The 71,784-nt window shown below is 35.1% G+C and overlaps 6 protein-coding genes across 7 annotated transcripts in view; 3 read left to right on the forward strand and 3 right to left on the reverse strand.

The window, feature by feature from the left end:
* Positions 1-195, forward strand: part of LOC123656531 — an 8,801-nt gene extending 8,606 nt beyond the window's left edge. For both annotated transcript variants that reach the window (XM_045592202.1, XM_045592209.1), the window contains one exon: positions 1-195. This exon is cut by the window's left edge and continues 373 nt beyond it. The gene's annotated coding sequence lies outside the window, so the exon portion shown is untranslated.
* Positions 196-12,845: 12,650 nt separating this feature from the next.
* On the forward strand, positions 12,846-30,452 carry LOC123656546 (zinc finger protein on ecdysone puffs). Its single transcript, XM_045592219.1, has 13 exons — positions 12,846-12,958; positions 15,016-15,249; positions 16,406-16,483; positions 17,286-17,626; positions 18,141-18,252; positions 20,119-20,265; positions 22,148-22,477; positions 22,766-22,883; positions 22,979-23,082; positions 25,221-25,407; positions 26,226-26,345; positions 29,667-29,775; positions 30,239-30,452. The coding sequence occupies exons 2-13, from the start codon at positions 15,016-15,018 to the stop codon at positions 30,354-30,356; spliced, it is 1,998 nt and encodes a 665-aa protein (XP_045448175.1). The 5' UTR covers positions 12,846-12,958; the 3' UTR covers positions 30,357-30,452.
* Positions 30,453-39,259: 8,807 nt separating this feature from the next.
* On the reverse strand, positions 39,260-42,715 carry LOC123656556 (60S ribosomal protein L13). The gene is made up of 5 exons (XM_045592229.1): positions 42,605-42,715; positions 42,197-42,461; positions 41,657-41,806; positions 40,682-40,834; positions 39,260-39,403 (listed from the first exon to the last, which is right to left on the reverse strand). Exons 2-5 carry the CDS (start codon positions 42,437-42,439, stop codon positions 39,287-39,289), a joined length of 663 nt encoding a protein of 220 aa, XP_045448185.1. The 5' UTR covers positions 42,440-42,461; positions 42,605-42,715; the 3' UTR covers positions 39,260-39,286.
* Positions 42,716-58,963: 16,248 nt separating this feature from the next.
* LOC123669434 (glycylpeptide N-tetradecanoyltransferase 2) lies at positions 58,964-60,653 on the reverse strand. Its single transcript, XM_045603042.1, has one exon. The coding sequence runs from the start codon at positions 60,507-60,509 to the stop codon at positions 59,097-59,099; it is 1,413 nt and encodes a 470-aa protein (XP_045458998.1). The 5' UTR covers positions 60,510-60,653; the 3' UTR covers positions 58,964-59,096.
* A 3,539-nt stretch (positions 60,654-64,192) lies between these two features.
* LOC123656563 (polyadenylate-binding protein 1-A) lies at positions 64,193-67,479 on the reverse strand. Its single transcript, XM_045592236.1, has 3 exons — positions 66,917-67,479; positions 65,701-66,485; positions 64,193-65,523 (listed from the first exon to the last, which is right to left on the reverse strand). Exons 1-3 carry the CDS (start codon positions 67,107-67,109, stop codon positions 64,669-64,671), a joined length of 1,833 nt encoding a protein of 610 aa, XP_045448192.1. The 5' UTR covers positions 67,110-67,479; the 3' UTR covers positions 64,193-64,668.
* A 2,969-nt stretch (positions 67,480-70,448) lies between these two features.
* Positions 70,449-71,784, forward strand: part of LOC123656572 (tudor domain-containing protein 7) — a 21,801-nt gene continuing 20,465 nt past the window's right edge. Inside the window, exons 1-3 of the mRNA XM_045592246.1 lie at positions 70,449-70,613; positions 70,720-70,839; positions 71,035-71,132. Of these exons, the coding sequence (XP_045448202.1) occupies positions 71,048-71,132 (85 nt within the window). The 5' untranslated portion in view covers positions 70,449-70,613; positions 70,720-70,839; positions 71,035-71,047. The remainder of the gene's footprint in view (positions 70,614-70,719; positions 70,840-71,034; positions 71,133-71,784) is intronic.

Below are 71,784 nucleotides of genomic sequence, written 5' to 3' on the forward strand. Positions count from 1 at the left end.
GCGAAATTGAAACAGAATACTGACAAATATCATTCTGAAAAATACTTTTAACTATATATTAACTTGTTAACTATATAAATCTCGCTGGTGCTAGTTAGTTTTATATATGGGTTACCAATTTAGAAGTTAGTGAAATATAGTAGAAGAAGCAAAACATTATTATACAATTGTAATAAAATATTCTGATGTACTCGAGCCATAATGATTTTAGAAGAACATATTAGTCCTTTGTCCTAAGTAAAGTGCTGCCGGAAAATATGTGATTCACACGTACCACCTACTTGTATTTCATCGATTTACCTACATAAATCGGTTCTACATAGTCTTGCTCTAAGTATTGCTACAAAGAAAAGAACATTTTTAATATTGCATGTAACATTTATTACTATTAAAATGTGTTAGTTTAGGAAATTAATATAAAAGTATTAAAAATATATAAAGCTTATTCGAAGTAGTCTCCATTGGCTGCAATACAGTCTAAACCTTGAAGCCAGTTATCAATAGAAGCACGCACTCTTTCCATGGGAAAATTCTTCATTGCCAATCGTATGGATTGTTTTAAGGACGGTTGAAGTTTAGAATCGTCTGGCTCGAATTTAATGGCGAAAAGGGGTGAGGGGGCAAGGGACCAGCCTTAGCCACTCCGGCTCGCCCGGGTGTCTGCGTTTTGTTACAGCGGGCGGGGGCTGCCCCTCCTCGGTGCCTCCGGCTTCTAAAGAACACTCTAAGGGTAGGGCAAAGAAGACTACGATGAGTCGGGGTAAACTGATTCCGTTCCGTGACCATTTGGAGGCATAAGTCAATGTTCATTACATTCCTCCCAAAAATAAATAAATAATAATAACCATTGTATTAATTGCAAGCACGGTTCGAAGCGCCGAAGATGTCACGGAACGAAATTATACCGATAAACGGCCTTATTTTGAGGTTAGGTCTATGGAATTTCTTTTTTTTTTCAAGAATGGTGCATTAACTTTTATTGCGAGTAGTATTGGGGAGTTGAAGGGGACTCCCCTATCCTCACCGCTTTCCACCCGTAAATTCGTGCCAAAAGCTTCTAAATCCAACCCTTAGGGACTCCACATTATCATGCATGCAAGCTTCCTTAAGGCTTTGAACATAAATACGGTCATTTTTTTTTTAAATATTGCTCATTGTAAAAAAAATTTTCTGCGACCTCCCTTTGAGTACCGTTTAAGTAGTTGTTTTGATTTCACCATCATATTCTTGTAGGAACACACACGTGGACGGCCAGATCTTTTTCTGTCACAAACAGATGAGGTTTCATTGTACCTATCAATAGCCAAACATTTGACTAATACCAAGCGTATGGAGAGTTTTAAAAATTGTATTTGGTTCCATACCTACTTTGTGTAATGCAATCACAGCGATTCGAATCTCTTTATCACCCTACTCAATTTTAATATTACAAAATATTTTACATGGTATTGGTGCGAAAATAAGAAAACACAATGAACAATAATATAAAAATAACATAATATTCCAAATTCAAATGTAACTTTTGTTTATTTTTAAATGTAACAGTATTTATGGCCAGACTATGTATTAAGTACATATCGTCGCTAAATAGGCAAAACTGCTAACGTGCACAAGGGCTGTTTTGAGAAAAAACAATTTTAAGTTTTTTTTTTGCTTTAACCTGTCACAACTTTTTTTCTTTTGGGTGAAAGTAAGAACTGTTAAGGAAACATAATCATGATTTAATTTTATCTACGCAATTAATCTATTACACTGTTCGTATTTTAACTATTTACGGAGTTAGCTGTCACTTTAGAATAAATCCTCTGAGTGCTGAAAAAAAACCAGCAAGGGAAATTTACTAACCTCCACGTTAAGTTCACGGTTAGGGAGTCGCCAACTACTAAAGACTCGAGTGTGTTAACATTCTCTTTGGAAAAAAATACTAACATTATTTAAAAAATATAATAGTCGTAAACGAAAATTACTAAGAGATAAATCTACTACAGAAAGACATATAGCAAAAAGACATTCAGCATCGGATACTAGAGAAATCTCAAAAGCTTTTTACTTTCAAGACATAGTTGCCAATAAAATAATGGGATGATTATACTTTCATCACTTTTTATCTTGTTCCAGCCTAAATATTATTACTAATGTGAGCAACAAAAATGTTTATTATGACATATTAACCCGTATAATAATAATACACCTTATTGTACACCAAAAACAGAAATAATACATATCAAAGAAAGAAAGAAAATATTGACAATATATTCATTAGGTACAAAGGGCGGCCTTATCGCTAAAAAGCGATCTCTTCCAGGCAACCTTAGGGCAAAGGAAATGGTCTAGCGTCAGCATAGGTGTACAAGTTACAACAAATTTATTATAAATATTCAAATAATTAAACATATACATACATACATACATACATAAATAGATACATAAATACATACATACATAAATAGATACATAAATACATACATACATACATACATACATACATACATACATACATACATATATACATATATACCCACATACATGCATACATACATATAAATACATATATGTATACATTATAATTATGAATTACTTGTTTATTGTTGAGTTTGAAGAAAATGCTTCCAAACAGTATTTTTAAAAAGTGCAGGTGTTTGTACACGTCTGATATTCAAGGGCAAGGTATTCCATAAGCGAGAGGCTTGAACTGTAAAAGATTTGTCATAAAAGGAAGAGGAGTGAGAAGGAATTTCAAGAAGAAAATTACTGTCAGAACGAAGACAGAGTTTGTGAGAATCACCAAGGAATTTGAAACGTTCTTTCAGATAGGAAGGGGTAAAGGGATTAAATAAAATGGAGTAAAGTAGGGTAAGGATATGAGTATTCCTGCGAAGGCGAATTGGGAGCCACTTGAGTTTTTTGCGAAATTCTGAAATATGGTCATATTTGCGTAGTCCAAAGATAAATCTTATACATACATTCTGAATGCGCTCAAGCTTATTAAGCTGCTCCTCTGTAATGTCAAGATAGCAAGTATCAGCATAATCAAGAATTGGTAATAGGAGACTATGTGCAAGAGCAATTTTAGTAGGAATGGGCAGTAGATTACGCAATCTACGGAGAGACCCAACCGAAGCGAACAGTCTGCGACTAATTTCACATATTTGAGGACCCCAAGAGACATGTTGGTCAAAGATAACACCTAAATTTCTCACGCTTTCGCTGTATGGAATGGTGAATCCATTAAATGTAACAAGAGATACCTCAGATTTATCAATGCGGCTGAGCAGTCTGGAGCTTCCTATAATAATAGCTTTCGTTTTATTTGGATTTATATTTAGGCCATAGGCTTTACTCCATTTACCAATGGCTAAAACGTCATTGTTTATACGCGATACACACTGAGATAAGTTATGAACAGTGGAGTGAGAGTATATCTGGAGATCATCTGCATAGAGGTGGTAGAAAGAAGATATTACATTACAGATAGAGTTTATAAATATTGAAAACAAAAGAGGGGAGAGCACGCCACCTTGCGGGACACCGGTATTGACCATTGACTAATTGGAGTATGAGTCATTCAATTTAACTCGCTGCCGGCGACCCTGTAAGTAACTAAGAAACCAATCAGCAACCTCAGGAGATATGTTAAGAGAACGTAAAATATCACATAGTATATCAAAGTCCACAGTATTAAAGGCGTTACTAAAATCGAGTAACGTTAATACCGTGACCTGTTGGTTTTCCATATTTGATCGTATATCATCAGTTATTTTTACAAGCGCAGTAGTCGTACTGTGACCTGGACGAAAACCGGATTGCATGGGATTCAACAGACGGTGTTTCAAAAGGAAACTGCTGAGCTGTTGATGCACAAGCCGTATAATAAATAAATAACACCAATTTAACATAAATCTTTATTCAATTAAAAAATTTGTTCAAACAAAATTGACATTTTCTCAGATTATAAATAAAACAAAAATCACCTTCCTCCGTAATTTTCCACATTTGTTTATAAAAACGTACTAAATAAAAACATAATGTGGAGTTTCGCTATTGCAACTAACACAAATAACTCCCTCTGGAATCACTGTTCAGTTCAGGCGCTATATTGTTCTTTTATACTAAGCTTAGTTTAAAATAACAATATCACGCCTGTCGTTCAAAACAGTCATCCTAGACGGAGTTACTTAAGTTAGTTACAATTACAAGACTCCATTTTAACAATAATCAGTATACTTATTGTAATTTAAATAAGAGATCAAAACTGAACATTATTAACTTCTAATTCTAATAAATACTAAAGCGCCATGGTTGATGATTCTTGCTGAAAGATTATTTACTTATAAGCTTGAGTATACGTGATTTCAATCAGCAGAAACTACTAAATCACCATATCTTGTGGTTTTTTCTTAAGCTCATTTGACTTAAAGGACCCGTGGTAAAAAAATAGATTCAAGCGAAAGTTATATAAATACCATCGGTTATCAAAAGTATACTTTCGAAAATTACTAACAAACCTGAATAGGGCTTGTTGCAGCGAGCATAATACTAAACCGACAATTATACGAAAATGTGTCGAAGTAAGCCACACATTAGTAAAAAGTCGCAACACATCTTGTGAGATTTTAACCCCATTTTGAGTGCTAAAGCGCCAAAAAAATGCTCTGATCGCCACGAGACCCGGACTAATAGGCAGAGAAAAAAAAATGCAGTCGAACCATATATATAACTCATTTTGACCAAAATGGCGCTTTAGTAGTTTTGCCTATTCAGCGACGATATATTCTATTTTTTTGGAACAGTCTTATTTAAAATATGGCGTACTTCCGACCACAGACAATAGAATAATATTGTAAGTTTAGTAAAGTACACAAAGAGCAAATGAATGAACAATATTAATAAGCCATAGACGAAAGTAAAATTCATTTATGTTCAAATGTTTAACGATACTGTATTGCTAAAATTATTGAAACCTGATAATATATTGAATATTTTTGTTAAGAATTAGTAGAGGTACAGAATTACGAAAAAAAAATGTATGATAAGGACAACAAATTTATATTTCGTTTATGTCAAATGATCGGTAAAAAAGACGTCACAAATAAAATTTATAAGATGATAGACTTTAAGGCTTGTGACCAAAAAAAGTCGACCCTATGAGTATTATTGTCACATTATTTGTATTTACTATGAATAAGAAACCCTGCGTCGGTGACACAATCTCCCTAACATCTAAACAAAAGGACTAATAACATTGTTTTTACCACGAAGCTCTCATTGGGTAATTCTAAGTTTCATCCCAAAGTCCCACAAAATTTTCCTGTGAACTACAGTAAACTTTTATGCTAGTGCTATGTGCTACACTTATATATTATATGGGATAGCGTTAAAAATGTTTAGGGTGAAATTGATATTCAGAAATATTCATAATATAAAATAAAACCTTGACATTTAATACTTTACTATAAAACATAATAATAATATATTCTTTACTGTACACCTAAATATGAACAAACAGTAGTAACTAAAAAAAAGATGTACAAAGGCGATCTTTTCGCTGAATAGCGATTTCTTCCAAATAACCTTTGGGCACAGGACACGATATAGTAGTGACAGATAGAAAGTGTACAATATTCTTAATGATGAATAAAAATAGTGTATGATAGATTCAATAATACATACGCATACACATATACAATTATCCATACATAAATAATCATAAATACATAGAAATATCCATACATATTATAAATAATCAAGATAGTATAATATACGTACGTAAAGACGGCTTTACGATAACATTGTTTATTAATATATTATCAAATTATAATTCGTGAAAATTTAAAATATAGGTAAAGAGCACGGCCTATTTTATGGCTCATGCTGTTCATGCACTTATACTCACTCACCTCTAAAAATATTTTAATCACATCCCTATATGCCTTTTAAAAAAAGATATTGAAATGTCATATTCAAAAATATTAGTTATCTGTACTCTCGGAATTCGTATTTTGCCTATTACATTACTGTACATTACAGGTTTTTTTTTTTTTTTTTGGGAGGTTAAATTTTTGTTATTTCTGACTCTACTTTGATTCCGGTGCTGCGGTAACTGTACTCATGCTCCGTACTGCGACTATCACGCGTTATTTTCGAACAAATTTACGTAAAAACGATCTTTACTGCAAGATCAAAATACGATACGAACTGACCTTTAACGACTGACAAATAGACACTTAAACAAAATAACGCGTCAGATATAATATTCTAATAAAATTAGTAACATTGCGTGCTAGAATATAGGTATATAAATTCGAAAAATACCCAAAACCGAATCGGAGCACCCTACTTTCCACGTGGTCTTGGTCTGCCCTAGTAGAGTGTTTTTTTAAGCCGGAGGCGCGGAGGGAGGGCAGCCCTCGCCCGCCGTGCGAAAGCGCGCGAACGAATGCGTAGAGGAGCTGAGGCTGGTCGCCGACCAGCCTCCGCTGCTGAATGGAGCATGAGTGAGCGTGCTTTCGCACGCAAAAGCGGAGGGGCTGCACTTCCCGCAGCGCCGGAGCCAAGCGTTACTCTAACCTTAAAGGTGGTAGGTTAATTTTTTCCGATTTAAAAATTGAACAGCAAAACTTCAACCACGATATCTCTGTAACAACGGAGTTTACACGAAAAGACTTGTCCGGGGGAGTGAAAAACCCACACTCCCTCCCACCCCCATCCCCCCTTTTCCCCCCAACCCCATAAATTTGTCGCCGGGATTGTACAAATTTACCCGTATTTTAATAGTGTTTATGTGTTTGAAACTGTTAAATATAAGCTTCTTGGTTTAAAATGATAAATTGATATTTGTTTTTAGTTAAATAAATAGTAAATGCCTAAATGGAGTTATACCAATGTCTGTAAGCTAATGTGTTGTGAAAGTGAGTGATAAATGCGGAAAGAAGTGAATTACATATTGACAAGGTTTTGTTTACTAAATAAAACTGTTCCAAAAAAATATAATATACAAATACCAAACGGTATCTTAAGTGCCATATATGAATTAATAATTGTGTAGAAATAAAGACATCATAATAGATATTTAAAAGAAGTTTTACTGACACGTGGTTATATTTCTTTAGTTTAATAAATACAAAAACTATACTTATGAAATAGAAATAAAATTGGCAAACATATAGGTATATACAGTAGGCGCGCGAGTTCATGTCCACTGTGAGGAATGCGGTAGTTCTGTGACCTATGGTAATGTCGATATCGATAATCTCGTTTGGTCAACCATAATATCTATCCCATATTAATGACAACTTTAAGTAAGTAAATAATTATAATTTAAATAGACTAGCCCGTTAGCGCAGTTTGTAATTGCCCTGCTTTCTGCTCCGCGGACTGGGTTCGATTCCCGCCTGAGTCTGGGGGTAATATTTGTATTCAGATATTCATATATTTATTATTTCTATGTATATGTATAAAAAATATTTAGCTATATCAGCCGGCTGTTACCTATGACACAAGCATTAAGTTTCTTAACTTAGGAACATACGACTGTGCGTAAATTTTATAAGATATTTCTTAGGAAAAAAAATGCAACATGAAATAAATAGGAGAACAATTTATAAAATGCAAATACCTAAACACGAATTTGTCGATCGCATTTTCAATTAATCCATCTTTTTGCCAGTAGTGCTCTTCCAAAATTATGACGTGATCATCGTATCCGGGCCAATCTTCCTCTGTCACATGGTTTATAGCCATCTCCGTTACTTCTTTCAATAGTTTCATTTTAGTAAGCCCAGTATAACGGGCCGCTCGATCTAAAGCATTTTTAATGGGATACGCCAATTTGCAATCTTTTTTTCTTCAAATCCGTAGGACTTTTCTCGCCATTTCTCGTGCTTGTTTATGTATTATAAAAAGTTTTTTTCTACCTGAACTTGTTGAAGGCGAAGTACTCATGGTTTAGTACACAAAATAATTGTGTTTGCTCGCAAACGAAAAAAAAACCGACTTCAATTACATCGACAAGTGATACAACGTAGATCGACGAAAAAATAGTCAAGCAGCTACGCGTTATCAAAGATTACTCAAAAAGTAGTTATCAGATCTCGATTATTTATATGTGACCACATGATAAACATCAGCTTTCGATTAAATTAAAAATTATCAAAATCGGTACACCCAGTAAAAAGTGATTGCGGATTTTCGAGAGTTTCCCTCGATTTCTCTGGGATCCTATCATCAGATCCTAGTTTCCTTATCATGGTACCAAACTAGGGATATCCCCTTTCCAACAAAAAAAGAATTATTAAAATCGGTACATCCAGTAGAAAGTTATGTGGTATAATAATACAACGTAGGTCGACTAAAAAAGCGTCAAGTAAAAACGCTTTATTAGATATAACTCTAAAAGTAGTTGTTAGATCTCAAATAAATTTAAATGGGACCAATTGGCACACACCACCTGTCGATTAAAACAAAATTTGTCGAAATCGGTCCACCCGGTCAAAAGTTGTGATGTAACATACATTAAAAAAAATACAGTCGAATTGAGAACCTCCTCCTTTTTTGGAAGTCGGTTAAAAAACAATACAATAGTTTTTAGTATCGACAATATCGACAAGCGTGCGTCACCGTCAAGGACAACATTCGACTGCGGACGAATGCGGCGAGGTGGGTGAAGGCGGGGCGCGCTGCCCCCGCGCGTTTCCTCAGGTCCCGATGGACACTCGCGCGCCTACTATAGGTAGGTATTGCGGGGGGAAATCACACAGATGCACACTTTATCTAATCCGCACACAAAAATAATCGTCTGTCAAAATAAAGTTTTTCACACACACATAGACACATTCTGGGTCATTACAGTATCATGACATGCCGCAACTACACTGACAACTTGCTTACAGCCGTGGTTGTAACCACTGTCGATACCATAGAGCGACACGGAGGGGAATAGTCATACACAGGCGTTTCCCTCTGTTAGTGTATAAGTTCAAATGGTCCTGCGCGTACAATAAAACTAGTTGCAGCCGCACTGATCACTCACAGAGACGTCTTTTAAATCTTTTTTAAACTTAAAAATTACAAATTTTATCGGTCGTGTTGTTTCGGATTTGTTTACCAACACAGGCTGCTCGCCCTCATACAATATGTGGATTGGTTGAGCGTTAAGCGAATGATCCGAGTCTATTTCCGAGAAGTTGCTATCGCCGAGCGATAGTGTGGTTACTGGTTTGTTTGTAGATACTTATCGATAAAAATGCCAAAGGCAAAGGAGGAGACGGAATATTTTTGAGATTTTGATTTATTTATAATTAATATTGCGAGTTTCACTTTAATATACATAGTTTTATATAAAATTGCATTAAATTAAATATAATAAAATACTTACGAGTATTAACACATTTTACTTGAATTACTTAGTGTGAACTTCGACCATAATGTTTTATATTAATTTTGTCAGGTTTCCTAAAGATCCAAATTTAAGGACACATGGAACATAACATGGATTTTTTTTTTTTTTAATAACAGAGTAACCTTGACGCCCATCAGATATAGTGTAATTTGCTCCAATCATTTAAATGCCTCTGACTTTCAAGTGTGGAACTGGCAAGATTAATAATGAAAAATATACCGGTACAAGCATTTCTTTCTTAATGAAAATAGAAACCCACAAAAATGTATTCGTCATATTTATAGAAAACTAATCCATTTTAAAAACCAGTAATAGATAGAACTGTCACTGGTTTTTAAAGTGATATAAACATTTAGTTTATTTTTGACATGATAATTATTGCAGTATAGCCATAGCGGTCTCGCTCGACATCTCGAAGGCATTTGACAGGGTCTGGCACGATGGCCTTATTAGCAAACTTCCCTCATACGGCCTACCCGCTTCTCTCTGCGTTTGGATATCTGACTTCCTGAGGGATCGATCAATTCACGTGGTTATAGACGGTTGCGAGTCCGATCGTTTGGTCATCAATGCCGGGGTCCCTCAGGGGTCTGTACTCTCGGCAACGCTATTCTTGCTGCACATCAACGACCTGCTCAAACCCGGGACCTTTGGGTATGCAGATGACAGCACCGTTGTCGAGCGTTACATGTCCGACGCACGAGCGAGTGGGTCTGAGATCCAGTCGCTGAGGGAAGCCATGATTCAGCGTCTGAACTTGTCCCTTAAAGCCGTCTCTGATTGGCGTGACGCAAATCTGGTCAAGTTCACCGCCTCTAAGACCCAGGCGTGTCTCTTCTCGGCAAAACGGAGTCCTTTCCAACTGACTCCCTCTTTCCGAGGTGTGCCCGTGCCCATATCCGGCCACCTGGAGCTTCTTGGCGTTACTCTAACATCCATCCTCAATTTTGGCTCGTACATAGAGGCAAAAGCTCAAACAGCTGCCAAAAAACTGAGCGCCTCTCGAAGGTGAGACAGTACTTCACTCCGGAACAGCTTCTGAATTTATATCAAGCACAAGTTCGATCATACATGGAGTACTGCTCTCATCTTTGGGATGGCTAAGCCAAGTACCAGCTGGAGCTTCTTGAATCAATTGAGAGACGAGCCAGGAGGCTCATCGGTGACGATGCACTGGTCGCCACAAAGCTGCAAAGCTTACATCATCGGCATAGGGTGGCCGGCCTGTCGGTTTTTTATCGGATACACTTCGGAGAGTGTGCGCAGGAACTCCATGACCTGATTCCCCCCTCCCCCTTCCATCATCGTACAACCAGACGCTCTGCGTTACGTCACCCTTATATGGTTGACATTCCCCCTATACGCACTAAGCGATTCGCTAGTACATTCTTGATCCGTACGGCCAAAGAGTGGAACACTCTACCAGCGTCTGTGTTTCCTGAAAGCTATCACCTGGGGATCTTTAAGTCGCGAGTGAATAGGTTACTTTTAGGTAAGTGTGCTTCATCTTAGACCGCATTTTCACTTATCATCAGGTGAAATAACGGTCAAACGCCAGCCTATCTATGTATAATATATATATATATATATATATATATATAATTTATATATATATATATATATATATTTAATTAATAAATTCCATTTTTATAATAACATCTTACCTTTGTATCACTTTAAAAACCTAATTTTCCTAACCGTATACTTGAATTTATCGATAATCCGTATCAACAGTTGTTAGAACCACGGCTGTAAGCAACTTGTCAGTGTAGTTGCGGCATCTCATTAAACTATAATGACACGAAATGTATCTATGTGTGTGTGTGTGTGTGTGTGTGTGTGAAAATGTAAGTATATTTTTAATTTATTATGTGTGAGTTTCGTAGTGACAGATGATTATTTTTGTGTGGGAATTAGATAAAGTTTGCGTATGCGTGATTTCCCCCCTCAAAAAATGACAGACAGTTTTGTATCGGTAAAAAACGCTATGGCTACTGTCCTCCGTTTTGCTCTTTGGTTGATACGCAGTCGACAGAGGGCAACGCCTGTGCATGGCTACTGACCTCCGTGTTGCTCTATGATATGTTTAACGTTTTTTTATTAGTCCAACGTTATTTTCGTGTAAGCTTGAATTTTACTACTTCTGAGTGCATCTCATCATAAAAGTTTGCAGTTTTTTTATATTTATATGAGGTAGGGCACGGTAAAAAATATTCTGCTCAAAATCTATAGCAGCCCGACTGGGGAAGTACATCGACCTTGCAGAAGATCTAAGCTTAACAATACCATTTTCAAGCAGTGTTGTATTCCTGTGGTGAGTAAGGTGCCTAGAGCTCCTGGAGAGGATTGGTGGTAGGGTGGGATACACGTTTTCAATGCTCCCGGTGTTTTTTTTCTTACTTTATTTGGGACAAAAAACACTTATATTATATTTTTATTACCCGACTGCCAAGGAAGGGTTATGTTTTTCGCACGTATCTTGTATGTGTTCCTTCGAAACTTTATGCAACGTCGTAGATAATATGCAGTCGGAGGCATGAAATTGAAGGATAAGTCAAATCATTCTCTCTTTGTGCATGTCATGGACTACCGCATTAATATATTTTAAATGTACAGCACAAAATGTTTGATATTGTTTCTATTTATTTCGCTGAATTTGTGTGCATATTGAATTTTTATCTTGTTCCAGCTTTTCAGTTGATTTTCTATTAGTTGTTCTTCACGCAGGCGGGTTTTTTGTTTTTTTAAATTATTATTTTATTTACAAATTACTTTTTATACTATATACGTACGTTGGCTTAATGGTTAAAAGTCTAACTAATATTAACTAATTAGTCAACTTGATAAATTTTCTGTAACAACATTACCGGTTTTAAAATTTTTAATAACCGTCATCACTTATAAAATATCTCTTGGCAACAATAGCTGCCTAAATGTCAAATTAATGCACCCTACGGCATCATAGATTATACACTTATATACTGGTACTACGGCATGCCTACGGCTAAACGCGTCGCGTACTGTACCGCATCTACAGTGCTGCCAACTTGGGGGATTCTCCCCTAATTTAGGGATATTTTGCAAATGATATTTTGGAAAGTTTTAGGGGATAATTATTTTTTAGGGAATTTTTAATTCGTCAGAACGTAATATCACAGTGTAAAATATATTAATGTAAAAAACTAATAAAAAATAACTATTCCTCAATTACCAATTTAAAAAAAAGCATGTTCAATGAATATAGCAAAGCATAATTTATATATAGCAAAGAATGCGAAATAATTTATTTTCTATTTTAAAACCTTTGAAAAATAAAAATCAATAGAAAATAATGTGACTGATTTTTATATAATTCTAATTTTAGATTCAGGGGGTTTTGTTTTTAATTTTGGGACTTTTGTTAAAAGATTTAGGGAAAAGTTTTTTAAAGAGATGGGAGCACATGCCCGCCACGCTGTCCACCATTTTGAATGGTTTCATTTTCTGCACTACGTAATGTTCATGTGCTAACTATCAAGAAAAATACACTGTGTGACTATACCAATCGGTCTTAATATTGACGTAAGTAAGTTGATATTTTAAAACTAAAAACATAATAACTGTATTGGTAAGATTTCGATTGAAGCTAAACAGCAACCATATTGGTGATAAAAATAGCCGGTAACTTGTTAATGTAAAACGAAATTAACATTGTTTGATCTATATAAAAAAATTATCTCCTTTTCATTTTACCAACGTAAAGCAGTTAATAATGTTACTAATTTTTATAATTCCAGAATCAATTCACTTTAAATCTAATGTCTACTTAAAATTGCTAAGTGTCCAATGGTCCAGTTGAAATATCACGTCCATTTTATTGTGTGAAATATTGAAATAACTAATGATGATTGAAATTGATTATTTAATTTGGGTTCTTATTATGAAACTAGCGACCCGCTTCCGCTTCGCACGGGTATAAAATATAATTATAGCCTATGTCATTCACTGAAAAAATGATTTAAATCGATCCAGTAGTTTTGATTTATTCATTACTGCCGGTGGCCCGGACGCGTTAACTTTAGAGCAAAAGCCGGCCGGAACCGCCGCAAACGCTATGTACCGCAATTTTTAAATCTGTTATATCTTCAAAAATATTCATTTAAATTATATGCTGTAAAGGGCCATATAGATCTATATTAAATCAACAATGTATTTAAGGTATTTAATTAGATAAGGATTAATGCTGTATTGGTTAAAATCGCTTTGAAAATTAGCCATTATTTGTCGTAAAAAGTAAATGACAAAAAAATGTTATTGTGGGATATCCATAAGAGATAGACATATACAATAGTGGAGTTTTCTGTAGACCTTTTCAATGTGTACAATACTTACTCTTGCCACCCAAGCTCCTCCAAAAACTTCAGAAGTCTTTTTGGCTTCTTGAAGATCTCCGGAAGTGTCTTTAGGGTGCCAAGATGTTGTGCCCGGTGAGCCGCTACACCTGGACAGTAGAGAAGTACATGCGTAACCGTTTCTTCTGTTCCCATGCAAGCTCTGCACAGGGGATTGTCGGTAATGCCTATATTAAATAGATTCCATAGATTCCATATCTTTGTGATAGGATTCCCAAACAACATATTTTCGAAAGAAAGTACCATATACAACCGTTTGAGGCTGAAAGAGACCAATCCGGCATACGCGAGGTCCGCATCTACACGGATGGCTCCAAAATGGGGTCTGGCAGTGTACTCACTAGACCTCAATATCAACTTATCACTAACGCTGGGCCAACACAGCTCCATCTGTCAATGTGAGTGTGTTGCGATAACCCTTGCAGCCACCACCGTCCTGTCAAAAGGCATTAGGGATTGCAATATCCGTATTCTGTCGGACAGCATGGTAGTACTTAAAGCACTAGAGAGCAATTCGACTAACTCTAGTCTTATATACGAATGTCATCAAACCCTGGAAGTATTAGCCTCACATAATGAGGTAATCCTCCAGTGGATAAAAGGACATAGTGGATTGCACGGAAACGATGCTGCCGACGAGCTTGCAAGACAGAGGTCCAGTACAAAGGTTGCCGGCCCAACCATCCTATTGCCGCTACCATTTGGACAACTGCGCGCGTGGGTAAGGCAACGTACACGTGCAAATCACAATGCCCTTTGGGCAAACCAAACCGGCTGTAGACAGTCCAAATTGATACTCACGGAAGTATCACCGCACCTAGCGTGCCGACTGCTCAGTCTCAACCGCCTGGGCATCAGAATAGTTGTTGGCACGATTACCGGCCACATGGCACTCAATCACCAACTATTCATCATGAATGCAACAGACAGCCCTCTTTGCAGGGGCTGTCTGGCTGCTGAAGAAACAGCCGCCCACGTAATCCTGGAATGCGAGGGAGTGGCCGCACACCGGGCTACCATCCTTAAGGAAATAAGGACGCTCCGAGAAGCCTGTGAACGCCCCAGGAGGCTTCTGAGCTTCTGGAAGGAGCTGGGCTGGCTGAACTAGTCAGCCCACTTTTCACGCATAATGGACCACCCTTGCGTCTAAATGCGGAAAATCGAGCCCAATACAAAATACAATAGATTCCATATAATGTTTTAATGTGTAAAACGTAATTATCTTAGATGTCGTCTCGCGGTCGAGGATATGGCGGGAGGGGCAACTACTCAGGTCGTGGTAGCAGCTACAGAGGGTCTTATCGTGGAAGTAACAGCCGTGGCAGCTATGATAGTGGACGAGGTGGCCGAGGAGGATATTCTTCTTATAACAATGACTCTCGTTACAACAGCAGCAGCACTAACAGATATTCATCAACCCGTGATAGAATAGATGATTCTTATAAAAAACCATATCGTTCGGTAAGTAATACGATCCTTGTTAATGCATCATTGTAGTAGTTCATAGGTGCTAAAATAATTCCATCATCATCAATCACTTCAGCCTATCGCAGTCCGCTGCTGGACATAGGCCTTCACAAGTTCGCACCAAAAATGGCGTGAATTCGTGCGCTGCCCATAGTTGTCATGCTGGGCAGGCGGATTAGTGACCGCAGGGCTGGCTTTGTCACACCACTGCTGCCTGTCTTCGACCTGTGTATTTCGAAGCCAGCAGTTGGATAGTTATCCCGCCATCGGTCGGCTTTCTAATTTCCAAGGTGGTAGTGGAACTGTGGTATCCCTTAGTCGCCTCTTATGACAGCCACGGGAAAAGAGGGGGTAACTATATTCTTTACTGCCGTAGCCACATAGCTTTAATAATTTTGTGGTACTAATTGGGAAAATAGAAATAAGATACATGTCTGTGTGAGACGTTGTGGTTTCATTTACACAAATTTAATGAAATATAAATTAAATGTTTAGGAAATTAATATTTTCAAGTCTTAAATTATGCAGATAGGTGTAGCTATCAGCCACTATCATGTATCTAGGCCAGCCAGATTAAACTAACTGTACTAATACTTAATGAATTATACTTCACATAAAAAGGTATCTGAGTATAAGCTATGTAACTATCAAAAGAGATAAATGAGTTAAGTATTATCACTACATGCATAAAATATCTAGTGATTAATTGAGATTTTGAAAGTCTGAATATTAAAAGGATTCAATGTTATTTTCCACTAAATTTAAATCTTATTAAGATTACTGATAACAATACATATTATACACTTCTCTATCCACATATTTATTGTTTGTTAAAAAATGTATTAGAGAAATAAGAGACCAATGGATTGTGAGAAATATAATTATATTGAGTAGTGATCAACCAAATGTTAAAAAAAGTTTGAGTACGGCTGGTTTAGACAAACTTTATATTTGACGAAAATTAAATATTGATACTTTAATAGTGCAACTTATTAATTTTATAAAACTGATTCTACATGTGCTTACCAGGAAAGTTAGTTGTACTGTCCTACATCTTTTTGCACTTGTGTTCAATGAACCTTATAAATATAAGGAACCAAGATACAATGGACTGATATAACACGATTATCATCATATATTGACCTTTCAGGAAAGTTCTGCTAGTTATTCAAATCGTGACTATGGTGGTAGATCAGGTTCACCAGATCGCAAAAGGATGAGAATGGAGGTTAGTGAAAATATTTTAGCAGGAAGAACAAAGTTATCTTCTTTTAAAAATGAAAAATCCGTGACTGAATAATTTGCTGGATAAACAACAGCCCGTTAATAAAAATGTACATTACAAATATATTGAGAAATGCTTTGCTTTAGAAAAAAATGAAGATATTTATCCATATGGAGCATTGGGCATGGTTTCTTTAAGATATGATCTTGTTGCATGATTTTCACCTACAAACAATAGTTTGAAAAATAATGCAACAATATTTGCAGAAATTTATTGTAGACATTGTAATATAAGTGTTTTAAGTATATGAATATGTAATGATAGCAGCTGAGTATAATAAAAGCATTGATTGTGGTAGAGATAAAATAATAAACAGATGAGATAACGAAGTAACAAAATAGACAAATATAATAAATTGGTCTTTGAATCTATATTCTCAAGTCGTTAAACCTCCAGACTATATAGAAACTAAATCGATACAGACCATAGAAGGTTTTAGTCCTAAATTAAAATTAAAGATAGATCTTTGGAGACAAATATGTATTAAATATTTGTGATACAGACTATATTGAAATGTGTATTTTAAATGAGTAGGACGATTGGTCAAGTCTGTACTAAGTGAAGACTTTTACAGGCCGCATTACACATTTACATACATTAAAATGTCACGATTAAATTAAGAAAACGACGTAAACAATTAAAATTATTTCGATCCGACTACACACATAGAAGACGACAAATGTATAATGTGCTCGTTTCCTAATAGTTAAGAGACTAGAAAAGATCCAAAAAGAGTTATGTACAGGGCTCCTCGAGCGATAGACGTAGTCACGACGGAGGGCACTATGGCGGGTCGTACGGCGGTAGACAGGACAGTTACGGCGGCGAGAGACGGTCGTTCGGCGAGGACAGAAGGCGGTCGCCGGTCCGAGACGGCTATCGCAAAGCGAGCGGCATGGGCCCGCCGCGCGAGCCGCCGCGCGCCGCCCGGCCGCGCGCGCCGCGCCGCTCCTTCCGCGGACGCACGCTGCGCTCGCGCGCCTCCTACCGAGGAGCCCCTCGCTCGCGCGGCTCCTTCACCTCCCGCCGATTCGCGGAGCGATCGCTAGGGTACACGCGGGCGTTCAGGTCCGTTAAGGGGCGAAGGTAAATGTGGTGCCAAGTAATGCTTAAACTTAGTTTTATTTTATAATAATGGACAGACGTGAAAGCAGCTTTTAACCTCTAAGTAAAATGATGGAGATGATTGTATTTAAAGAGACTTGGAGGAGTTTAAAATTTATGAAATAACAGGGCAATTGCTTAATTCTCATTTGAGAGCTATGAACGGCTGACTGATCCAGCTAAACTGAATATAAATAGATATAAATGATATCAAAGAGAGGAATCTTATATGGGGACGTAGCTTCGATCTGTGAAAGCAATACTACTTCTTTGACTAGAAGTAATCCAGATGTAAAGAATGGACGATTGAATGAATTTTACCTCTACTAAATAACTGATATACTGATGGTAATAATTAGCAAGGAATCATTAAGAAAAATTGAAATTCTATTATAATTATATTAGTTTTAATGCAATCAGTATACAAATATTTACTATTTGATATTAGTTGATAGTTTGATATTAGTTAGCACTAATTACGTCACTTATTGTACAGCTCTATAAAATCAAAAGAAGATGAAGCGTCGTCTACAGAGGAAGATTGGGAAGCAGATGAAAAGGAAGAAACTATTGAAGATAAAAAAGAGGCCAAAACTAAATCACCTAAGGTATGACAAACGTTCTTTTATACATTTAAAATTACTGCTATATAGGTACAATAGGTTGGGGAAAAGTTTCTTGGTACTTTATATAAAAATTCAAGGTTTTGCGTGGAGATGTTCGCAACGGCTATATATAAATAATATATAAATTTTCGTAGCATTTTAATTAATTATATTAAAATATTATGACTAAACTCACTAAACAACTAAATTATATTAACAGTTTCTAAAAAACGCAACACCGCAATCGAAAAAAATAACAAACAAAAATAATGAACTTCTCACGAGAACAAACGCGTTGTCCATACTGATTACTAATAATAATAATACGAACAAAATATTCTTAAAATATTAGTTTTTCAAAAATATGTTAGTTCTGGACATTGAAAGGAAAATAGTTCTTAGTTACAATAGAATAGAATTTGATATGGGATTAATATATTATACGGCAAGGTGAGACGTTCTGGACATTGAAAAGAATTTTGTTTATATTCTTTTTGTTACCATAAAGTACAATACAAAAGTAATAAAAATATTGCTCCAACATAAATAACGCTTGCCATGTAAAACAAAATAATAGGTTATATGATTGTTTATAAATAATAGGTTATTTTATCCGCAATCAAATATAACGAACACCTCTAGTTTTTCAAAATTGATTTACATTAATTATAATATATATGTACAATTTCTCGTAAGTAGTGACAGGATTCCGTTGCTGTAGAAATTTTAGGACTTCTCATTTAAAAAACCGCGACAAGTATTTCTGACAGTCCTCTCTTGATGATAACTTTACACTACCTAAAGAATTCTGAAGAGACCGAAACAAATGGAAATCTGAGGGTGTAAGATCGGGGCTATATTTGGATGCATTATGACTTCCCAGTCACTCTCGATTTTTGTTGAATGGTTAAAGACGTATGGGGTCGGACGTTATGAAAGACAACATCTTTTCTGCTGGTCAATTCTGGTCGCTTATTCTCAATTTCTTGCTTAAGTCTCATCAGCTGTTGACAGTAGAAATCCGAATCGATGGTTTTGTCCATAGATAAAAGGTCATTACGAATGATGCCCTTCCAATCCCACTTTATTGCGTGTCAACTCGGGTTCCGCAATAGCATGTGTAGCTTGACCGACCTTTGACCACGATCTCTTTCGTACATTCTGATCCAATTTTCGCAACCAGTGATCAATCTCCTCAAAAATGGCCCGATATCATTACTCTTAAGATAGAATCGCAAATGAGTACACGGTCCCGTTAGGTTTCTTTCAGCGAATTCATGTGGAACCAAGCTTTTTTGTATAGCTAGGCTTTTTCAAATGGGTCAAAGCTGTTTTATGGTCAATTCTCAGATCTTTACCTGTATCGTAACTACTCTAATATCGACCTAGCTCCACTTTTTCAAAAGTGTCATGTTTATACTGAAAATGCTAAAACCAATTTCGTGCTACTCTCTTACTGACACTGCTTTTGGTCGATAAACGTCACAAATTTCTTTCGATGCTTGAGTGGCACAGAATCCTAAAGATTATTATAAAACAAGAAATGAGGTTTCATTATTATTTCCATATAAAAAGTCCATATTACATATATGTGGATACGCCACAAAAGTAAAACTTTAAAATTTACCGAATTTCTTCGTTGGATTCACCCATTTTGATGGACAGAAAAAGAAATTAAAAGTGGCGGGACGTTTTTTACTTTTTAATTTCATTTTTCTTTCTATGGTATCAAAACCAGCCAGTTAAAGACAATACAACCAAATTTTTTAACAAGAAAGTACGAAAAGACTCCCGACCTACTTATAATATATCTTATTTCATTTAAACGATTAATAATATTTAATATTTTGCACTTCGTTGATTTTAAAGGCGGAAGCCGAAGCTTCGGAGGGTGACGGCGGCGACGGCGGCGAGGACACCGACAAGGAAGCAGATGCAGCTTCCGAACCTGCTAAATCACAACCTTACGTTCACCTTTCCTGCGTGCATTGCAAGGAAAAATGTGCAACATTTGCTGTAAGTATTTCTTGCATTAAATATAATTGATTATTGTATAATGTGTAGTGTAGGTTTCGTGGGGACTTCTGAAATATCTGGATCAGTCCATCTGGGGTACCTCAATCTTGTAGTAACGTAGTTTAGGCAAAGTAACGTTGCTCTCGAATAGTGTTGTGATCCTGTGGTGAGTAAGGAGGCCTGACCTGGAGAGGGTCGCGAGTAGGGTCGGCAACACGCTTGCGATGATTCTGGTGTTGCAAGCGCCCATAGGGTGTACCCTGGTTTACAGTAAAGGCTGTTTTACGCCGAGGCAACAATGTGTGTCACTGTGGCATGCAACTTTGTCGCATAAAAAATGTCGCACATTGTGGCAACAACCTTGTAGCATGGCAACACCTTGCGTCATGTGGCAGACTGTCGCAGCTTGTACCCGATCACAATGGATTCCGTGCGATATTTTTATGCGTCAAACCGGGTTCTAGCTTGTTTTTGATTGTACTTATTTATTTTAGAATTTACTAAATAAGATAAAATCGGTCATGGAGTGTTGTAATAAAAAATATTTAATAAAATAATTGTGTTTGCTCACAAACGAAAAAAAACCGACTTCAATTACATCGACGAGTAATACAACGTAGATCGACGAAAAAATAGTCAAGTAACTACGCGTTATCAAAGATTACTCAAAAAGTAGTAATCAAATCTCAATAAAATTTATATGTGACCATATGACAAACATCAGCTTTCGATTAAATTAAAAATTATTAAAATCGGTGCACCCAGTAAAAAGTTATTGCGGATTTTCAAGAGTTTCCCTCGATTTCTCTGGGATCCCATCATCAGATCCTGGTTTCGTTATCATGGTACTAAGCTAGGGATATCTTCTTTCCAACAAAAAAAGAATTATCAAAATCGGTACACCCAGTAAAAAGTTATTGTGGATTTTCAAGAGTTTCCCTCGATTTCTCTGGGATCCCATCATCAGATCCTGGTTTCCGTATCATGGTACTAAACTAGGGATATCTCCTTTCCAACAAAAAAAGAATTATCAAAATCGGTACATCCAGTAGAAAGTTATGCCGTATAATACAACGTAGGTCGACGAAAAAAGCGTCAAGTAAAAACGCATTAGATATAACCCGAAAAGTAGTTGTTAGATCTCAAATAAATTTAAATGGGACCAATTGACACACACCATCTTTCGATTAAAAAAAAAAATGTCGTAATCGGTCCACATGGTCAAATGTTCTGATGTACATACATAAAAAAAAATACAGTCGAATTGAGAACCTCCTCCTTTTTTGGAAGTCGGTTAAAAAGTTAAAATTTATGAATATAACAATATATAATTTAAATTTATAATTTTTTTTTAGCTGCATAGCTCAGCACTAAATAAGCTGCTATTAATTTTTCTGGATCAGCCATATTCTGCGGTCTCTGTAGAAATTCTACCCTATCCCAATCAATCAAGTAGACTAAAATTTTACAGCACGACGCTTAAAAACTGTTACCTATGCGTAAAATACGTTGCCGCATGCCCAATTTCCGTAATTTGTAGCTTACCACAATATGGCGCACGCCACAATATGTAATATGCCACAATGCCGCACATTGTTGCCTCGGTGTAAAAAAGCCTTAACGGCTTACCATCAGTGGGCCGTATGCTCGTTTGCCAACCTAGTCTTGCTTGTTTGTAGACCTAGTCGTATAAAAAAGAATCATGTTAGTGAATTTTAAATTGACAAAAAAAAATGATATAGGGTACAAAACATAAGGATGTAAAGAATAAAATAAATTATGCCTTTCACATCTATCGTCATATGGGTCTTACGCTTGTGTGCCGATCTAATAAAACTATTGGATTCGTGTAAAAAAATTGACGTTTAGTGTATTACTATAGGGGTACGCGAAACATCTGCTAACGAGCAGGCACCGGGCGGCGATGAGCGCGGTGGCGCGGCGCCACAAGGCGCAGCTACTGCGCATGCGCGTGGCGCAGCGCGGCGCGCAGCGCGAGCTGGAGGCGGCGGCCGGCGCCGAGCTGGCGGCGCGCACCACCTTCTGCCTCGTGTGCCGCCTCAACCACCGCACCACGCGCCACTCGCACAACCTCACCGACACGCACCGCGCCATGAAGCGCTTCCTTATGCCCTTCTGTCGCATCTGCCGCGTTACCTTCCGCTCGCCCATGATATACGAGCACCATATATGTTCCATTGAACATCTCAAGGTACTAGTTAATCATTTAATTAGTTCAAGCTTACATCTTAATACTACTAGCTGGGCTGCAGATGTTTCCAGTTTTTTTTTTGTATTGTGATGTGTTTTTGTAAATTCCTGATGTACTTTACAGAAATAAAGAAATTATTATGCAACGTTACAAGTGCTTTTCGAAACTAAAACTCGTTACAGTGGAATTATTAAATCTAATTGTGTCTAAGACGTTGTAAACACGTGTATAAATATTTACTTCTTATCATATTATTTAGAAAATTATATGTGACTTTTTATTTTACAGAAAAAGGCTAATCAAACAGCAAGACGAGTCAGTCCAAAAGCCGAAGGTAGTGGAGATGAGGGTATGGATGTCGATTTAGACAACTTTATGACTCTCGATTCTGTAGGCGATGTTGATGGTGAGTTGAAATAACTCATTGAATTTCAGGTGTGCATGTTTACGAGTTGAAACTATCAATACAAACGTTACGTTTTTTTTAATTTTTATTTTTAGAAGTTGAAGATGAGGATTCTGGAGGTGAGAAAAAGGAAGAATCTTCTACTAAGAAACCAAAAGTTGAGATTAACATTGGAAGTGAACATATAAAAAAGTTGGAGGTAACTATACTGTAACTATTTAAGTACTAATTTCTTGTACAGATGAAGTCATAACTCATACTACTAATGAGGAGAATGTCTGACAGGTACATCGAATTAAGATAATTGTAGGGTGGTAAGTATTACGACAGGAGCATCGAAGATCTCTCGCGATGTGGTACATCCGTCTCCACGAGGAGCGCTATGCGAACAAACGCGTTGTACGAGCAATCCTGCCAGTCTTCGAAGCCTGGATGAGACGAAAGCGTCGAGTAACCTTCCGATTTACACAGGTAATGACCGGTCATGGCTGTTTTGGCTAATACCTGTGCAAGATCGGACGTGAAGCGATGCCAGTTTGCCATCACTGTGGCGCAGATCAGGATTCTGCATAGCACACACTAGAGTTGTACCCGGCTTGGTACTCTGAGCGTCAAATCCTGGTTCGAGAGATCGGGCAAGATCTTTCCTTGCGAGTTGTATCAGCGATGCTCCAAAAGGAATCAGCGTGGAAAGCCATGATCTCTTTCTGTGAGACTGTCATGTCCCAGAAGGAGTCATCTGAGAGAAATCGGGAGAGGACCGATCTATCTCGACGTGGAGGGCGAAGGCGTTGTCACTTATTTGACCCTTCAATGCCTGGGCTACAATAAACTGAGCCTACTCCCCCTTTTCTGGCTGTAGACGTGTGAGAGGGGACTCGCACGTTTGTACTTGAACAGCCCAGTGGCAGCCGGGATGGCCTCGTGCTGTTGCTTGCTCAAACGAGCAGTTTGATGGGAGCATTATAATGCCCTCTATGACGGGCTCCAACAATCTCGTGGAGCGAGGCACGGGTGGAGCAGCGGATGCGCATGCGCAAGCGATCCCGTAGCTCCTCCAACTAGGTGTTGAAGACGGCCATCGCAGAGGTTTTAGTGGGTAAGAATCCCACATAACCCGTCTCTACCCCAAGAGCCGGGCATCTTCTTGAAGATTTTCTCTGCGTAAAAAAAAAGGGGTGGTAAGGACTAAGCAAACCTCAAAATACTAAGTAAACTCGAACTAGTCAACTCGGCTTCGTTTTCGAGATATACGATGAGTTGCAAGAGACCCTCACTAATTTTCCGTTGACTAATATAGAAATTAATCTTAAAATTACCCAATCTCATGATTAAATTTAAAGCTATTGTTTGTAATTATTTTCTCTCACTTTAAATGATGATTGTTTCCACAGAAAAAAAAATATAATTAAGCTGAACAAAGATTTTAAAATTGTTCAACTTGAATGAATGAAATGAACGATATTGTTTATTATAATTATGCGTTTTTGCTAACTTAAAAAGGCACCATTGAATAACAATATAAATCAGGAAAATTAGTTCTATGTCATAGAGGTTAAAGCTAACTTTTAATTATTACAGCAAAGTTGCCTCCGCTAATGTGTCTGAAAAAAGTCAAAGAACAGAACTGTCGAAGTCGAAAAAAAATTAATTCCATAAGTTAATTCGCCGATATACACCGATTACTTGACCGAGTATTTGACGGCATAAAATGGCGGTTAACATAAGATTCCAGAGTTAAATTTGATAGCTAAGTCAACTGACAGGATCATTAAATTAAGTAGTTTAACTATGCTTTTGGCAACTCATTTGATACTTAACAAGAGTTTTGACAGATGATTTGTTAATTTTTGCGTTGATCAGCCTTTCGGAAACCGGGCGTAAGTCTCTCTGTGTAACTATGGTTCGAATCTTCTTTTTCTTTTTTTACTATTATTAAAATTCGTAAAACGTATCTATGTAATGCAAGAATAATCCAATATTTGTACTTTACATTAAATATTTAGAACAAGCTAAAGACAAAAATCTGTTTCATTAATATATTATTTTTGAGAAATTCACAAATACATTGTGTCCAAAGTTGATGGATTTACAAATTTGGCTCACGGTAAAGCTAGTCATCTTTTTAAGTAATGTTCGACGACACATCAGCGCCCACGCAGGTCACAATAGCACAGGCTTACGGCCGTTACGCACAAGGGATTTATTTACATTGCTCACACAGATGTTTGTCGTGCTTTGAGCGTCTGCGTCGGTTTCTGGACCCCCGACGCAGGAGCAAATCCTAGTTGGGAGTCGTGTGAAAATAAAAAAATTAAAGGGTTAATTTAAACCTAGGTGTGGTGGTGCGAGCTGTGCCGCGTGTACCTGCCGCGCGCGGAGGGCGGCAGCGCGGAGGAGGCGGAGGCGCTGCGCCGACACTGCCGCCTGCGCGTGCACCTCGGCCGCTACGTGCAGCACCGCGACACGCGCACGCTGCGCCGCCACGCCGAGCGGATCCACCGCCAGCTGCACCAGCAGAAGGGTAACCACTACTCTTAACCTTTGTTTTTGTACAAGAAAGCGTATAGCTCACCTGGTCAACGATTACAGTAGCTTATAGACACCTGCAATACCAGAAGCAACAGAGTGCGATGCTGACCTTTTACCTCCAATCCCCCCCCCCCCCAGACCTTTGGTCACCGTACTCACCATAGGAGCACAACACTGCTTGACAGCAATATTATTTAGCTGTGATCTTCTGTAAGGTGGAGGTACTTCTCCAGTCGGGCTGGTCCAGTACCTTCCTACCTGTGGCTAAATCATCCTGAAGCCTGCATAACATCATACTATTACCGTGTGTGTAATTAAAAAGATCTGTTATATCATCACTGATCACTTCAGCCTATATCGCAGTCCATTGCTTTACTTGTGGAGGCCTATCTCCACGCAAGTTCTCAAAGTTCGCGCAAAAAAAGGCGTGAACTTATGTGTGTTGCCCATAGTAGTTGGGCAGGCGAGTTAGTGACTGCAGGGCTGGCTTTGTTGCACTGAAGACCTGTGTATTTCAAAGCCAGTAGTTGGATGGTTATCCCACCATCAGTCGGCTTTATAAGTTCCAAAGTGTTAGTGGAACTGTGTTATCCCTTAGTCGCCTCTTACGACACCTATGGGAAGAGAAGATGTGACTATATCCTTTACTGCCGTAGCCACAGCTAATGTGTTATATGATCGATCCCAAATCAAAATATGCTAACTCATAGTAAGTGTCACGTGTAGTAATGCCTGCCAAGATGAGTTGGACTGTCTAAGCCTTAGTTTGTGATGTGTTTTATTTATTTAAAAAATAATGTAAATTTGTAGAAGATGAAAAAGAAGCAGCGGCTGAGGAAACAGCAGAAAATAAAAACAAGGTCGAAAAAACTGAACCTGCTACTGAGAAGAAAAATCAAGAGAATGGTGCAGATGTTGTAAATGCCTCAGGTATATATATATATATTTTTTTTTTCTTAAAAACCTATAAATTCGTGACATAGTCTGGCCATAAATATTGTTACAATTAAAAATAAACAAAATATTACATTTGGATTTGGAATCTGTCATTTTTATATGACTGTTTATTGTGTTATCTCATTTTCGCGCCAATAAATTGTAAAATATTTTGTGATATTAAAATGGAATGCGATGATAAAGAGAACCGAATTGCTGTGATTGCATTACACAAAGTAGGTATGCAGCCAAATACAATTTTTAAAACTCTCCATTTGGTTCGTATTAGTCAAATGTTTGTGTACCATTGATAGATACAATGAAACCGTCCACATAGTGTTCGTACAATAAACAAGCAGCAAGGGAAAGAATTCCAAGAAATTCTGTCCGTCAGCAAAAGATTTTATTTCAGGAGATGAAGATAGCACCTAGAACCATGGTGTTGTTTTTAAAAGATGACTTAGGACTTGCAGCCTATAAGAGACGCTGGTCATTTCTTAACTGATAATTTGAGACGGATAATTTTAAAAGAATAGAGCGGTAAAATCAAAACAACGTTTTAAGCATTATACAAAGGGAGGTCACGGAACAAAAATTTTTATAAATGAGAAATTTTTTTACAACTGAGTAATATTTTAATAAAAAAAAATTAACACATTTATGTTTAAAGCTCTAAGAAAGCTTCCCATTTAGTCAACCGAATATAAAGTGAGCATTATCCGACTTCAGTGATGGTTTGGTGTGGTGTTATCTATGATGGACTAATTGAGCCATGTTTTTGTGAAAAAGGTATCAAAACATGGGCACAAATGTATCAAGATACCATTTTTGAGAAGGTAGTTAAACTTCTGACCAAGACCGTGTTCAATAACCAAAAATGGTCCTGTCAGTAACACTCAGCGCCGGGTCATAAATCTCGGTTATTGTTCCGGACTTCATCAGAACTGAAGACTGGCCGTCATCTAGTTCCGATCTTCATCCGCTGGATTATGATTTATGGTCAGTTTTAGAAAGTATAACTTGCTCTAAATGCATGATAATTTTGAGTCCCTAAAATAATCCATATGATTGGTGCAGTGAAGAATTTTTCCAAGGAAAGAGTGCGTGGATCTATTGATAACTGGCCTCAACGTTTAAAGGACTGTATTGCAGCCAATGGAGACCACTTTGAATAAATTTTATATATTTTTGGTGGTTTTATTTTAATGTATTAAACTAACACACTGTAATAGTACTAAATGTTACATGCAAAAAAAAAAATTAATTTAATTTTTTTTGTAACAATATTTAGAGCAAGACTGTCTATATACAAAACTTAGAAGCATTGCATTTGCTTCGTATTTAAGATTCTTCTAAGGTCATAAACACACCAAGACAAATAATATTTTTTTATTGACGATAAATAAATAAATAAAGCCTTTATTGAATGACCAATTTGTTTTAACTTAATTATTACAATAGTAAAATGAATATACAGTAAATACAATTATAAGCAGCACTACACAATTACAGTTTTTAAGTATTGCAATAAAAAAAAAAAGATTTGTCAGGTTGTCCTTCGACATAGGCCCTAGTTGCTCCCACACTTTTCTTTCACAAGCTAATATTCTCCATCCTTTTGGTAGATAGTCATACCATCGTTTTATTGGATCTTTGTCTCTTACCATTCCTAGGGTACCGCTCCATAATATTTTTGGTCCACTTTTCTTTTTTCTCAAAATATGTCCAATCCGGTTCCATTTCATTTTTTTTTTTTTTTTCTAATATCACTCACGTTTGCCCTGTTTCTTATTTTAGCAATGTTCCACAGGTCTCGTAGTCTTATGTTTAGCATACTTCGCTCCATCTGACGTTGGCAAATTACAAGTTTTGCGTTGTTTTTGTTCAGGCCAAGTTTGACACCCGTAGGTAAGGCATGGAAGAATGCAAATGTTGTATAATTTGCAAGAGAAACTGTCATGAGGATTTTTTCGTTTTTAAATATTTCTTTCGAAGACCGATTTCTTTTGAATATTGGGTCTTTTGTGGATATGATTTGTCGTAGATATACGTATTCGTCGACATATTCAATAGCTGCTTCCTTAATTCTATATTATGCTTTATCACATTTGTCATTACTTTAGTCTATTGGATTCATAGATAAGCCTGCCTTCCTGCTTTTTTGGTCCAGTTGATGTATTATAATTTTAAGTATTACCGGTGTATCAGCAAATTATACCATATTGTTAGCAAATCTTAAATGGTTTAGGTTTGTTCCATTTATATATTTATTCCAAAGTGCTCCCACTGATTATTTTGGAATATATTTTCGAGAACTGCTGTGAATATCTTCGGCGAAAGTGGATCCCCCTGTCTGACGCCACTTTCGACAGCAAACTCATCTCCTCTCCACAGCGAAAAGTTAGTGGCTGTGAGATTTTCTGTATGTGTTTGCACAGTCACATCATTGGCCTCCGCTATTAGGACTTTCCAACACTGCTTGCTGTATTGAGAGCTATTTTGTTCACTTGCGTGTCTGATTATATGCCTTTCACGCCGTAGCCTCCTTTTTAATACAGTTGCTCAAAAAGTAGCGTATTGCAGGGACATATAGCGTTTCGCGATGTGGGCTATTACATACTCGTGCTTTTTTACCTTTCCCGAACTCGTGCGTTCTCTTTCCCAACTGTCAAAATAATGTCTATTAAAAAGAAAAACCAACCATGAAGTTTTTACTAAGAAAATTCATAGAAGTTTTTATGATTCACGCAAATACGTATATTTCTAAAAAGAAGCTACTAATTTGTTTCAATATCAGATTTAATGATTTGATTGAATGAGTTTGGTTAGGTTTCATTTCATTGCATCTCATTAAATTTCATTTCATCTCGTTAAATTTCATTTTCATTTCATATCAATAAAAAACTTCTACTGAAGACTTGGCTCTTATGGGCATAGTTTCCTTTGCCTATCAGAATGGGTGAAGAAAAACAAACTGCTTATATTCTACGGTTGGCGCCATTTTTCAGAAATTTTCTTTTTATTATTTTATTAAATTGCTTCATTTTTTCGCAACTTTATTAAAAATAGTCGTTCAATACACGTGCGGAACCGTCATTGCATCGTCATTGCAATTTGTCAGAACTCTTTGCAATGACAGCCTTTCCACACTTGTAATGAAATATACTATTTCTACTTTATTTTTGCCATTACGTCTTCAGAGTAGACTTAGCACCGAAATGGACGTTCTGTAATTTCCGGCGTACAAAGCCAACAATGTTATTGGACAGTTGTAGCGTAATTGATATAAAGATTAAAATTTATTCAAAATTTTAGGAAGTGAAGATAAACTTTGGGCTGATGTTGATAAAGACATTGGAGAGTTGCTTCGAGAGGTAGACCCACAAGGCAATGAAGCTAGTGATGATGAGGAAGATCTGGGAAGGTAAGCCACATTTTAAGTAAAAAAAAATGGGTGCGTAGAAAGTTGGCAAACTAATTGAAAAAAAAAACAAAAAGCCAACGTCACGCGATGTTCCCAGGCGGTCCATCCAAATACTGACCGCGCCCGGCGTTGCTTAACTTCGGTAAACGGACGAGAACCCGTTTATTCAACGCGCTATGGACGTTTCAAATTCGTGACGACGTGACGCGTTTGATCCGTAAAAATTTTACCCCACATGCGCCTAAAGAAGTTTCACTTCAAAAACATACTTGTTTTAGTTGTGGTAAAAGTAATACATATTGTCATTGTTTAATTATTAATTTTGAATTAAATCTAGTATATTTTGTGTTCATAAGTAATATTAGTTTCGCAGGTGTGCTTATACTGTAACAAGTAAACAGAACATAGGCAATACAATCATTATTGTGTCATTTTTAGAAATTAATATTTATTTATATTACAGATACGACAAATTCCGCAAAAGCGACAAGAAATCGAAGGCGGGTGAAGCAGAAGAAACAAACTCCAAGACAGATGACGTTAATGAAAAAGTGAATGCAGAAGTCAAATCTTCTGCCTAAACATCTAAATCTGTCTATAAATTTGTAGTTCTAAGGTTATGATTTATTAATGTACTTTAACTAAGGTTATGTCTAATTATATCATAAGTCAATAAACTGTCTTTTATTACTTAACATTATCTCGTCATTTCATTTAAACTGTTTTTTTTAAGGGAAAGATGAGAAAGTGGACATGGATTTCTCCAAATGGCAGGCATATGAACGAAATTGATTTTAGTTTATCAAAAGAAAAACAAATATTCAGTACTGTAAGCGTAGTAGATATTTTCAATTTTAATACAGATCATAGAATGGTAAAAGGAATTATAATATGCGAAAAAAGAACTCGAGAAAACATATCTTATCTAATAAAAATATAGTCACAACATAGCCATTATCAAACCTAACTTAGTTACTAAAATTAAATAAAACCCTACTAGAAATTAAAGCGCATAGGACTTTATAAGAAAAATAAGATTTTTTGACAAAAGCAATGAAAGAAGTAAATAGATTACGGACAAAAAATGGAAAAGGGGATAAATTAGGAGAAGGAACGAAAAACTTAAGGGAAGAGAGAAGAAAACTGTTGGAAAATCGTAAAGATAATTTTCAAAATATAGCGAACATCTGCAAGAAAATTCAGATTTCAATAAAAAACACCGAAAAGAAGAAATACTAAATATATTAAAGCTACAGATAGAAAAAACAGGAGGGATAAAAAAAGGTCAGAAACAACTAAAAGAAAATATACACAATGGATACCTAGCATCAAAAGTTAAAATAAGAAAAAAAGCTGGTCAGCTGACTACAGGAAGATTTTCAATAATTACAGAGGCAACAAGATTTATAAAGAATAATACACAGATATAATTAAAAAATATATTAGTGAGAAAAAAAAGGGAAATGAATTAGAAGAAAAAATACCATGGATACTAGAAGCAGGACTTCTTAAGGCTATTCAAACACAGAAGAGTGATAAAGCACCAGCCGGCCTAGCATGCATACAACGAGATATCTCTTGACGAGAGAGAGAGAGATAATGTCTACATCGAGTATTTTCTCGATTACCCTAACATGCGCACTACGAGAGACAAAATTCTCTTCCGAAGACTTCGCCATGTCGAGTAGAGAAATTTGTGCTGCCCTTAAAAAAAATATACCATTTTTTTATAATGCAACACTGGTATCATTCTAAATTTACACTACGTTTAATCTTTCTTTTTTCTTCAAATCTTTTAAATCTTTGATTGAGTATTAATTGACACTTGTCAGCATTAGACGTGTGTTATAACTAGGGTTGCCAACTTTTTTTGACAAAAAAAAAAAACGTATAAAATGGTTTGGATAGGAAAAAATAAAGTATTTGGAAGAAAAAAAAAAGTATTTTTCAAATTTTATATTTTTATTGCTTTAAAAACGTATTTTTGTGTGCCTTTAGCACATGCTAACAAATTTTTGTTATGTTTAAATGTTTCAAACTTGTTTAACAATCAATATTTAAATTTATATAAATAAAAATTCATTTCTAATTAAATTTATTGACGCTATATTTCTCTCTTCTCGCTACTTTAGATCCATTACTAAAAAAACCCTTTCAGTGAAAGCTTAAGTAGTGGGAATAGAGAGTAAGAATTTTTTTTTTTATATTTGGTAAGCTATCAGGTGCATTTTTAAGTATATATTGCCATTTTTCAACTGTACTTTTCACTGAAAATTCTTTATCATCATTAGTGATTTTTTTGTCTTATACATTCGGAATATATATCCTGCATCATAATATTTAATCCGTCTTGTAATTTAGTTTTTATAATTATCATTTCAAAATGTTCAATTTTAACCGCATTTTTTAAGAACACGTTAGGAAGTATTGAAAGCCAGTTCTATCCAGCCAGTTCATCTTCGCTAAAGTCAAACCATTTTTCCAACCATTGATTCCTTAACTACATATAAACAAAGCCAACGGTCAATTTTTCTACAATATCGTTGATAGTGAGTAGTGACATCTGTGACAAATGTCAGATTGTCACCTGTCCTGTCACATTCAAAACACCACATCTGACATCTAACATTTCGTTCAGTAATTTTAAATCCTTTCCATCATCCGTTTTACCTTATGTGTACCTACCGTTAAATAGTTAAGTAACCATAATGAGTATTTTGTTTCACGCATCACAGTAAAGATTGAAAATAAAGTATTTTCATATACTTTATTTGTATGCAAAAGTATAAAGTATATTTACCAAAAATAAAGTAGAATACTTTATTATAAAGTATGGTTGGCAACCCTAGTTACAACAGGTGAAACATGTTACCTGTTATATCTGTTACTGTTAAGGAAAAATAACAGATATCAATACCTGTTATAAAATTACAGCCTGTAATTTAAGTTTATGGGGATAACGAATTTTGTTCTTGTAAATTGTAAACTGAACAATTCCCTTTATCAACCGACTTCCAAAAAAGGAGGAGTTCTCAATTCGAGTGTATTTTTTTTATGTATTACCTCAGAACTTTTCACTGGGTAGACCGATTTCGATGATTCACTCACTTTTTTATTGAAAGACATTTTTATGCCTAAATAGGTAAAAATTTTACACCTAAACCTAAGTCCTAACAAATAATAAGAAAACAAATTAACTATATACTATTTTTAATCGAAATCTAAACTATATATACAATGAATATAAACACTAACTAAACATTTTTGAATATCACTAACACTAAATATTACTAACTAACAACACTAACTAACTAACTATTAAACTAATTTAAAAAACAAGAATCTTAAAATTTCGCCTATCACTTCCAAACTTCAAAACACTTTGTAATTCATTCGATAATGAAATTTTAATAAAGAAGGAATTTCAAAAATTTAACATTATCAATCATGACCACAACTGAATATCATTCTTATTTCTTATGGCGTAAAGTTGAATTTACAAGGTTATTGACCAATCATGCCAAACCGGGATGAGCCAACGTTTGGATACACAGTATAATTTCAAACGAGTGACACATATTTTATTTAACAATTTTTAGCTATTAAAATACTTATATTTAAATAATAGAATTGGTTTTACAGTAATTGATTCATAAAATATTATTTATTAGTAACGAATTATAATATAAAAAATTAGTTGGTAATATGTTTATTTATTTATTTTAGTTTCAAGTGGTTCACACAATATGGCACTACAGTTCTTATAATGTATCCGAATAAGAAGACAATACATAACATGACCTATTTGGAAGTTAATTTTTCAATGAGATTTGTTCCTAGAATCTTGCTAGAATCCATGGAGCATAGAGAAAGCTCCATGCTAGAATCTATCAACTATAATTTTGGGGTAATAAATACTAGGTGCTTCTCATTTTGGCATGGTATAGGCATTGTAGTGCAACTGAGAGGTAAACATGTGTAATTGTAAATATAAAATACTAGGTGTTTCTCTATTTTGCACGGCGCGATACTTATGAGATAGAGTGAGATAAGAAATGTTATAAGATTTCGAGAAAACAGAACTGACAGCTGATAACAGTTGCGGTAACAAATAACAATAGTATTTGGTAAAGGTATTTGATAATTATGTATCTGTTATTTAATGCTATTTTAGATAACAGTTATTTCAAATTCAGAATAACAGTTGTTATTTGTTACTTTCAAATACCTGTTAATTTTATCTGTTCCAATAAATACGCCTCACGTCTAGTCAGCATAGATATATAGATATAATATATAAAATTATAGATAAGTTATATCTTCTCGGCCTTTTGGCCTAATCCAATTTAGTTGGATCTAACTGCACACGGTGTGCAAATTTTATTATAATAGGTTAAGTGGTTTAGGAGTCCATTGAGGACAAACATTGTGACACGAGATTTATATACATTAAGAATTATTTAATCATTTCTGATTAACTAAATCAAAATACGAATTACTTTGTACTAAGTAAATTTATTTTTCACTTTTTAGTTTCCTTTTTGAAGTCGGTTTTTTTTTTGTTAAAGAGTTCCCTCGACTTTTTTCTCCATCATCAGACTGTAATGCCACTTATAACTCATACAGGTGCAAAGTTCTCATCAATAGAAACGAAAGTTCAAAAAGCACGTAATTGCTATAAATCGTTGAAGAGTTCCCTCGACTATCTTTCTTCTCCATCATCAGATCGACTCCAGACCTTTATTAAATAGTAGTGCTTTATAGTACTTAAATTTACTAGTCACCCTTACGATTTTTGAAAGTTTCCCTCGATTTCTCTGGGATCCCATCATCAGATGCTGGTTTCCTTATCATGGTACCAAACTATGAATATCTCCTTTCCAACAAAAAAAGAATTATCAAAATTGGTTCATAAACGAAGAAGTTATCTCCGAACATACATAAAAAAATATACATACATATACACATATATATATATATATATATATATATATATATATATATATATATACGGTCGAATTGAGTAACCTCCTCCTTTTTTTGAAGTCAGTTAAAAATAGTTTATTGGTTAATAATTAAAAAATCCCATAAGTAACGCGACATGCGATAGTAGAACAGCTATTTTATATAGATATACAAAAATAATGAAGTTAGAAAAAATCTCACAGAGAAAATTTCACACTATTATAGACGAACACTTATTTTGCATCGGGGCTCTATATCTTATATATATATATATATATATATACATCCTGCTAATAATTAGGCGTCCCACATGGGCCGAAATGCATCTAAACTGGCGTCCACCTCCTTTAGACGTCCGCATATCGGACGCCACTTTTTTAATCGATGTCCCATTAGTCCTTTTGGCTCTAGCTACCTGTACAACAAAAATCGCCGGAAGCCAAAAAATCGTTGAGACATTTGCATTTGTATAACTAAAACTTCCGCGAAATTCCGCACCAACGGTGCAGCGCTAGTCTAGCGCGTATATCGACAGAGCGTATACTCTGCTAAAACTCTTCCGATACAACCGATTATTTGACGTCCTATTGCGACGTTGCCAAACTGACTGTATTTGAAGGTTTTGAAATATTCAATTAAGTCAAAACAAATTATTTAAAAACAGTTTGCCGAAGTTGCTACGCACGTGTCGCTGCTTATTTGACGCTCGGTTGCAATATACTGCTTAAGTAGTAAAATAAAATAAAAGTACACTTAAAAGGAAAAAGTGAGGCTTTAACGAATTTACGAATTGAATTTACATATTAAACGGAAAAGTGACACTATTTTGTCATAAAAATAAAAATATTTCTATAAGTTAATATACATTATCTATACTTTTTTTGCATGCACATGGAAGCCAGGCTGGGTAACAGTCTTTGAATTTGAAAAAACAAAGGTTCTGTTACATTTAATACATTTTTTCAATGATTTTTTATTTGGTTACTGAGCGCCCCTACTGAAAATTTGTGTTTTTTGTTTAGTGACGGTTTGGTCATGGACGTCGAATATGTAGTGGTTCGAATAGTAGGTATACAGGTTTACGACGTCCGTATATAAGGTAAGGGCTACGCAATACGTAACACATATACGGACGTTAGTTTGACGCATACTGTTATTAAGGATACGAAGTTTTTTTTGCAGCTGTTCTGGCTTTTGACCCAATCCAGGCTACACGCAATGCCGTCAAAAAACTTTGGGACACTTTTAGACAATGAAAGTTTTAGAATTGCTCTCGGTCTCCGGTTGGGAGCTCCACTGTGCTTTGAACACAGATCTCCGTGCGGAAAAGAGGTCGATTCTTTCGGACTACACGGGCTTTCCTGTAACAAGAGTTCAGGTAGGTTTTCCCGCCACGGTTCCCTAAACGATACCATAAAAAAGCTCTTGCCACCATCAACGTTCCTGCTCTTATCGAGCCTACTGGAATTAGTCGCAATGATGGCAAGAGACCTGATGGATTGACGTTGGTTCCCTGGGAAAGGGGACGGGCGCTTTTGTGGGACGCAACCTGCGTTGACACACTTGCTCCTTCTCATGTCAGGGAAACAGCCTTAAAAGCGGGAGCCACAGCGGAAAAAGCTGAAACGACTAAACGGCACAAGTATTCGTCATTAATTTTTGACTAGCCCGTTGGCGCAGTTTGTAGTGACCCTGCTTTCTGCTCCGAGGGTTGTGGGTTCGATTCCCACCCCGAGTCTGGGTGTAATATAAATATTTATTTGTATATTTATATATGTATTATTTATAAGTATGTTTATCGAAAAAAAAAAAATATGTAGCTATATACCAGTCGGCTGTTACCTATAACACAAGCATTAAGTTGCTTACTTTAGGAACAGACGACCGTGTGTGTATTGTGTAGATAAAAAAAAAAAAAAAAAAAAAAAAAAAAAAAAAAAAAAAAAAAAAAAAATTTCAAATTACATCTTTGTGCCATTTGCAGTCGAAACACTTGGACCTTGAAGTAGCAGTGCTAAATTTTTTTTTTTAAATGAGATAACTCCTCGCCTTATTGCCTCCACTGGTGACAAGAGGGCTGGTGCATTTTTTTGCCCAGAGAATCGGCATATCGATTCAACGAGAAAATGCTGTCAGCATTCTTGACACGATTCCACGCGGACATGATTTATACCAAAACTATCTGTAAATATTTAGTTCTTAAGTTGTGAATTGTAAATATGTATAATGTTTAATAAACAATTGTTATCCACTTAAAAAAAATTAGAAACCTACTTAAAATATATACTTTATATTTTATAAGTAAATATTGTTTGACGACGTTTAAATTTGCCAGACGACGACTTAGGTAAATCATTCTAGTGAAATAGAGTTAAGTAGTTAGACTATTTAGTCTGTATAAAAAATATTTTAGCCATGAGACATTTTTATATTGAAAATGATAATAATATGTTGTTTGTAAAAGCAGGTGACACAACTATTTGTGGCTATAAAACTTAATTAACCTATAAGATTCGTCAGCGAAGAAGAAAAAATAATATCCTCGTATTCTTGGATACCCAGTTACCCATGTTCTAAAATTACTTGAAATCCGTTTAGCTGTTTTGGCGTGATGAAGACACAACGACACATACAAACATATAAAAAAAATGTTCGATTCAGTAACCTGTATTCATAGACCGTATCACTTTTTTTAAATATCTTCAATGTACAGAAAGTATCCGTGGCAGGATAAGGGAACATTATTTATTATTATTCTTTGAGTCAAAGAATACTTATAACAAATGGACACAACGATAAATAATTATTTATTATATTATTATTCTGATGATGTGCTACGTCGTCAATAATTAAAATGTTAAAAGCCTAAATAAAATATATGTTACAGCTTATTAAGAGAGCTACTATAAGATGAAAAATTGGAGGTGTTCCTATGACCGTTACATGTTAAAATTTCAACGAGCGTTATAGAATTATTTCTTAAGTTAACGATAGATGATCACACCTACTAGAAAACTGGCAACGTCGCATTTCAGCTTACTTCTCATTCATTTCATCATTACTTATATAGGACGCTAAATAATCGGTGCATTAAGTGAGGTTATATGGATATATGGAGGAAGCAATAACATAAGTATCATGAAAGGGGTTCATAAATGGTTGGGCACAACTGTAAGCAGAATATTCTCAAAAAAGAACTTTAAAGAAATTGATATAACCCACGGAATTTAAAATGAAAAAAATAAGCAACATTCGCAGAAAAAACATATAAAATGTAAGCATAACTGAGGGACGTCGTAATAACGCAGTTCGTGCTTGACGCCAAAAATGTATCTGGATGTATATATATATATATATATATATATATATATATATATATATATATATATAAGCGAAAGGTCACTCGTCACAAAATCTCTGAAACTATAACACCTACAAACTTGAAATTTGGCTGGTAGGTCCGGCTGTCTTATAGGGCGTAGATATCCACTAAGAACGGATTTTACGAAATTCGATTCCTAAGGGGATAAAACGGGGGTTGGAAGTTTGTATGAAAGTCCTATGTTTTTGAAGTAAGAGACTTGAAATTTAAATTGTATGCTCTATAGATGGAGAGGAGGTGCCCAAATAATGCATCGTAATCTATGTATATAAAAGAGAAAGGAACTTACTCACTCATCACGAGAACTCAAATATCGCTGGATGGTCACACTGAACAAAGATGAAATTTGGCAGGGAGGTAGATTATAGTTAGAAAACGTCCGCTAAGAACGGATTTTGCAATATTTCACCGTTAAGGGGGTTTAATTGGGGTTGATAGTTTGTGTGAAACATATACAGCAGCTATAAGTTCGCGTGATAGGTTATTTACACTGCAGCCTGAAAATAAAACTAAAAATATGGTGTGTAGAGGTTTTATAAAAATCACTATTAAATTATACTAAATTGTGCCTTTAAAAAAGTTACTCAGTGTGATAAGCATTTCAAGTGACTGAAATAGAAAAATAATTTGCTTTAAACATTTTAATAGAAACGCATATCTTCATAACCACGGGGTCATCGTCGCGGGCAGTAGTTAGTGTATTATAAAACAAAAGTCCCCAAAAGTGTATGTGATCGATTCCCTCAAAATCTACTGAACGGATTTTCATGCGGTTTCTCCAATAGAAAGGGCTTCAAGAAGGTTTTAGGAACGGCTAAGCCGATTTTGATGAGTTTCACTGGAAGTTTGCCGGGAAAACTGCGAAACACTGATTACAACGCGGGCGAAGCCGCGGGCACAGCTAATGTGTATATTTATATATATTATATATATATATATATATATATATATATATAGATTTGAGGGTTATGCAGAAGTAGGTGCCAGAGTAGCTTGTATATAAAGACGAGGTTTTTTTTTTTAATTTACATGGAACACGATTTATAACAACTACAGTACCCAACATTTTAAGGAACACAGTTAGGGGGTTTAACACCTTATACATTGCAGAGTAAGATAAAATAATAAAAGAACAAATACTTTTACAACTGTTTATTAAATATTTCACTTCTTAGTTTTAGCTTCCTTTGCAGCTGGTGCTTTAGTGACATCATCAGGATTTTCAGCAGCATCCTTCAGTCTCTTAGCTCTTATTCCCACAAGTTTGGCAATTGAGCGAGCCTGAAAAAAATTAAAAAATATATATAATATATATATTTTCCTATATCCTTTATTTCTTTAATATAAAAAGTAAAGAAAATATATGATTACTACTATATATAATATAGTCAGGTTACAACTACATCACAAGATCAGTGCATACAATAATATTAGTACTTCCTTAATAAACAAATTTAATAATAAATTATTACAGTAATAAGTTTCAATTTTATCTGTAGTAATTAATTTGAAAGTTTTTTATTATTCATTTTAGACACTTACGCCGAGTTGCACGAAAACAAATTAAAATTTAAGTAGTGATTAACTAATTTAATCGCAAGAATTGTATGAAATTCTTGTGATTAAATAAGTTTAATCTCTACTTGTTTAAGATCATTTTTATAAAGTTAGTTTTGTATAATTTTGTATAATTTTTTCTATTCATTAAAAGAGGGCGTTACTTGTAAAGTAAATTGAGCTATAATTTTGATATATGTATTGTTAATTTACATAATTTTATTATTTACTACAAGATGGCGTTAGTAGCAGATTAAATCGCGCTATCATTTGGTTTATATAATAAGATATGAAGAAACGAAAATTTGTAGTGTGGAGAGCAGGCCAAGCGAGAGGTCAAGGGTGACAAGGAGGCCCTAGCCGTTAACTCTTAGTTTAATTCAATAAATCTCGTCTAAACCACAGTTCAAACCCGGTAGTTTTATTTAAAAAGTGAATTCAGTGCAACGCTATCGGGCCCCTTAATCACTACTTAAATTATAATTATGTTTCGTGCAACTCGGCATTAATGAAGGAAGTTAGAAATACAAAATTTATTTAAATGCCTTCAAAAAAGGAGGAGGTTACTCAATTTGACTGTATATATATATTTTTAATGTATGTTCAGGGATAACTTCGTCGTTTATGATCCGATTTTGATAATTCTTTTTTTTTTTTTTGGGAAGTAGATATCCCAGGTGTGGATAAGGAAACCAGGATCTGACGATGGGATCCCAGAGAAATTGAGGGGGAAATCCTTGAAAATCCGCATAACTTTTTACAGGATGTACTGATTTTGATGATTTTTAATTTAATCGTAAGCCGATGTTTATCATGTGGTCAAACTTAAATTTCATTGAGATCTGATTACAAATTTTGGAGTAATCTTTGATAATGCGTATTTACCTATTTTCTACCTACGTTGTATTACTATTTGATGTAATTGAAGTCAGTTTTTTTTTTGTTTGCCAGCAAACAATTATTTTAATAAAAAATTTATGATAGTAAAGTAATATTTCTCACCCCTCTGAGGTATTGGTAAGCCTTGAAGTCCTTCTCCTCCTCTGTTATAACACGAGCAACAGATTTCGGTGCAGACTGTTGTATTGGCATTAATGGACCAGACAGTTGTGTGGCTACTTTACGCTCCTCCTCATTGGCTTCACCCTTCAGGACCTAATGAATAATAAATAACTCTTTACACTCAATGATCCCACCTAGGGATTTACTACTCCTCTGTTGAAGATCCAGAAATACACAAGAACAAAAGCCCAGACGAAGTAAAACATCTCTATGGTCAACACAAATGTATGCCATGTCATCATCTACCTGCTCTTATCCCACTTATGTAGGGTCGGCACAACATGTTTTCCTCTTCCATTCCTCTCTATTATTCCTCACTTCAGCGCTTACTCCTTTCTTTCTCATATCGTCACTTACACAATCCATCCATCGCTTTTTCGGTCTGCCGATCGCTCTTTGTCCTTGGACATTCATCCCTAACATTCTTTTACCAACATAGCGTTCATCCCTCCTCATTACATGCCCATACCACGCTAACCTATTGCTCCTCATTTTCTCTGTCAAGGGTACTACTTTCGAACTTCCCCTTATATACTCATTTCTAATCCGATCTTTCCTCGTTACTATGCCATGAGCAATACCATCAAACCCACAACCGCCAGTGCAACAGTAATAAGCCAGTACTCTGAATGCTGCACTAATGTGTTGGTAAATATAAAGATATATTAATGACCACCGTTAATGTAACTGATACCTTTAGACCACAATAGAAAAGAATATAGTTTATTGCACACCACTTTAAAAGGTCTTATAGCAAACAGTCATTGACATACAGATGTGCAAAGGGTCTTTTAAGCTATCTCTTCCAGATAACCTTTAGATAAGAGGAAAATATGCAAAGAAAAGGTAAATGGTGCATTATAATAATAATTAAGCCATCAACATTGTCTCATCATAGTTTAACATCATACATACCTTCTTGCCCTTAGGGAATAGGATCAGTCGAGCACGGTATTCTTTCAGTCTCTGGACATTGGTTTGTAATGATTCCACAGATTTGTTGCGTCTGCGTGGGTCTATGGCAATCCCTATGGTCCTGGCAAAAGCAGGGTTCAAACCAGCAGCCTAAACAAATTTACTAATTTTATAAACATATATTATATATTTATATACCAAGTGCATTTAGTTATTTACACAATACTAAAACATAAATATTTTAAAATTTTTGTGTAGTTTTTCTTTTTGTCCAGGCTAATATAAGATAGATTAAATTGTGGAACATTATATATATATACATATATATGGCTGGGATTAACACTAGAAAACCGTATTTACCGAACGCGAGTACCTACAACCCAAACACAAAATAACCAAACGTTTTCTATTATATAAACAATATTTGGGAGCAAATCTATACAACTATACTGATATGTGGCTAAAAACGTTTTTTTCATTTAAACGCGATAATCTTAATAACTACTGGTTGAAATTAATACCGTAGTAAAATATACTTACACGAATTTCTCGTAGAGTAAATCCACGGCCTGCGCGGACTTTAGTGTGGTAACGGACAGTTGGACAGCGAACGACGGGTCTCAGGGGCCCGGCTGCTGGACGTGGCGCAATTGCTTTCGCCTTCTTAATTCTGTTTTGCTTTCGGCGGTGCTTTCTGGCAGGTTGATTAAACCACGTTTTTACGAATCTTTGCCAATCCTTATGGAAATGGCCATTAGGAATCATATTATTACCTTTCCCCATGATTGCGATAACCCCACTTCACCTAAAAATGTATGACAATACAATAAACAATTAAATATATATTTAAACATAAAACAACACTCTAATAAAATATAAAAATTATATAACAATTAAGAAATAAACAATGATACTTTGACAAATATTGGATTTAAGAAAAACACCAACCACTGGGTTAATCGTCCTAGTCAAAAAGAAAAATACAATTGATATACAGATAAAGTAAAACGTCAAATGTTAATGTCAATTCTTTTTGGAACGAAGTTCCTTAGTGGTTCCTGAGCGAGCGAACTGAAAAAAATGTGATACTAAAACCGTAAGAAAAACATATAACGGAAGTGACGCAATATCAGTCACACGACTGTATAATATGATGTTTCTTAAACTAAAATATTACTAGTAACCTTTTTTTTAAATTATTTAAGTAATTTTATACTGTCAACAAAAATAAATAAAGGCACATATTTTTTATTTCAGTTAATAGTTTGAATTATTATTATTATTATTTCACTGAATGTCACTCCGCCCGCCCAATATCAGAGATATTCATCAATAGATACATATATTATAATAACTACTTATATAAATTATTATTATTATTATTTCTTTTATTCCATATATTTTCTTATGATTACATTTTTAAATATATTTGTAAAAAAGACTAATAAAAATATTTAAAATATAAAAATAGTAGTCCTCCGGTGGCAGGTTGAGGCCCAGGCCATCGGTAGTTAAGGTTCCAGGCTGAGGAACCTCCTCACAATGCGGGCCGTTTCAATCAACACTGCCTTTTGAATCCGACCCTTGATCCAACGGTCAAGTGAGAGTTTCTTAAGGTGTTGGTCGAAACTCTTCGCTAATAGACCATTTAACCGATACAACAATAGGAACAATTATTGTTGAGTTTACATTCCACATGCTGGTAATCTCGTGGGCAAGGTCTAAATATTTACTTAATTTTTCTTTTTAGGCCTTTACGAGATTATCGTCATGTGGAACTGTAATGTCAACAATAATTGCTCGGCGCGCTGATTTTCCAATTCACCATTTTCAAGAAATGGCGTTGGGTTATACCTGTAATAAGGCAACTCATTTTCAACGTGGCCGTATCGAATAGCAAGTTCTTGGTGTATAATCCTGGCTACTTGGTTATGTGGCGACATCTATCACGCGAAATACGAACGACTATGAAACTACGTAATTAGAGAAAAACTGACGTATGCTACATCGCGCTATCAGAGTTTTCAAAGTCATTAAGTATATATACAAGATCCCGACGACAACCGTCGGGGCGTTAGCCCGCCAGACACACCATCCTGGCCGGAGGATCCTCCCTTTTCATTGGTTGATGAGGAATTCAATTACCACGTTCCTCACACTACCAAAGTTATGTCTGTGCAAGTACTCACCGTTAGCAAGATGACTACAACCGGAAACAACATGTCTAATGGATTCTCCAGGCTTATGGCAAGCTCGGCATATGTCTGGAGTTCCGTTATTATTATTATTTTGTTTAATTTATTTTATTTTACGTATTTGTTATTTTCTAAAATACTTAATTTCCTAAATACTTTTATGTACTTAATAAAAACCAATCAATAAAAACTAAAAAAAAATTCAAGAACTAGAAAATATATATAAAATTCAAGATTTTTTTTTCAAATTGTGTTGCTTCTATACTATCCGAAGGAACTTCGTTCCTACCTGGTGTCCCATGACACCACACAACTTTTTTTTTAAATTGTATGCTTCAAGTTCGTAAAACCGATTAGAAAATATAGAAAATAAGAATATGTAAAGATATAAATTCAAATAAAATTGGAAGTAAATTTGAATGATAAGACATTACTTGGTATATTTTTTTTGTTTTAAAACAAATAACAAACTATATAGTATATATAATCTATTTCACATAGGATGGGTACGGTGACATTTGATATGTTCCAATACACGCTCACTATTTTCAACAAATCGGATAAATATACATTTTTAAAAACCACCAATTAGTTTCCAAAGCAAATAATAATGCTTGATTAGATTGAAATTGTATTTATATATGCGTTTTTACATTTTAAACAAAATAAAAAAGGTACAGAAAAAATTATAACTTAAAATTACAGGCATGAAACGAAACGTTTAATGATAGGGATTGACACGTAGTAATCGGCTAAAATAAATAATCGTAACGGCCATCTTGTGAATCGCGTCATCTCACTGACTCGAGATATCTCAATCAGTACTTTCTGTCTCTTGTATGCTTCCCGTGTTTTGGTTTTGCCAGTTGCTATAGTTGTATTTGTTGCTGTTTTATTGTTGTTAAGTTCTGTTATTATTTTTTTTAGTTATTCATTTTGTGTGTGTGTTCTGTTCTGTAATGCCGAAAAGAACAAAAGAAGACCGTTTCAAACAGTCAATTGGTTGTTCGCTTTCGGGAATACTTTGAACGGGAGTGAGAAAATAGCTGTCCATTATTATCTGTCAACCACATAGTGGATCGAGTTGCACAGGTACTTGAAATTAGGCGTAATACAGTATCAAAAATTACTTCAGCCTATCGCAGTCCACTGTTGGACATAGGCCTCCACAAGCTCGTGCCAAAAAATGGCGTGAACTCATGTGTGTTGCCTATAGTCACCACGCTGGGCGGGTTGGTGTCCGAAGGGCCGGCTTTGTCGCACTGAAGACGCTGTTGCCCGTCTTCGGCCTGTGTATTTCAAAGCCAGCAGTTGAATGGTTATCCCGCTATCGGTCGGCTTTATAAGTTTCAAGGTGGTAGTGGAACTGTGTTATCCCTTAGTCGCCTCATACGACACCCACGGGAAGAGACGCTGGTGGCTATATTCTTTATTGCCGTAGCCACACAGCTTAGTGTCAAAAATAATTAAAGAAAAGTATGGTGACACCAATATGGAAGATAATAAGTTATCGACTCCCAAAAAGAGGCAAAGGAAATAAATGTTTGGTCGTTGAGGTTGAATATGATTGTTAGCGGAGAAATGAGTTGTCCACAGTTTTACAATAATTAATGTCTTTGAAAGGTGCTAAATTATTTAATGGAAGTGTGACATCGTTATGGCGACTTTTAAATAAAATTGGATTTCCATAAAATAAAATAAAAGTTAACAAACGGAAAAGTGCGTGAAAACTTTGTGACATTCTTAGAAAAGGCGAAAAACATTACGGATTGGAACAACGTAGTATTCCTTGACTAGACATGGTTGAACGCCAATCATACTGTTGGCAAAGTATGGACAGACGACACTGCTCATTCTTCGACTAAAGTACCGGAGGGTAAAGACGAACGACTAATAATTTGCCACGTGACCTGTGTTAATGGGTTTGCCGATAGCTCATTTCTCGCGTTTAACACCACCCTTAAAATATTATTTATTCACTATAGCGATGATTAATTTTTAATAAGCAGTTAAAAAAAAATTTTATATAATCGATTAAAGGTTAACCGCATTTGTACTCGATAATCGAATTACATCAATTAATTATGCCATGGTCACCTCACTATAGAGTTAATTTGACATGTGTCACCGTACCCATCCTACGTGAAATAGACTATAACTAAAGAGGAAGATATGAAAAAAAATTAATCTGTGATTATCAGGGTTTGGAACAATATTGAAAATTCGTTAACGTTAAATTGTCTGGCCAGACATACATTTATACGTTGTTAACTGAGTAATAATAAATTACATAACGTTATTTTCGAGCAAAGAGCAACACGGAGGGGAGTAGCCATGTACAGGCGTTCCCCTCTGTCAAGGTATAAGTCCAAATGGCCACATGCGTACAATAAAACTAGTTGCAACAGCACTAATCACTAGACTAAATCTAGTTGCGCGATTGAAATTCAATCGCTGAATCAACGTTTCCCAAAAAATGCCAAATTGGTCTGTTTTTTGCTGCAAAAAGAGATCTGCCACGTCAAATTTACTAAAAGATGGCGTTACCTTTCATATGTAAGTATTTTTTAATCACATTATTACAATATACTTCTTTTAAACCTTTTTAACCTCAAAAATTACAAATTTTATCGGTCGTGTTGTTTCGTATTTGTTTACCAGCACAGGCCGCTCGCCCTCATACAATATGCGGATCGGTCGAGCGACTGATCCGAGTTTATTTCCGAGAAGTCGCTGTCGCCGTGCGATAGTGTTGTTACCGGTTTGTTTGTAGACAGTTATCGATAAAAATGGCAAAGGCAAAGGAGGAGACAGACATAATATAATTATATTTATTATGTATTTTATATATTTATTTATTTATTTTGTTTCAGACATAGTCCATATCTTAATGTTAGTATTACAAAAACAACTTATATCTTATGTTAGTAAATCAATATAAATATATATAGAAGCAAATAAAAATATCAAATAACAAATAAAATCAATAAAAAGCAAAAGTAATAGCTATCTAGACACGACCCTCGTCATTGCCGAGTCCCAGCGGTCCGCCAATGTACTTAGAATGCCGTTCGAGCTGGTTCGTAGCTTCTGGAGCATAGATGCACACCTCTTACGAATAATGGCATTAAACCTATCAACGCACCTCGTAGCAAACATTTCGGAGGCACTGCAGTAACGCGGCAACTCGAGCAGCACTCTTAATACATTGTTGTACTGGACTCTCAGGGCGTTGTACGCACGCTGCGTATACCTGACCCAAAGGCTGCAGGTGTAGAAGGCTTGGCAATGTGCCTTAAACAGAATTACCTTTACACTATCAGTACACCTTGTAAACCTTTGAGCCAGAATGTTGCAGCGCACAGCCAGCGCCCTGCGCTCTCGCTCCAAATCCTCGTCATCGCTGAGGTTGTCCGAAACCCATTGACCTAGATACTTTTTTTTTATTTGTAACATTAAGAAAAGCATACATCAAATTATATTTATTTGCAAAAGCCCTTAAGCTTTTCCGCAAGTAACAGTCTCACACATTTTAGGTACATAAGACTTATAATATATTGCTATAACATTTACAAACTACAGTGGTTACAAAAACATATTTATACTACGCTTAGATAATTTTTGCTAAACAAAGTTTTGCGTCTACCCTACTTATTAAAAATAGTTTCTCTTTTATTAATTAAACAATACTATCATCGACGGTATGGTCACAAAAACGATTACAAAAAACATACGGGATATAGATAGTTAATTTGTTTTTATTTGCTCAGAAATAGCTAGCAGTATACAGATTGTTATGGTAAATTAGTTACTATATTCATATATATTTTACTTCTATTTACTAATTATTCAAAAAGAGATAGCAATAAAATACATATTATACATATTACATATCTATTTATTAAATTTGAATATTTTAATATTTCTCATTTTTTTGCAGTTGTTCACAGAAATATTTTTTAAATTTATATTTGTAATTATCTCTTGTAATATCGAGAAGTACAGTTCTGGGTATTTGGTTAATTAAAGTGGGTATCAAATATCTATTTGTGCGTTTACCGTAATAGTTACGAACTTTAGGTGTAGCGAGTTTGTTTTGTGTAATTGTTCTTGTTGTGATTTTATGGTTAATTTTAATTTGTAATTCCTTTTTGTGAAATTTTTCCATTAATAATAGCATCTGAAATTTCGTATGCACAGGTAATATTTTACAATATTTAAATATTCCATTTAGGTTGTTTTCATTGTATAATTGATTTTTTACTTTTTTGGGTATTATAATTTTCAATATTTTTACTTGTAGATTTTGTATTTTATCTAAGTAAGTTTTTAATGTTTTACCATAACTCGTTATTCCATATGAAATAAAAGACCCAACAAGTGCATTATAGAGATTCATAAGAATGGGATACGGAATTTTGTATTTTAGAATGGCAAATTTTGCTAACACAGCCCGTAGCCTGTCACATACATATTCAACGTGTTTACACCAATGGAATCTTTCGTCCACAATTAAGCCTAGATATTTATATTGATTGACCTGTTCTAAAGAAGTACAATTACAGTTTATCCTAACGTCTGGTTTGTGAAGGCAGTCGTGGCTGTGTGCCAGTATTTTTTTTTTGGTCTTTCATTTTTGTTAGAATGCGTCGAGCGGATATGTACAACTTTGGTTTTAAGCGAGTTCAATACTAATCCTGCGTCATGCGACCACATGCAAAGGTTGGTAAAGTCAAGTTGTAACATTTTCTCTGCCTTTGCTAGGTTTTTATTGGCTATTACTAGACATGTGTCGACAGCGAATTGATACATCGAACTATACTTAACGACATTTCCCATATCATTTACAAAAGCCAGATAGTGCAGAGGACCCAGAACAGATCCCTGAGTTGTACCCGTAGTGAAAGATATTTTATCACTGTGTTCATTTTTAATTCTCACTCGGTATTTTCTGTGCTTGAGATAATCTTCAGACTATCTACGAAGTGGTCCACGGACGCCGGTATTGTCTAATTTTTTTATTAATAATTTATGGTCGAGTGTATCAAACGCTTTACTGTAGTCAATAAATAAAAGAATTACGTGTTGTTTACTGTCCAGATAATTATTAATTTCGTCGGTAAATTTTGATAATAATAAAGTAGTTGATTTATTTTTTTGTAATCGAAACTGAGCCCCGGATAAGACGTCATTCGACGCGTAGTAATTTTGTATCTGATTGCGTATGTATTTTTCAAATATTTTATCGACCATTGGCAATATGGTAATCGGTCTATAATTGTCATAGTCGTTATGAGATCCATTTTTGTAGATAGGTCTTACTATTCCTTCCTTTAGTTGTATTGGATAAATACCAGATTTATCACTGGTGTTAATTAGCTTTGCAATTACAGCTGTTATTTTTTTACTTAACCGTTTTATATCTATGCATCGAATCTGGTTCGCCCCGGGTGCTTTGCTTGTGTTTAATTTCTGAATTATTTTGTTAATGCTTATTGCATCTGCCGCTTTAAATCGTATTGAACTATTTTGAGGAAACATATACGTCGACTCATTTAAAAAAAAAATCTTACTTTTCTTTAGGTAATATTTTTTTTTAACATTTTCTTTAAAACTATTGCCAAAATTATTTGCCAGTTGTTTAATGGTCAAATTATTTTTTTTAAAAGCTTTTAGTATTGCCGCATCCAACGATTTATTTATTCTACCTGTTAGGGAATTTAAGATATTCCAAAGCTTTCTTGGGTTACATATATTATTGTTTATTTCCTGATTATAGTATTTGTTTCGCGATAATTCAATAATTTTATTTGTTTTATTTCTTACCTTATTGTACTTTAACCTTAATATTTTATTGCTTGTATCTTTTTTCCACTCCTTATAAAGAAAGTCTCTTTTTTCACAAAAAAAAGTTAATTTTATTGTTTATCCACGGATACTTATTTCTCTTACTATTAAGACTAGTTTTTATAGTATATTTGGAAATTTCGTAACATTTTTTAAAATTATCTTCTATAAAATTATATATTTCCAATGGATTTTGCATTTTTTAAACTATGTTCCATTCAACGTTTTCAAGAAGAGATATTAATTTTGTATTATTATTTCATTGATTTTCGTATCATTCTGTACACTGCTATCAAACTGTGCGGAGGCGCACGATAGTATGCACATGCGGTGATCTGCCACTACAGTTCCAAGCGCGGCCGAGTATAAGTCTGACGAGCGCGACTTAATAAATATATGGTCACTCCGCGTAATATTTTCATTTCGAATTTCTATTCTCGTGTAATCCGATATCGCGCTTATCAGACCACACTCGGATATACAGCTTAAGTAATGATCTCGTATGTTCTTTTTTAATTTCAGATCAATATTTATATCGCCAAAGAAAAATAAATCAGAGTTTTTGATTGAATTGTGACATAATAGTATTTTAAGCTCATTTATAAAAAGGTGTTTGTTTTCATTAGGTGGTCGATACAATGCACAGATGTGTTTCGAGTAGTGGCGGGTAGTTTGGATGTTTATTATTAGTTATTCACAGTGTTTTAGTTTGAAATCGTTTAGTATCTGGAAACTATGACAATTTTTGATGTACATAATTATACCACCACCACGTCGTCGCTCCCGAAGCACACTACACATTTCGTAACCGTTAATATTAAATAATAGCAAAAGATCACTACTCATTGAAATGCCTACCTCAGTTACAATAACAATATCTATAGATAATAAAGATTGATTTAATATCTGCACTAATGAACTAAAATTTTTGATTATAGATCTAATATTAACATGGACAACATTAAATAAAGAAGTATTTTTAGGAAGATAGGTACTAAAATCATTTAGGTTTGCTGCATCATGAATTTCAATTATTTCCGATGTACTGCCTAGCGCGTAAGATTTCTATTATCGACTCACTTGTTTCTCCATCACCATATTGTCTATATCCGTACAGTTTCGGATGACGACAGGCTTATCATTATCACTCCTACGAACTAAAATTTTACCGCCTTGAAAATGGTTTCAATTATATTTATGGGTATCTTTGAGCTTTAACTTAGTTTGCCACAAAAGAGTTTTATTGGCGTGAGATAGGGCACGGCGTATCATACTCTTGGATCTAGCAACAGACGGGTCTGAAGATGAAACAATATCCCCTGCATAAATGGTTCTCTTTCTTGCTGCTCGTATCCACTGGTCCACTAGTTCTTCCTGTTTTACAGACACGTGGAGTATGCCTTCCTTCCCATTTTTTCCTTTCACACTTTTAATTAAAATTATATCTTCTTTCTTCATAGCAAGTTTTGTAGCTAAATTACTTATCATAATTTCCGTGTTGTCTTCTATCCTTTCGGGTACACCAGCGATTTCGATAATGTTATTAAGCTACTTTTGCTCTAGGTTTCCAATGTGTTGTTCCATTGCATCGATTTTTAAATCCAGATTTTTATTTTTATTTGTTAAATATGTATTTTTATTTTCCAATTCTTTTATTTTTCCACTAAAACTTAAAACGTTCTACTCTATTTAAAGCAACACCTCCAAGATATAAAGGTGACGCATTCGCATAGACTTTCTTGCCGGCCTTAAACACTAGGAGTTCACTCTTTTTCGAGTTGTATCTGAGTCCCTGGGCTTCAGCATACCTTTCACAAATCCGCATTAATTTGCGCAGTGCACCTATAGATGGGCTTAACAGTACTATATCATCAGCGTAACTGATGTTATTTACGCAGATGACAGCTAACGTTGCTATTTCTAAGCTCACCAAGCAACGCGTTCATATACAGGTTAAATAAACGATGCGAGGTCAGGCCCCCTTGTCTCACCCCACACTCCAACCCGTACATTTCTGAGTGCGTGCCCGCCCACTTCACAACATTCCGTTGGTTGTAGTACCAGTATTCCAGGACAGATGCAACTTCTAGGGTACATCAGTCTCCTCCCTTAATTTTGTCCAGAGCACATCATATCGTATTTATCAAAAACCTTACATAAATTCAGAAAACAGGCATAAACTGGGGTTTTTCTAGCTGTATAGTACTGTACAGTCTGCTTGAGGCATAGGATAGCACTCTCTGTAGAAAGACCCGGTCTAAAACCAAATAGAGAGTTCTGAAGCTTAATATGCGTAACTGTGACTTATACACAAGTTAAAAAACATAGCGAGAACTCTCGACAAGTCCGGCTCCGCATACTTCAGATGCTCAATAGTGAGCCCATCGTGACTTACTCCTTAGCATCTGACTTACGACCCTCTTTACATCGTTACCGGAAAATCTAACGCTTATTGACTTCGGTTGCACAGTATTGAACATGCGAGTACCGGAGCTGCTCGATAGATCAACCTTGAAATGCTGTCTAAAAAGTTTGCTATATCACGGGGTTTGTGAAAGCCAGCAGCGCTCGCCGAACGGCTATTTGACTTTGGATTCAATTTATTTGTTCTCTTCCAAAATTTACTAAAATTTTCACTCGCGTGATGTTGCGCTATTATATCTAACTTTATTTGATTTTCGTTTTCCTGACACAACTTTAATTTCGAATTAAAAATCCGTCTGCTTTCCCTCATTTCATCATAAACCGATCCCCCCTTGACTTACCCATAAGAAGCCAATTTTGATAGAATAAACGTGCTGTCCTGTGAGCGTTATCCATCCCGGTACAAATCTATGTTTTCGAAAAGTAGGACCCATGGTTTAATGTCACCACAGAAACCATCGGTGCATTCGCAAAAATGCGCAGGAAACACTATTTTACTAAGTTCACACTGATACAATTTCGAGTATTTACTGGTCTGTTCTGAGCTTCTTTCCTCCCAAATAGCTTTATTAACCTTGGAGTTAGGGGATGTCAACTTAGGTGTTATAAGTTGAAAATTACACTCAAAAATTAAAGACTAGTGATCAGACCAGTAAACATCATACAATATCGCAACATTACAAATCGAGCGTCTGGCCGTGTCGGTCGTCACGCAGTGATCGAGCCAGCGCCGACAGCCGTGCGCATCACTCACGAATGTATAACTGTCTAGAGGAAGTATTTCCATGTCCACACATGACCACTTTTGTTCGACACAGAAGTTCAATAGATCGTTTAAAAATAACTCACACGGGTGTGCATTAAAATCCTCAAGTACATACACTGACTCCACGTCGTTGCTTTATATTAACGCGTTTATTTCACTAAGACACTCCGTATATTCGATTAAGTTTTCCGGTTTCGCGGTAGGCATGTACACCAACTAAACTAAATCTCTACTACTACTACTCGATCGATTTCCGTGCACTATTTTAATAGCTGCCACTCAAACACTAGCACTAGTTAACGCGGTGACACACGGGAACGTTGACTTTCTCCATAGCAGAGCCACTCCACCATACGGCCTGCCTCTCAATACTCCAACAGCCGTATCTACAGCAGAGGTCCCGGTAAAAGCAAACCCGTCGTCGATGGTACCCAGGTAGGACAAGTCATGTGGCAGCAACCCGGTCTCTTGCAGTGCAACGAAGGCAGAGCTTTCTAATACATTCCGTGGATCTCACTACGCTCTTATAATTAAAACCGATACTGAACCGAACCGATGTTTTATTTACGTATTTCTCACTTACCCCCTGATACAATTTAATTGAAAAATTTTTACTGAAAATTTTTAAAAGCACAATACGCTTTATCATACCGCATATTCCACTTAGTTAACTTAACATCTAGACTTGCTTTATTTTTAATGTAATTTAAAATATCTTCTTCCGTCGTCTGTTTTGATACATTGTAAATGTATATAGGAACACTAATATCCGCAGCTCTAAAGTTATTTTCTGGCTGAACAACGGCTTTTCCTTTATTCCCCGTAAAGCGATTTCTATATTTTTTCCTTTGTACTTGCTGCCACTCACCCGTTTTCTGTTCATGTTTCGATTTCCCATTTTCCTTGGCTACGTTAGCAAACGATTTCACAGATGTTAGAATTTTTGTTTCCGTATTTGATCCGTCCGCAAGTTCTAATGCATCGTTGTTTACATTACGCGTCGCAGCCGGCAGCGATAGCTCAATGGGCGGGCTAGGCGCGGGGTGCGGAGCGCGTGGCGATCGAAGCTGATTCATCGAAGGTTCAACGTTTTGCACGGCGTCAGCTGTTTCTTTGTTTCGTCGCGGTGTACAATTTGTGTCCCTACCCTCTTTCATGTAAACGACATCATTTGCTTTTATTATAGGAAATATTTCTGTTGGCCCTCTATTCAATTCAAAACTATTAATTAGACATGCACCATGGTTAGTATTTATAATGTTTAAAAAAAAAGTATTTATAATGTTGTTGGTGTTACAGTTGTAATCGACCGGATTATTTATACTCATACATTTTTGTTTTAATTCTAACACTTCTTCTTTTGTTGCATAAATGTCTGTAATCCGGTTTATGTCCTGTCTCAACTTAACAAGGTCCTTGGGGATCGGAGTCGAGTCCAGGTGATCGAACAAAACTGGGGTTAGTTTGTGCAATTCCCGTGCCACAAAGATGGGAACTATCTCTGGATTGCTTTCTTTAAGACAACAAATAATGTCCTCTATGTCCCTCACCACTTTTCCTTTCCGTTTTCTTACCTTCTTCTTGCTGTTCACGATAGAATCAAAAAGTAAATTCTTTGCGATTGTTATTTCGTTCTCCAAAAACGCTGTTTCGCAGATTCATTCATTAATAACTATATTACACGAATTGCATTTAACTGTTGTAGTTATTTGTTCACCACTATCTTTCGCCTTATGACTCATCTTCGCAACCGTTCGCTCGTAAGCGCAAGCGACACGTGACTGTATGATACATGTAATACAATATATGTAAGTGTTATGTATGTTTATTATTATATATTATCTATTTGTACTTTATTCAAATATTCTAATTCACACACCAATTATTTGCTTACTTCCTAACTGCAGTTTCTATTTTGTGCCCTTTACCCAAAGGTTGTCTGGAAGAGATTGCTCTTTCAGCGATGAGACCGCCTTTGTACATCTTTCATTTGTGTTTTTATTTTATTTTAATGGTGTACAATAAAGAGTATTATTATTATTATATTGCGAGCTTTATTTTAATATACATAGTTTATAATAAAATTGCATTAAATTAAAATCTGTCCTCCACGTCCTCCTGGAGTGTCCAACTTTCGCCTATGAGAGGTTGCGTTTAAAATGCCAAACTGGCGTAGCACTGAATTATTAAAAACGGAAAAATCAGAACACTGTTCCTGCAGTATTGCAGTAGAATAGTCTCAGATGTAAATAATAGAAAGACACTAAAATTTATGTTAACTTATTATAGTGATATATTTAGAGTAACATAAGCAATTAATGTATATAAGTAGGAACAGTAATAAGGCAAGATATCTTTAATGTAAAAATAGTTGGAATTTTGCATGAAGATAGTTATAAATTGTAAGATACTAAGTATAATCATAAGTGAAATGTTAGCTAGAACAAGTGCCTCCATAGGTTGAAGTTGTAAGTTGAAGTTGTAAGTTGAAGTTGTAAGTTAGCTGTATGAAGTTTACGTTATAAAGTAGAAACAAGAATTATTATAAATGTAAGTTATAAAAGATGTATATAAAAGATAGAAAGAAGATACAAAGTGTAAATAAAAATATTATGCTCAAACCCCAATCATTTTCCGGTGTTAAAAAAAATTGAATAAGAAACAAAATTAGAAATTAGGACTAGCGTAGATGGGAACCCACCCAGTGTGTGATTGTGGAAGAATGAAAGAAAGAAAATTAGTATGCAGAATGAAAGTGCGAGAAGAATAAATGCGAGCACTGGTATGAATGAGTAGCTTAAGCAAGGACTCCGATCCCCATGTCGGAGGTATAGAGTATAACAAAAAAAAGGACCTAATTCTGAGGCCCAGGCTCCAAGGGCCTGAGCGGAACGTCCGCCTAGGTCTACCCCTTCCAACCCTTCCATTCGCACTTTTTTCGTCAATCGTTCTGCACTCATTCTCTCGACATGGCCAAACCATCTGAGCACACCTTTCTCAATTTTTGTCACTACATCTTCGTTCAGACCACAACGTTTTACACAACGTTTCATACTTCTTAACGCTCTCATCTCAACTTCATTTATTCTGCTTTCATGTTTTTTCTGCCATACCCAACATTCACTTCCGTACATGAGTATCGGAACCAACACCGCCCTCATGTGTGCATGCCAAACGAGCCTTGTTAGACACCCTCCGACTAGCGGTGGGCGTTATTTAACGTAATCGGTTTCAGTAACTAGTTACGAAGCGAATAACCATGTACGTAGTTTCGCCGATACGAATGTAACGATTATTTTACGTACGCAGTTTTATCAAAAACTTGACACAACGACCGGCGCATAAGCGTTTTGCCTAATAACGTAACACAATACGCAGATACGCTTATGCGTAGGATAAAAAGAGATGGCTATAAGTACTATAGGTGTATCTTTGTTATCGAATATGCTCATGCGATTTTGAACTTAACGATTATGAGCTTAAGTTTATTTTTATATGTACAGTTGTTAAAGAAATTTTGATTTCGGTCGTGTTTCTTTTTAAATATTTTCGAATTTACTATTTAGTATTAAGATTAATGTTATTGTCTCGCGTTGAAGTATATACTAAAAAGTGTGGGTTTTTGTTGTATTTTTAATTATAATGTATGTAGATATCTCGAAAAATAATTAAAAGCTGTACATTAAATCAAATGAACTTCTAAATACGCCTGCATCGATTATTATGTCTATACAAAAATCAAAAAATTAATTTAAATAACATGTTTTGCAGCCAGTCGTAAGCCTGAATAAAGTATGAAGGGAAGTTAATTTGATTATACTATCCATCAATATTAACGTACGTAACGGCATTCGTATGTGTTACAATTTATAACATATAACTACTTTATAACCATAACTGATGCTGTATACAGAAATAACTAGTTACGAAAAATAAGCAGTTTCGAAACTAGTTACGCGTATCCACGAAACTACGTATAACCGATTACACATAAAAGACGTTACGACCCACGACTACCTCCGACTGCTCATAAAGGAGTGCAAAGCCCCATTCACTCTTCTTTCAATATCACTCTCACACTTTCCATCTCTTGTAAACTTTGAACCCAGATACACAAACTCATTCACCTGTTCAATTTGTTCATCTCTAATCACGATATTGCAGTCTGTCACTGCCTCATCTCTTTCAAACACTATCAATTTCGTCTTCTTTACATTCATCTTCATTCCTTTTCCTACAAAAGCTCCACTCATAGCAGTTAACATCTCCTGCAACTCCTCGGCCGAAGACGCAAGTAATACTTGATCATCAGCATAGAGAAGACATTTGACGAGTAACTCATTCATTCTCAACCCACTTTCATTCTCTTTTAAATGTCAAACAATTTTTCATGAACAGACTAAACAGCCACGGTGACGCTACACATCGCTGTCTACCAGCTTTTTAACCGACTTCCAAAAAAGGAGGAGGTTCTCATTTCGACTGTATTTTTTTAACCGACTTCCAAAAAAGGAGAGGTTCTCAATTCGACTGTATTTTTTTTTTATGTATGTTACATCAGAACTTTTGACATTAAAATGTTTTTTTTTTTTTTTATTAGACATGTTTAACTAAGACTTATGTATTATTATTATTAGTTGGCTGCATGTTTAAAAAATGTACAAAATATTTAAACTGTAATATTTATTTTTCTTTTCCCCATCATTCCAACAAATTTAATATACTATGAAATACAGCTTATTTTCAATAAACAACCATTGTCTGCTTTTTACACAAAATTAATTTATTAGTTTAAAGAATACCGTTTTAAGCATGAACATAATTTATGCTTTAAATTTCCTGAAAAATTTAATAATTTGTTATACAATGACGATACAATTTTACATCTAGTGTAAATTAAAAATTGAGTCACTATATCAAATGATAAATAGCCTAAGATCTCGCAGCCAAACCATTATGTTCTACACATCGATAATCAAACTCTAGTTTCTGCAAACCTTTATGAAAAGGCAAATAAATTGATAACAGGGTACCAGTCAGTAATTGTCTGCAAACACTTTTAATTCATCATCATCAGTCATCATCAGTTCAGCTTATCACAGTCCACTACTGGACATAGCCTTCCACAAGCTCACGCCACAAATGGCGCGAACTTGTGTTTTGCCCATAGTCACCACGCTGGGCAGGTAGGTTGGTGACCGCAAGGCTGGCTTTGAACCTTGGAACTTGAAAAGCCGACTGATGGCGGGATAACAATCTAACTAATGGAGGGATAACAATCCGACTGATGGCGGGATAACAATCCGACTGATGGCGGGATAACAATCCGACTGATGGCGGGATAACAATCTGACTGATGGCGGGATAACAATCCGACTGCTGGCTTTGAAATACACAGGTCGAAGATGGGCAGCAGCGTCTTCAGTGCGATACTTTTAATTAATTTTTGAATAAAAATTTCATTCACTTCTTGATTAAAGGAAATATAATTCACACCACAACAATCCATATAAAAAATTTGAAAAGAAGTGGGTGCTGAAGCCCACTCAGCTGCATCAACTTTACAGCCATGTTTAAACAAGAAATAATTTTTTGTATTTTTATGTTTATAACTTATATTCAGCTAATTGTATCAAATTAAAGGTTAATTTTTTTATATGATGATGCCCGTGAGAAAATGACAGCAAATAAGGGCTACTGGCAATTATGTAAAAATAGTACGTTTCAAAGATAAAGTGAGAGCTACCACAGAACGCATTAGATAAGAAAGAAGAAGTCGAAACTCGTTCCTACTTGACTAGTTGTGAGTGACTGTACTAGTTGTGTTTCTAGTCATTGTGTATGCATTGATAGATACAGTTCTCAACCAACCGCACAATGTGTGATGAACATATTGATTTTGCAGCATGATAGACTATAAGAATAAATAAGATTGAAGTTAACTTCCATTTCTTTCTAATATATACTGATCTTAATTTATGTTAAACAAGTTCTTTAATATATTTCTATAATAATTTTTTACACTTACATTAGAGTAGGAAATAGTTTCATAAAATAAAAAATATAAACAAATACTTCAAATAGCATAATATATATTCATTTATCCTTTTTATGCCATAGCTATATTTCCAAATGATAAAATACTACATGTTGTGAAAAATACCAAAAAAAAAAAAGTGTTACGAATGCAGCATCAAACATTACTTAATCATTGCAAAACTAATCCAATTTTGTTTGGGGCAATGCTAGGACACCTCCAATTGTATAAATAGTATTGCAAATTACCATCACCAATTCCAAATTTGAGGGGTTCCAAAAATTCTTTATTCTCCATTAAATCAAGAGCATTAAACACATCAAATCCAGAATTTTTAGCAGTAATCAATGCATCAAGCATTAAATCAACCCAGGGGGTTTTTGTTGACACATTATAGAATGAATAAGCTGCTTTGAGAGTTTTATGAACTGGATGATATACAACGGTGGACGGAAGAGTGTAATAACTAACAAAATCTGTGACAGAACCATCTGACGCTTCTACAACAAAGCTATCAATTATTCCAACTTGTGGAACAAACCAATGTTTGAACTCTTCTTCTGAGAAAATTGGCACTAAGTCAAATTTTTGCAAATAGTCATTAAGAAGCTTAACTACCTTTTCTGAATCTTTCGGTTCCATTTTTCGAAAACCTGTAGTCTTTGGTAAATCAGGTAACTTAAAAAGCTTGAGAGTTCTTTGCATTGTCATATTCCTTGAAAGGTGACTAAATTTGATGTCAATTAACTTTTTGGGATTCAATGATCTATGCCAATAACGGCATGTAGCAATTGGTTTTGGCAAAACAATTCCAGCAGTATAAACACCTTGGAATATTCCTGTCAAATTGACTCTTCTTGTAATTTCTCGTATTAGTACAGGAGCTACACGTTTTGCCCGAAGTTTCTTGTGAACACATAAGAAGTTAATTTCTACAACTGTTTGGACATGATCATAAATTCTAAGTGTTGCTGGGATAGCAGATATAAAACCAACCAATCTTCCTGATTTTACTACACGTACCCCACAATGCCAATCCATCCTCCATCCTGGGGGCTGCAAGGCCCATTTTAAAAAATCTGTTTGATAGTCAAAACGAAACATACAGTCATCATCTTCAACATAATTTTCATTCAGCAATGTATACAATTCTTTTAGAACTAAAGGTTCATTTAAATTTAATGTATCCCATTGGAATCCATCAGGTAAAGTATATGGTTCAGAACGAATTTCATCAATAGATTTAGGTGGTTCAATCGGTTCGTTTGTAACAATTTTTTCATTCCATTTAGGTACTGGTTGGGTAGACCAAAACTGATAAGATTTATGCAAAGCCTCTTCAGTAGTCTTAGCCGGTTTTTGTTGCAAATTCAACACTTCCATTGCCGTTTTCAAGTCTTTAAACGAAATGTTTTGATGGACGTCGCCCGAGTTAGGAACAGATAACCCATCATTAGATACTGAACCTCGAATATCGCCGTCTCCACCACTTCGCTTTTTTTTATTCTTGTTTTTTCTTTTTGAATTTTTTTCTTCGTCCATTTTTTGATATTCACCGACTTGCGCTGTCTTATTTTCTTCCATTTTAGTTTATATCTGAAGACGAAAAGAATTATCCTATACCGGATAGCTTTCAGACTTCGAAAACGAACGAAGACCTGTCGATCTGTCTATTGTCTGCAAAGAGTATATATATAACAGAGTATATATATAACAGAGTATATAGAGGGACACAGACACGAAAAAGTATCGATAGTTTGTTGTATCGAGTACATTTCCATTAGATACCGATACTTTTGTACTCGATACTTTACATTCGATACTTTTACTCAATAAGTACTTTTTGCCAAGTATCGTATCGAAAGTTTTAAATGGGTTTAGTATTACACTTTTTTTGGGCGACTGAAATTTTAAAACAGTTGTTCAATATTTGTACGATAATTTGAAGCGACGACCTTTTTTACCACGCTTTTATTAGCTTGGGTTGTATGTATTTAATGAAATCTTTGAGCATAATTTTCACCAAATTCCAGAAGCTTGATTAATTTGAAACTTTGCACACGTATCAATAAGGACTGATGACAATGCAACAATTCAATAACAGTTTCCCAATATCCTTATTAGTATCGCCAGGATTAATAAATAAATTATAATGACGCCGCGTTGGAGCAACGGTCACAGCCATGGATTGTACCTGTTGCGCTGGCGGTTGCAGGTTGCGGTGCGGACGAAAAATGAACGGCAAAGAGATTTGCGATTTCGGAACCAGAGTCAGCTGTTACGTTATTCAATGTCATTGCTGTTACGTTATTCAATTAAATGATTGGGGCAGTCAAAGGCGCGACTATAATCAAGCAGTACTTATTAATTATAATACTTGCATTATTTTCATTTGAAGATGATAAAAGTTCATCTACAATATACAAAAGCGCAGTTGTAGTGCATTTTACAAATACCTGACTGCTGAAATAGTAAGTTGATTTTCTTCAAAATAATTAGATATTTGTGCGTGAACTATTTTTTCTAATATCTTTGATAAAACTGGTAATAGTCCTATGGGTCTCACGTCTTTTATGCTTTAGCCTCTAATATCCCACTACTAGGCCTCTTTCCCCATATAGGAGAAGGACCAGAGCTTAATCCACAACGCTGCTCCACTGGGGTTGGCGGATATATTCCCTACTATGAGTAACGATCGCTATCAGGCGTACATGATAACAATCGGGACCGACGGCTTAACGTGCTCTCCGAGGTACGGTGGGGAGACCAACAAGGACTGCACAAACACCCAGACCACGGCAAACACCCGTATGGCCAATACAAATGTTTGTCATGTGCGGGGATCGAAACCGCAACTGCCAGCCCAACAGGTACAATCCATGGCTGTGACCGTTGCGCCAACGCTGCGTCAAGTCTTATTGTTTCAATATTTGATTTTTTGGGCAATGGTTTTACTAAGGCTATTTTCCATTTACGTGGATATTCACCTATGCGCAAAGAAGAACTTATATTATGTTATACAGCGTATAGGGAGTGTGACAATGTAAGTTTTATCATTTTTATGCTAATGCCATCCACCCCTGACACATTAGAACTTATTGAATTAACAATTTTTATTACTTCATCATCTATCTACTCATTGGGGTTCTAGACTTACTAATACGACTAGAGATCGACAACATAAGAAAAGTATAGACAAAAACCACCTGGATACAATTTCAACAGCGGAGCCCACCAACTGGCCCAGTGATCATAATAGACTACCAGATGTCATAGATTTCTTTGTGGTAAAGGATCTGTCCCGACTTTTCTACAATATCTACACATGCCTGGATGCTGAATGAAACCACGTGAGTCGTACCGATAATCGGTACACAGTGGTTAGCATCAGGAAACCAGTCAAACTATACAATAACCCTACGGACTGGACCTCATTTCGAGAACTAGTGGATTATAAGCTGGATCCAAGGGTAGCTTTGAAAACAGAAAATGATGTCGATATAGCTACAAAAATATTCACTGCAACTGTCCAGGAATGTTGTTGGGTATGTACGCCGGAAGTTACTGAACGGCCATTTCAGTGCAAAGTATACTTTGAAGAAATAAGGGCAAAAATAAAGGAGAAAAGGAGGCTATGGCGTGTATGGCATACAAGCAGACATACAAGTGACAATGACAAAAGAGCTCTCAATAGAGCAAGCAGAGAGTTAAAGGTCCTAATAGCGGAGGCCAATGATGTAACTGTGCAAACACATATAGAAAATCTCAGAGCTACTAACTATTCGCTATGGAGAGCTTGTAAAAACTTTTATAGATCATTACACCACAAGCCTGCTCTACGGAAGCAAGACGGAAAGCAAAGCGGAAACCTTCGTAAAATATCTAAGCGAAATGTTCAAGCCGAATAATAGGGGACGTGATGCAGACGAGTCGGACATTGACTCTATTTTCAGCCAGGATTTCGAACTTGATCGTCATCTAAAGTTGGTTACGCCGGAAGAGATAGCCCGGCAAATCAAATGTCTAGCGAACAAAAAAAGGTACCAGAGCGAAAGGTACCAGATTACGACCTCATTGATAAGAGGGTCCTGGAAGAACTGCCACGTAAATGAATAGTCTACCTTACAACCGATTTTGATAATTCTTTTTTTGTTGGAAAGGAGATTTTCCTAGTTTGGTACCATGATAATAAAACCAGGATCTGATGATGGGATCCCAGAGACGTCGAGGGAAACTCATAAATCCGCATAACTTTTTACTGGGTGTACCGATTTTGATGTTTTTTAATTTAACACATTTAAATTTCATCGAGATTTGATTACAACTTTTGAAGTAATCTTTGATAGTGCGTATTTACTCGACTATTTTTTCATCTACCTACGTTGTACTACTTATCGATATAATTGAAGTCGGTTTTTCTCCGTTTGCCTGCAAACACAATTAGTATAATATGTAATGCTCGTGCAAAAGAGCTTACATAAATTAACACAAAATCAAGAGACTTTCAGCTCGTGTCCATCTCCAGAATATTAATTTTTTATGAAGAAATAACAATAAAGACTGATTAAGCATGTTTAAAGACTGATTAACGTATGTTTGAAGATTAATTAATATTCAGTACTATACTTAATAAAGAAATTAAACCTTTGATGTTTACACTACTTTCCATTACATTACTATCCATCCATCCATCCATCATTCATCATATCCATCCATTACATTACTTTACAACGCTATGCAAAATTATTGCACGGCGGTTAAAGGGTTAACTACCGTATCTACTAAACGTCGTTTTAAATTTTTGTCAAACTTTGCAATTTGCATTTTTTCCCATTTTGCCTTTTCTGGTTCCAGTTCACCCTGGTTTAGGTATAGATGGTAATAAACTATCTTAACGTAAGAGTAAAATATAAGCAGGCGTAAAAACGAATTACTAAACTATTGCTTGTATTTTCAACGATAACAGAAAATTTATTGCACGAACTTCGAAACCGTGTTTGTGGTAACCACGTTTTGTGGTCCTCAGCTAATGTCATTTTATTATGCAACCTATATGATACACATCTAGTAGACCATTATTAAAAACATGAGAGTATATATTTATCAAGCTACATCTTAAACATCTTTTCTTTAAGTATTAAATTCCCGACAATAAAAAAAAAATAGACTAAGTGTCTCATTATAAGCAAACAAAAAGAACTATGAATTTGATTTATGTTCAAATACTTAGTTTTGTCTTGAGAAGGGATAAAAATAAAACAAGCAACATTAGTTTAATATATAATGGATAAACAAAAGAAAACTTTCAGTTATAATGGAGACCAAGTTTTCAATACATGGTATAACCCAATACATAACTGACAAGGAAATAATAAAGTAGACGAAAGATAGCAATTGCAAGTACAAAAGCCAACTCCATTAAGACAGAAAATGAAAATTATAACACTAAACTTAAATGAAACTTCTTGGTCAATATAGAAAGTCAAAATGAGCTTTTAAACACAACTGTTCCATACAATTTAGAAATGTTGAAAGTTGCTTTGTTTTTGTTTGCAGATATGCACTTCCAATATGTTATAATAAAGAAGTATAAGTTGGAAAAGTGCATTCCACAATTTTTTAATTTTTCAATTTTTATTTTAATATATTTTTTTAATGATCGGGACTTATACTAATACATATAAAGATGTTCGAAGCATAAAACAAAAGAACAGCAAAAAAAAAATAACTGTGTCAAATTGACTTAGTCTTTCTTTGTGGCTTGCTGTTTAGCTTGGTGAGCTTGCAAAACAGCAACAGCCTCATCCACCTTTGCCTTAAGCGACTCTGCATGTTCCAGCATATGCAACAACTCAGAATTGTCAATTTCCAATAACATTCCAGTTATTTTACCCGCCAAATCAGGATGCATCCTCTGAATCAGTGGGAATAGTCGTTCACCTAGCATTTGCTTCTGTTCTTGTAGAGGTGCAGCTGCTAGCATTGTTGCTGTTAATGGTTCTTGTCCTTGAATGTGTACTGCTGGCTGTGGAGCAGGGGGGTTTCGCATGTTAGCAGTGTATTTGTACCCTGCTGGACGACCACTTGTAACAAGTGGTGCACGAATTGTAGAAGCTGCTGCAACACCTTGCTGTCCTGTTATTGGTCTTGCACCTAAAGAAGTTCGTAGTGCAGTTTGAGTTGGTCCACGTGGTGCAGGGCGGAATGGAGGTTGCATATTAGGATAAGCAGAAGCTGCAGCCTGCGTACTGGGTCTAACAGAGGGTTGTGCAGTCCATCTTGGTGAAGGACGTATTTGTGTCATCTGCGCAGGGCCATAAAATCTTTGAGCAGGAGGAATAGTAGGTACAAAGTACCCACCTGCACTACCTGGTTGGAAAATTTGACCCATTTGTTGCATACGCATACTGGCCATTCGTTGCATATATTGCGATGTCAGGTGAGCCTTCCGATCTTCTTTACGTTGAGCCAAAGCTACATAAAGTGGTTTAGTACCAACAATTCTACCATTCATTTCTGTAACTGCCTTGGTTGCTTCTTCGGGTGAAGAGAAACACACAAACCCAAAACCTTTACTGCGACCGTCTTCTAACATTACCTAAAACATTTTCAAATATTTATATAAGGACAAAAACTATTATCTATTACATCTCTTAAAAAAACCACACACATTATGTGCACATTTATAATTAAAAGTAGGTAAGGTTAACCTTACGTGTACTAACAATTTTTTATCATTTATTCTATTCTTCTTTCTTTTACTTAAAATGCTTACCTTCGCTGAAGTTATGGTTCCAAAAGGTGCGAATTCTTTGCGCAATCTTTCATCATCAATAGTATCATCTAAGTTCTTCACATATAAATTAACTCCTTGATAACGAGTTAGTCGTTCAGATTTGAGTTGCTCAAATTTACGTTTGAGTTCTTTTTGACGTTCAGCCTTTTTCTGAGCACGGCCTACGTAAAGTGGTTTTCCTTCGACAAGCTCTTTGCCATTTAGCTCTAAACAAGCTCTCTCTGCAGCATCTGGATCTTCGAATGCGACAAAACCAAAGCCTCTTGAGGAACCATCATCCTTATACATTACTTTATGGCTTGTTATACGGCCATACTTCTCAAACATATCCTTCAAGAGTTCATCAGAAAAATCATCACCAAAATTCTTGACATATACATTGGTAAATAATTTAGCCTTTTCTCCAAGCTCCTTTTCGCGTTCTTTGCGAGGAATAAATCTGCCAACATAAACTTTTTTGCCGTTCAGCAGCATTCCATTTACTTTATCAATTGATTTGTTCGCAGCTTCTTCAGTTTCAAAATGGACAAAACCATACCCTTTAGATGCTCCATTTTCATCTTGAGCTACTTTACAGCTCAAAATATTTCCAAAGGCTGAGAAAGTATCATACATAGCTTTATTGTCAATGGTTTTATCGAGGTTTTTAATAAAAACATTACCAACACCAGATTTGCGTAGAGATGGATCACGTTGAGACCACATAATTCGAATAGGTCTACCCTTGATCATATCAAAATTCATTGTATCTAAAGCGCGTTCCGCTAAAACAAATGTATGAAATTAATATGTATTCAAAGTACTTACAATATTATATAATTAGGTAAAATAATCATTTTTAGTCACTAAAATATAGAATGTTCTGTATAAACAATAATATTTCTTTATCTTTATTATACATAAAATTGAATTAAATTATCAAAAATAATTGCACGTTTCCACATTAAAAACTTTACAGAGTATTATTAATTTCGTATGAGCAAATTTCAAGGTCGTTTCCCGCTTACTTAGGTTTTAGAAAGTATATGCATAGTAATTCATATCATCATACATATTTAATTAAAATATAAATTTATAGTAGGTTGTTATATATCCCTTTAAAAAAATAAGTCACGATTGAAAATATTTTTTATGGCAGATGTTTATAACCTCGTTGTCATGATGATAAATAGATTAACGTAAATTAGAGACTTACCATCAACAGGCTGTTGAAAATTTACGTAAGCGTAACCAAGAGATCTACGTGTTATCATATCTCTGCAAACGCGAATGGAAAGAACGGGGCCAGCGGTAGAAAATTTTTCAAACAACATGGCTTCGGTTATATCGGAGTGCAGATCTCCAACGTAGAGCGATGCCATCGGATAATTTGGTGGACCAGGATTCATTGTGGCTTCTTTAATATAACTGTATAATAAAACTCATTAATTAATAGTACAAAGCTGCTTCACTTTCTCTTCACGATTTCCTATCGCATTCCTTAGACCACGTTGCACGCTTACGTAGACTAAATTAAAAAAACAAGTGCTTCCCGTTTATTTTTTAAATATTTTACTATTTTTTTGTATTTTTATAGATTTTATATTTTTTTTTTATATTTTACAAGAATATTTCACGAAATTCTGAGGATTGTGTGACCTATTTCCGAGGGACCACACAACCTCACGTGAACACACCTTGCTCACCAAAGGAAAGGTGACGTTTGGTGATTTGTGATTTGTTAAAGACAAAAAACAAAATGGCGTAGCTTGTGTGGTAACCATTAAAAAAAAGATAGTCTGTTATTTTATTATTAAAAAGTGTTGTAACTTGAAATTATTAGGTATAATTAGCTTACAATTATTATTTATACTTCACATTTTATTGCGTTTTGATTATTTTGAATGTATATAAAAATATTAAGTAATAATATAAAAATATTAATATTAAATTTATATAAAGACAGACAGCGATTAGTCACAATTAGAGCGAAAACAAAAATATACGATGTTAAAATGAAAATTAGAGAACAGAAATGGGGATGGTGCGGCCACATGACAAGAAACAAGTTTCGGAAATGGACCAATGATATCACGGATTGGTACCCAGGGATGGAAAACGGAAAAGAGGACGGCAACATTTTAGATGGGTAGATGACATCGAATCCTTGGCAGGAACTAATGGCAGCGAAAGGCCATAGACAGGAAAATATGGAAGGGAATGGAGGAGGCCTATGTCAGGAGACACACTGGGGATTGAGAACGGCTACCGACGACAGCTGCTTATATTATCCTTCAGTAAATAAAGGCTTATTATTATTATTATTATCAGTATTTTTTCTCAGCCTTTGGCTGGTTTGTCTGCATTTACGGGTGAAGACCAAGTAAATTCAGCGTGTGGTGTGTTAAAATTATGTGTTGTGTGGAATTTCATGTTCATCAATTTGCAAGAACTTTCTTACGATTCGGCATGTATTTAAAATGGCGGCTTTTTGTAAGGTGATGTAAAGAATTTCGTTTAATTCTAGTAGTTTTAGACTATGTAACAGATGATTTGGGATAACACCTGTGGTGGAAAGAGCTATTGGGATTATGTATACTTTATTTTGGTTCCAAATTCTAGCTACTTCATCCTTTAGTTCGGTATATTTGTTGATTTTTTCAGAAATTGTTTTTTGTAGGTTATGAGTGTTGGGAACAGCAATATCTATCAGATAGATTCGCTTATTTAATTTATCTTGGAGCATTATATCCGGTCTATTGTAGTGGATGGTTCTGTCTGTAAGTATTGCGCGATCAAAATAGAGCTTATGTGTGTCGTTTTCTAAGACTGTTTGTGGCTTATATTTGTAATAAGGTGTGTTTGTGTTCTGTATGAGTTTGTGTTTGAGTGCTAACTGTTGGTGAATAATGTTGACTACTTGGTTATGTCTATGTGTGTAATCTGTTTGTGTTAGTGTTGTACATGCCCCGGTAATGTGTTGGATGGTCTCTGGCTGAACGTGGCATTTGCGGCATTTATCGTTTGGTATTGAGGGGTCTTTGATTATGAATTTTCTGTAGTTTTTAGTGTTGACTATTTGATCCTGTATCGCTATTATAAATCCTTCGGTCTCTGGGAATAGGTTTCCTATTTTAAGCCATTTGTTTGAGGCGGTGGTGTTTATGTGGGGTTGTTCTAGATCGCGAGAATGGCAATTATTATTATTATTATTATAAAAGATCCGAATGAAAAGTGACGGATACGAATACGGATCTCATTTTTGCCGCGGGTATCCACGGATACGGATACGGATACGAATATCCGGAACATCACTAGTATAAACAACGATGATGACGTGTATGCGTTAAGAACTACTGTTTGACATCTTTTTGTAATATATGACGAAAACCACCTGTATAGATGCCTCCGGTAGATGGCGCAGTATTTCTATTTCTAGATTATAGATGACGCGTTTGAATATAGAATTTACATATATTTCAATAAATTACAAGTACTGAACCATAACAACGCGTGGCTGAGTCAGCTATAATAAAAGACGAACAAACAAATTTTACATTTGGACAATCACGAATAAACAAAGTAAAATAATTAAAAATGAAAAAAAAAATCGAAGAAAGTGGGGACAAATTCAGTGAGCCTTAAGCCAATAATACTGTTCTTGCACGACCTGACACCTGTGTATAAGACCGTGATTTAAAATAACCAATTGTTGATTGGTAATCTCAGATTATACATACACTTTTGATGTCAACTCTGATCTGTTTAGTTTATATATTATGTTTGAGTTACTTTCAATTTGGAATGTCTGTTTTATTTGTTCAGATTGAATTGTGTCATATTTTATGATTCCATGAAAATCGCTTGAAGAAGTAACATGTCTAGTTATTTGACATAACTTTTGTATTTTATATAAATTTCATAAAGATTGCGTTTCATAAAAAAATAAATTCAAAATGTTTAAGTAAAAATAAATTGTTTTCTAACTAGTCCTTAAGTGTCTTTTTGGTTTGAAAGTTATCCCATTAGCCACATTTACCATTCAAGACCAATCACTTAGGAATACAATCAACCCGTTTGTAGAAGTAACTTAACCTTGAAGAATATAACAGTTAATTAATATTGCCCTCAAGTAGTAATGTATTCCTATACTGTTTGTGTATATAGTACACTTAATTGAAGTCATTATTAGACTATTAGTATTAGGGATGCTACAAAAACTTAACTTGGACCACATGTCCTTTCGAATATAAAAATAATCATCACAAATCAAAATTGGTAGGGGGGGTATCCATTAATTACGTGAACTATGTTTTGATCAGTTTAGACCCCCCCCCCCTTAGGTTAGATTTAGTGAGATTTGCCAGGATCCCCTTACGTGAGATTGACGCTAAAAATATTTTAAACTAAAATTTGTATCGGAAAAATAATAAACCATTCAGGTATACTATAGTTCATTGATTTTAATTAAATAAAATTCAAAGTAAAAACTAAATGTTTTTAATAATAGCCATTATATTTATTTTAGGGGGTAATTAAAACACTTAAAATATATTTTTTTATATTTAGTATCGTTTAATCTCGTTCAAATCGAGCAGACAGCGGTATCAATGTGTGCGTACGCGTAATGTTATTGTGTTGCGATTTAGATACCTAAACTTAAGTGAGTTCAAAATGTGTTAGCGTCCTTAACTATATAGTCTGTACTGTAGTGAGTCACGTCAAGATTAGAATGACAGCTCAGTATCATTCATTTGTGATGACAACTGTCATATTGCCACCGCACGTAAAGGTGGAATTCTGTAGCGCTGCATAACAAACGAACGATATATATTACTTATATTTTCTGTAGTTTTCTTTGTAATTTGTGGGTTATCATTAGTGAATCTGATGACAGGCAATTTATTTTAAAGGTAATAGGCAATCTTTTTCCTTTTCTCCCATATTGAATTATCGCTTATGTTTTCTCTTTAAATCGTTAACCTGACTTTATTTCATTCCTTATTAAAATTGTTTTAGGTATTTTTAGAAAACAATATTAAACTGTCACTATAAACGACATCTAAGGCGTCTGAAAAAATCGCTTTTTCAATATAGCAGATTGCTGACGACTACATGTTTTACGTATTATTTTATTTGGTAAGTTATACTTTATACTTTTATATATTTTGCTGTTTTATTGCACTTTTAACTTTAAAAAATAATCAATTATTAAACAAAACATAAAGGTACAATATTAAACGCTGATTTATTCGAAATTTGCTCTCATTTAAATTACTTCTCGAGTAATACCTTCATATTTAATAACTTCTTCAAATATTTAAAATATTTTAGTGAAGTTTTCGAAATGGCTGATAAAGAACAAGTTATCCAAGCTTTGAGAGCTACACTCATTTCAGTGAAAGGCGCTTTAACAATAAAGCAGTGCAACCGTAAGTATTACATAAATTATTTGAACAGATTTCTTGTTGCTGCATTAAACTGTAAAAAAAAACTAGTGGGTTTGATCAGGTAGTATTTCTTTTCAAATTATTCTATACTTTGAAGGATCTGAAAAAAAAAAACTGAATAGCATATTAATCAAAAAATAATAAAAGAACTGTTACTGAATACTTTTTATTATCAGAAACAAACTGATTTAATTAAAGTAAGTGATAAATTGAATAACTCTCCCATAAGAAATAGAGCAGAGTTAATGTGATAGTCATTCTAATATTTACTTTTAATTATAAATTATCATTTTTAATTTTTTTTTATACCTTTTTAAATTATTTTTTGTGAGTTTAAAATATTCATTTAATTGGTATTTAAATGAAAATTTTACTAACAAAAAATTACAGTTTCATTTTATAAAATTTATTGAAGTTCTTGTTGTCATGTTGGTCTTAGGTTTTCTACTTGTAGACTTTCTAGTACATGTTTTTATGTAAGTTTCAATAAAATCATTTCATGATTAAGTCATTTTTATAGGATTTAAAATAAAAACATAAATATACCATCACAAAGTTTTTTTATTAGACAAATACAAAATTAAATTTATTATCATAATTATATTTTTTAGAATTCAATTTCATATAGAGTTGT

Source organism: Melitaea cinxia, chromosome 1 (assembly GCF_905220565.1).
Source record: "Melitaea cinxia chromosome 1, ilMelCinx1.1, whole genome shotgun sequence".
Lineage (NCBI taxonomy): Eukaryota > Metazoa > Arthropoda > Insecta > Lepidoptera > Nymphalidae > Melitaea > Melitaea cinxia.

Excerpts from the sequence above, each read along its gene's own strand:
- LOC123669434 (XM_045603042.1), bottom strand. The coding sequence starts at position 60,509 with ATGGAAGAAAATAAGACAGCGCAAGTCGGTGAATATCAAAAAATGGAC.
- LOC123656563 (XM_045592236.1), bottom strand. The coding sequence starts at position 67,109 with ATGAATCCTGGTCCACCAAATTATCCGATGGCATCGCTCTACGTTGGA. Across the intron at positions 66,486-66,916 it reads TTTTCAACAGCCTGTTGATG|CGGAACGCGCTTTAGATACA; the intron begins GTAAGTCTCTAA and ends CATTTGTTTTAG. Across the intron at positions 65,524-65,700 it reads GAACCATAACTTCAGCGAAG|GTAATGTTAGAAGACGGTCG; the intron begins GTAAGCATTTTA and ends AAAATGTTTTAG.
- LOC123656546 (XM_045592219.1), top strand. The coding sequence starts at position 15,016 with ATGTCGTCTCGCGGTCGAGGATATGGCGGGAGGGGCAACTACTCAGGT. Across the intron at positions 22,884-22,978 it reads TTCTGTAGGCGATGTTGATG|AAGTTGAAGATGAGGATTCT; the intron begins GTGAGTTGAAAT and ends TTTTATTTTTAG. Across the intron at positions 25,408-26,225 it reads CCAGCTGCACCAGCAGAAGG|AAGATGAAAAAGAAGCAGCG; the intron begins GTAACCACTACT and ends GTAAATTTGTAG.
- LOC123656556 (XM_045592229.1), bottom strand. The coding sequence starts at position 42,439 with ATGGGGAAAGGTAATAATATGATTCCTAATGGCCATTTCCATAAGGAT. Across the intron at positions 40,835-41,656 it reads TATTCCCTAAGGGCAAGAAG|GTCCTGAAGGGTGAAGCCAA; the intron begins GTATGTATGATG and ends ATTATTCATTAG. Across the intron at positions 39,404-40,681 it reads CTTACCAATACCTCAGAGGG|GCTCGCTCAATTGCCAAACT; the intron begins GTGAGAAATATT and ends AATTTTTTTCAG.